This window comes from Miscanthus floridulus, chromosome 9 (genome assembly GCF_019320115.1).
Source record: "Miscanthus floridulus cultivar M001 chromosome 9, ASM1932011v1, whole genome shotgun sequence".
Taxonomy (NCBI): Eukaryota; Viridiplantae; Streptophyta; class Magnoliopsida; order Poales; family Poaceae; genus Miscanthus; species Miscanthus floridulus.
In genome coordinates, this window is record NC_089588.1 from 114,397,085 (window position 1) to 114,469,173 (window position 72,089).

At 42.2% G+C, this 72,089-nt stretch overlaps 1 protein-coding gene and 1 non-coding gene across 3 annotated transcripts; one reads left to right on the forward strand and one right to left on the reverse strand.

The window, feature by feature from the left end:
- The first annotated feature begins 15,913 nt into the window (after positions 1 to 15,913).
- Positions 15,914 to 43,916, forward strand: LOC136484147 (putative disease resistance protein RGA3). Of its 2 annotated transcripts, XM_066481342.1 has the most exons (6): positions 15,914 to 16,471; positions 19,766 to 20,119; positions 34,383 to 35,546; positions 40,242 to 42,575; positions 43,087 to 43,567; positions 43,637 to 43,916. In XM_066481342.1, exons 1-6 carry the CDS (start codon positions 16,181 to 16,183, stop codon positions 43,708 to 43,710), a joined length of 4,698 nt encoding a protein of 1,565 aa, XP_066337439.1. In that variant the 5' UTR covers positions 15,914 to 16,180; the 3' UTR covers positions 43,711 to 43,916. The 2 variants fall into 2 exon arrangements, with proteins under 2 accessions (XP_066337439.1, XP_066337441.1); XM_066481344.1 differs by lacking the exon at positions 19,766 to 20,119 and having other exon boundaries at positions 15,915 to 16,471.
- Positions 43,917 to 54,470: 10,554 nt separating this feature from the next.
- LOC136484562 (small nucleolar RNA R64/Z200 family) lies at positions 54,471 to 54,565 on the reverse strand. Its single transcript, XR_010766075.1, has one exon. It is a non-coding gene; the product is annotated as a small nucleolar RNA R64/Z200 family (small nucleolar RNA).
- Between the last annotated feature and the right edge of the window lie 17,524 nt (positions 54,566 to 72,089).

Sequence of the window (72,089 nt, forward strand, 5' to 3'; positions counted from 1 at the left end):
ATTCAAATTTACAATTCAAAATCGCGTTGCCAAACGTCCCGCGACCAACGTTCCGAACAGCGTTCGTGTTGCCGAACGCCCCGCGACCAATGTTCCGAACCGCGTTCGCGTTACCGAACGCACCGCGACCAACGTTCCGAACCGCATTCGCATTGCCGAACGCCCGCGACCGCGACTACAAGCACAAGAGTATTATATAAACTACAATTACAAGTCCAATTCACAAGAATATATACAATCCATCATTAAATATACAAATTTCATACATATTGTTATCAACGTCCTAGAGCTAGCCTTTCAGTCTCACGAAGGTGTTGGTACTGAGGATTTCTACCTAAGTCAGACTCTCGATCATGGTAGGCGCCTTTGACGTGTACAATCTGGTCCAATATGAAGTTGCAAAGGTCGCCGACGAGCTCTAAGAGTTGGTCATCCTTGTATGGGTCTCTTTTCATTTCTTTCTCTTCTTTTCACTACAAGAGAACAAGTTTCGATTTAGTATTTCATACCATGTACGAAGTTTTTATACTACGAGTGAAGAGGTTCAAACTTATCCTTAAGGGGTGTCTCCTGTAGGCACCGATGTTACTCATCATAGAACATATATAGTATCCACAATGTACACTCCCAGGCTTCTGCTTGGGCACTATGTGTTTTGCATATGAAAATATTAAGTAATGTTTTTGACAGACATGTAATGGAGTACTGAAGAAGTAAGTTACACTTACCATACATAGTGTTTTTATAGCTAGCTTTTTCTTTCTTGCTGGATCATGCCTTTCATGATAATTAGTGACATAGAACCTACATGCCCTGTTCAAATTATTTTAGCAAATACAACTTGTTAGTATCTAAAAGTGAACGTTACAAGTATGTATATAAACATATAAGCTAATGAGGATTGTCGATATGTATACGTCTTAAGAATCGATATAAAGTCTTTGTATGTCACCGGGTCCCTATCTATTGAATCAAAGACCCATGCCATGCTCCTCCTGACATCGACGGCTATACAAATCCAATGGTTGCTGTATGAATTTAATTATAGAACTAGATAAGCTCTTTTGCATCGAATCAAATATATCGAACAAAGCTTTAAGTATAGAGTTGAATTTACTCGAAGTTGTATGGTAGCCATATAGTAGAGTGTTGTTGGAGAGTTTTAAAAGTCAGGGCAATGTATGACGCAACCTTAAGGGACTCTTCCCTTAGTTTCGCCGTACGAATGCGCTCTTTCTCCCGAAGAGTCTTTGCAGTAGCTAGCTCTTTGGCATCCAGTGTCCACCGTTTAGGGTAATTAAATTTGTTTGATCCGACGGCCACCTTCTTCGGGTTACCAACTCCCCTCTTCGGCGCCATCTCTCAGATCTAGTTTGGGATTAGCGGCGAAAGCACGTGTGAATATAAATCGGGAAGCGCGAGAACTGAGGAGGAAGATGAAGTGGCGAAGTGGCAAAGGTGGGAGCGTGGAGTGTGGTGGGGCAGTTATAAAGCACCCTCTCCACTTTTTGCATTCAAGGGTTTTTGGTAAACCGCTCCACGATTTGCGCCTCTTTGACTTGTCTGAAGCAGCGTGATGGGCTGTTATCTGGGCTCCCACGCAACGGCAGCCCATATCACCTATTTTTCGCCGCAACTTGTTACTGCACATCGAATATTCATCGACTTCTCCGCACTACCATTAAGGCTCAGTAACTCCTACTGTATAGACATTACTCCGGTTTTTTTCTCCACGATTTGATTTCTCTGAGATTTCCACTTGTGGCTCGGGGACTACGTCATCACTATGACTTGGTTACTCACCACACTAGGGACTTTCTTCTGTTTACTATTGTTTCTGACCCTAGCACCACGTGACCACGTCATCTACTGTTAGGCTCAGGAACTAAGTGGGCACACTTCACCTTGTGGTGAATGTGCGTTTTTTCATTTCAGGGTTCTGCCCGGAGACTGGTTGCCTGCTCGGCTGGTCTTATGCTTTTCTTCTACTTTAGACCCTGGCGCCACGTGACTATGTCACCTACTGTCAGGCTCGGGGACTAAATGGGCACACTTTACCTTACGGTGAGTGTGTTTGCCTTAATCTGGAAGACTCCGTACCTCTTGAAGTTGAAGAAGACTATCCCCTTTTCTCATAGTTGGACTCTAAGTGGGCACACTTGGTCTACTGCGGGGAAATTTTCAATTTTGAACTTGAGCTCCCTACATCCTTCTAGCAAGCCTTACTTGGAAAAGCTCGTGCTCGGTCGGACAGTTAAGCTGGTCGGCTATGATCCACAACTGCTCGGTGAATCATTATGGTGGTCGGATCATGAGTCTGACTGCTCGGCTTTGTTCACACCTACTCGAACAAGCTCAAAACGGCATTGCACAGCAGATACAAGGCGCTCGGGGACTAGCTGTGGGGAGTATGACCCCGGATACCCATGACAAACTATATGGACTGTGCTCCCAGGGGCGGTCCAGCCCACAAGATGAAGACCTACGGTGCATGGCACTGCTCGGCATGCACCACAAGACATCAAAGGTGATATTCTGAAGATACTACAAAATCTGTTAGGATACGTTCGATCCCATGATTCCTGTAATCTGTTATTACTTTTCGGTTATCTTCTAGATCTAACCGACTTGTAACCCTACCCCCTAGACTATATAAGGCAGGCAAGGACCCTCTCAAAACACACACAATATCATACGAAGCCAATACAATCCAACAGACCACAGGAGTAGGGTATTACGTCACGCTGACGACCTAAACCTGTCTAACTCTTGTGTCTCTGTTGCCTTCTTGTTTTCGATTACATGCATCTCTACCGATCAATCTATCTTCATGGGATACCCCTCGAAGGACTGATGACATTATTCTATCGACACTGATCATGTGTTTACATGGGCTTGTGGATAAACTTGTTGCCACCATATTGCTAAAATCATGACTCAATAAAAGCTAATCGCAGTTAACTAGTGTCAACCTTGAAAGCTCTAGTTTAGTTTTGGTGAATTAATGAAACCCTAAGTGCTAACCTAGTTTATTAAAGTGATTATGAGATAGGTAGCACTACTCCAAGTGGTAAAGCAAATGAAGATCATAACATGATAATGGTGATGATTAAATGCTTAGACTTGAAAAAGAAGAAAGAAAAACAAAAAGCTCAAGGCAAAGGTGAACTTGATAGGAGCTTTTTCGTTTTGGTGATCAAGACACTTACTGAGTGTGATCACATTTAGGATCGATAGCCATACTATTAAGAGGGGTGAAACTCATCGAAATGTGGTTATCAAAGTACCACTAGATGCTCTAACTCATTGCATATGTATTTAGGATCTAGTGGAGTGCTAACACCCTTGAAAACATTTGTGAAAATATACTAACACATGTGCACAAGGTGATACACTTGGTGGTTGGCATATTTGAGCAAGGGTAAAGAAGATAGAGTTGAAAAGGAGTTAGTCACGCTGATCACAGAGTGACCGGATGCATCCGGTGTGGCTATCGGACGCGTTCGGTATTTTATGTAGACTTTGGGTAGTTAGACGGAAGTGATTGGACACGTCCGGTGTGGCTACCAGACGCGTCCGATATTTGGACCCGAGGTGAGCGACTAAGTGAAAGTGACCAGACTCTGGCTTAGTGGAGTGACCGGACGCTGGCGAGTTACTGTTCAGTGTCTGGTCAAAGTGATATAGCCTGATTCAGGATTGTAGAGAGCGACCAGACACGTCCGGTCGCCACATCAGACACGTCCGGAGTGAACCAGCAAGTCTTGGGTTTTAGTGCTATAATTGACCGGACGCTGGGAGCATCTGGTCCACTGTGACCGGACACATCCACTGCGTCTCCCACGTCTGGTCGTTTTCTAACAGTGCATCCGATCACGTGGTATTACTGTGCACAGAGAAAGCCGTTGGGTGCCAATGGCTAAACATTTGAAAAGGGATACATCTCGGTCTGGCTGCGACCGAACGTTGTGATCGGACGTAGTGACCGAACACGTCCGATCACCCATCGGACGCGTCCAATGCACACGACCTGCGCGTCCAATCGTCCCACAGTCAGCCCAATAATTTAGCCAATGGCTCTATTGTTTGGGGGTGTCTATAAATATCGTTTGGCCGGCTCTAGCTCACTCTCTTGGCCATTTGCATTGACATATCAACCTTATGAGCTTAGCTAAAGCCCTCCCACTCATCTCCATCATTGATTCATCTTTGTGAGATTGGGAGAGAATCTAAGTGCATTGCTTGAGTGTTTATATCTAGAGGCACTTGGTGTTTGTGTTTCGCTGTGGGATTCACTTGTTACTCTTGGTGGTTGCTGCCACCTAGATGGCTTGGAGCAGCAAGGATCGTCGAGCAGAGGTTGGTGATTATCTCTGGTTCCGATCACAGTGATTGTGAGGGGTTCTTGACCTTTTCCCAGTAGAGAGCCAAAAGGTACTCTAGTAAATTACTCGTGGCTTGTGTGATCCTCATCTTGTGTTGGTTGTGCGGCACCCTATTGAGGGTTTGGCGTGTGATGCCAATTAGCACGTGAACCTCCAAGTTAGTGAATCGCCACAGCGGGGACTAGCTTGCCGGCAAGCAAGTGAACCTCAGAAGAAAAATCATTGTGTCTTGATTGTATCCTTGGTATTCATTGGTATTCACTCTTTGGTCACCTGCCATGGTGGTATACCTCTCTACCACTCTCTTGTATTTCATTATACATTCAGTTGGATAGAGCTAGTGGTAGTTAAGACTAGATAGTGTATCATTTAATTGTAATACTCTCACTAGGTTGATCACCTAGGTGTATATTAGTGACATAGCTATGTGTGATATATTAGAGATCATAGAAAATAGAATTGGGTAGGTGACTTGCAACCCCAAGTATAGTGCTAGCGTAAAATTCACTTCGCCGTCTTATTGACTAATCATTTGTCTTAGTGTTGTTGTAGAAAATTTTAATAGGCTATTCACCCCTCTCTAGCTATTAGGATCTTTTTAAGTGGTATTAGAGCCGAGGTCACCGTGATTTGAGGCTTAACAACCTTCGATATAAAAATGGCTCAAATCAATAACACCAAGAAGCCACCCCAATTTGATGGCACAAATTTTCCATATTGGAAGTCAAAGATGATCATACATATCAAGTCAATCAATAGAAGGGTGTGGAAGGTGGTAGAAGCCAAAATTGAGATTGTCGATCCGGAGAATCCCACCACAGCTGAAGAAGTGCTTCTTCAAAACAATGATATTGCTCTAAGTGCCATTCAAGATGCAATTAATGAGAGAATATTTGAGCAAATCAAGAACATTGAGATAGCTCATGAGGCTTGAAAGAACTTGGAAGAATCATTCGAGGACACTAAGGCAATGAAGGGTGCAAAGGTATACATTCTCAAGGAGAAATTTGCTAGCTTCAAGATGAAGGAAGATGAGAGTGTGCCAGACATGTTCCATTGGATGGAAGTGCTTGTCAATGATCTCAAAGCACTTGGTGAGAAGGTGGAGGACAAGAACTTCTCTCATAAGTTCTTGAAATGCTTACTCGCAAGATTTGGCATGTTGGTCACATTGCTAGTGAGGACCAGTTTGGACACAATGACACCAAACCAAATCTTGGAAGATATCATGATCGATGATGCTTATAGAGATGATGATGAGAAGGAAGAAAAGAGAGAGAAGGATGACAAGAAGAAGAGTGTGGCATTCAAGGCCACATCATCCAAGGGCAAAGCAAAGCAAGAATCATCAAGTGAAGATGAAGACTTGAGCTTTGATGAGATGGATGATGAGAAGATGGCTCTCTTTATCAAGAGATTTGGCAAGTTCATGATAAAAAAGGGCTACCGTGCTAGAAAAAAGAAGTCATCATCCAAGAACAAGGAAGAGTCAAGAAGGTGCTTTAATTGCGGAAGCAAAGATCATCTTGTTGCTCAATGCCCATACAATAGTAACAATGACGATGACAAGAAGAACAAGAAGAAGGAAAAGAAGGAAAAGAAAGTGAAGAAGGACAAGATGACCTTAAAAAAAAGAAGGGTGGTTCATATGTTGTCACTTGGGATAGTGATGCTTCCTCAAGTGATGATGATGATAGTGATGATGACAAGACCACCAAGAAGAAGGTACTTGCAAGCATTGCTATCAATGAGAAGCCTTTTCTCTTTGACACTCCATCATGCTTCATGGCTAACGCCACTAAGGTACAAACTTATGATGATGGAAGTGATGAGGAACATGATAATGAAAATGAAAATAAAAGTGATACTGATGATGATGAACCAACTAAGGATGAACTACATGACATGCTAGATGATGCTAAAGAACACTTTGACATTAAGAGAAGGGAATGTAAAAGCTTGTATAAGGAAATAAAAGCCTTTAAGCAAGCCATTGATGAGCTAAATGCATCTCATGAGAGGCTAGAGGAAGCTCATGAGAAGCTTGGCAAGGCTCACAAGAAGCTTGAAAAAGTTCATTCCTCTTTGCTTAATGAATAAAATGAGAAGAAGCATGTTGAGACATGTGATGTAGGCTTAACTTATGATATAATTGATGAATCATTCTATAAGTCTATCATTGTTGCTCCCACTAACCCTTCTTATAGCACTTCTACTTTCATCTTATCTAGTAGTGATGGTTTCACTTGTGATGCCTCACTAATGGTTGAGAATAAGACCCTCAAGAAGGAGGTCAATAAGCTCACTCACACCTTGGCTAAGGCCTATGGTGGTGAGGACTGCTTGCTTATGTGTTTGGGTATCCAAAGAGTTTCTCTCTATAAAGAGGGATTGGGCTATACCTCCAAGAAAGGCAAGGCGGCCTTTGCTCCTCACAAGACTAGTTTTGTAAAGAACAATGATCGGTTTTGTACTAGTTGCAAGCAAGTTGATCATAAAGAGCATGAATGCAAGAACAAGAGCAAAAATGCTAATGTATCCTCAATTAAGATTAATTCTTTCTATATGCTTACTAAGGGTATAAATGGTGTGAAGGCTAAGTTCATTGGTGCACCATGGATGGGCTCAAATAAGAAAGCCATTTGGGTACCAAAGAGCTTAGTGACTAACCTTCAAGGACCCAAGCAAGTTTGGGTATCTAAAAGAATTGATCTTCTTTTGTAGGTCAATTACAAAGCCGGAGGAAGGCATTGGGTTCTTGATAGTGGGTGCACTCAACATATGATCGATGATGAAAGAATATTCAATTCAATCAACACCAATGGCAATGATGGTTATGATAGTATCATATTTGATGACAACGGTAAAGGCAAGGTCAAAGGGCTTGGTAAGATTGTAATATCCAATGATATGAGCATTTCAAATGTGTTGCTTGTAGAGAGCTTGAACTTCAATTTGCTATCCGTGGCTCAATTGTGTGATCTTGGATTTAAATGCATATTTAGAGTAGATGATGTAGAGATCATATGTATAGATGGTTCTAAATTGATCTCCGAAGGGTTTAGATATGAGAATCTATACTTGGTTGATTTTAATGCTAGTGAAGCTTAACTATCTACATGTTTGTTCACTAAGTCTAGTATGGGTTGGTTATGGCATAGAAGGCTTGGTCATGTTGGAATGAAACAATTGAATAGATTGGTTAAGCATGACTTGGTTAGAGGCTTGGAAGATGTAGTGTTTGAGAAAGACAAACTTTGTAGCTCTTGTCAAGCCAGAAAACAAGATGGAAACACACATCCTAAGAAAATCATGATGAGCACTAGTAAAGTATTTAAGTTATTGCATATGGACTTGTTTGGGCCAACTCAATACACTAGCATTGGTGGTAATAAATATAGCTTTGTGATAGTGGATGATTATACTAGATACACTTGTGTATTCTTTCTAGTAGAAAAAAATGATATGTTTGCAACATTCAAATCATTTGTCAAAGGCATTCACAATGAGTTTGAAACAACTATCAAGAGAGTTAAAAGTGACAATGGTAGTGAATTCAAGAACACTAGAATTGATGAGTTGTGTGATAAATTTGGAATTAGACATCAATTCTCGGCCAAGTACACTCCACAATCAAATGGCCTTATTGAGAGGAAGAATAGAACACTCATTGATATGGCAAGGTTTATGCTTAATGAATACAATGTGAGTCAATCTTTTTAGGCCAAAGCTATCAACACTGCTTGCTATTGTAGCAACCGCCTCTATTATCACCCATTGAAAGAGAAAACACCATATGAGCTCTTGAACGGTAGAAAGCCCAACATTGTATATTTTTGGGTCTTTGGTTGCAAATGCTATATCTTAAAGAAAGGCACTAGATTGGGCAAGTTTAACAAGAAATGTGATAAAGGATTCCTACTTAGATACTCAACTACTAACAAAGCATATAGAGTTTGGAATTTGAATAGTGTTACTCTTGAGGAAGTTCATGATGTTGAATTTGATGAAACCAATGGTTCACAAGAAGAAAATGAGAATTTGAAAGATGTTAGAGGCATTCAACTTTTAAATGCCATGAAGAACATGGATGTTGGTGAATTGAGGCCTAATTATAAGCAAGTGAATGATGATGAAGATAAAGATGATCATGTGCAAGTGCTCTCTAACTCAAATGTGCAAGATGATACAAATCAAACTAGTACAAGTGGCTCTCATGATAATGAACAAGATCAAATGGCTAGTGCATTATCTCAACCAAATAATCAAGCAAGTGCAAGCAATCAAGTTTCAATACTCCAACCAACCAATATTGTAAGAGATCATCCTTTGGACACTATAATTGAAGATATTTCTAGAGGTGTACAAACAAGATTAAGATTGGCTTTATTTTGTGAGCACTTCTCATTTGTGTCATCTATTGAAGCAAAGAAGATAGATGAAGCATTGAAGGATGTTGCTCAAATCCACACTGCCGGTTCTAGTCTTAACCCGGCAGTGTTTTTTAGAATATCACTACCGGTTGGAGACTAACTGACAGTGATGTTTGATATCACTGCCGGGTTGGAGCAACAGACAGGGATAGGAAGACCCCATCACTACCACTTTCCCTCTTTGTTTCAATTTCGGGTAGTGATAGGGGGTTTAGCCCCGACAGTGAAGGGTTACTCTAAGGTAGCATGGGTGAGACCTTTTCATTTCATCGTCCCGCTTGGAGGTAACTAGCTTAGAATTCAAGTACATCTCCTGGCTCTTGAAAACCAATCTTTGTGTAGATGCGACATGGGAGGGGAAGATTGTTGCGAACTAATCAATCACACAAAATCTGATCAAGATAGCTAAGGTGACAACCACCAAGATACGGCGGCAATCAACTAACACACCATGTGTCACGGTTGCCAAGCTTGGACACAACAGTAACAATGAGCTCCAACTTCACAATGTGGACCAGAGCCAAAACCATCAACAATGCCAGCCATGCGTCAAAAACATGAAGTGGATGCAGGGAATGAGACTTATGCCTAGTCACCACCTTAGAAGCTTGGCATATAGGTCATGGTCGCCAAGCTCGGCATGAAAGTTGTCTTTTTTGAAAGGATGGCAAAAACTTTGCTACAATTTATTAGAAAAATAATGGTGAAAAAACAACAAAGACGAATTGGCCAAGAAGCCACCCACTTACAACTCACAACTTACATCCGTTCTAGCATCTAAGAGTATGAGCACAAACCTTAAAAAAACTGTGCAAAAGAAAACAAAACGTACAACACGAAAAACCATTATGAGAAGCGGTTTGAAGACCTAGCTAAAACCCAAGCATCATCAACACATAGAGTCTAGAGAGCACCTCAGCTTTGTTGCTTTAGGCAAGACTAGCCGGAGGATTCCAAAATTCGCCAACTTAGGCCATGTTCGCTTCAACTTATCAGCCTGATTTATTAGTTATGATATAATATTTTTTTCACTAATCGATGAATAGTATTTTTAGCCTGGTTTATCAGCATGTTCACCGGCTGGTTTTTACAGCCGCCGCCGCTGCTGAGCAGCTGTGACTCACGAATCAATGTGCTAACAGCCAGCAACAGTTTTTTTTTTTTTTTTTTTTAAATACAAGCAGCCGAACAGTGACAAAGAATCCCATTTCGAGTTGAGTTTTCGTGCCCACCTCACAAGACTCAGCATGTTTATTTGGCCGTGACTTGTCATAAATAATCGTAAATTTCTAATTAAAACAATATTTTTCTTTCATATAAATCAACCAGTAATATTTTTTCGTGAACCCGCAATGGCAGAGAAAGTTGACAAGAGGTGATGGACACCAAATTAAATGAGAGAGGAGAGGAGAGGAGAGAAGAGGAGAGCGACTGGCAACAGCAAAAGTCTTTGCAGGAACACAACTTCGCAACATGCACGGGGACAAGACCTGCAGGCCACGTCGTCGTCGTAGCGTCCCATCAAAAGCTGCTAGCTGGCACCTCTGTTCGCACTTAGTGGCAGGCTAGGTGTGAACTAGAAACGCGCCTTTCGTTGATTAGTCCAGCGGCGAATATATAGTGATAGTGACGAGAAACTTAGTATTTTTTTTATTTTATAATTTTTATGTATTTTTGAGATTTTATTATCATAAAGATATAATTTTATTTACTCCTAAAATACATAAGTAAAAGTTTATATGAAAAAATCCTTACTAAAAACATGCCATAATCTGTAGCAGTTCTCCTTTATTAATGCGATTCTTGGAGAGGACGGAAGAAATTAAATGGGGTAGTTAGTTTAATGCGTCTATCAGCTGATTGGGCTGGGTAGGCTTATTCAGCTCATGTCATGGCCACGTTATGTTATCTAAGGGGTGTTTGGATCCAGCTACTAAAATTTAAGAGGGATATCGAAAGGATGTTGCATGAGGTGTTAGGATACTAATAAAAAAATAAATTACATAATCCATTAGTACTCCACGAGACGAATTTTTAAGCCTAATTAATCCATCATTAGCGCATGTTTACTGTAGCAAACCATTGTCAAATCATAAACTAATTTGATCAAAAGATTCGTCTCGCAAATTAGTCGCAAACTATATTATTAGTTTTATAATTAATCTATATTTAATACTTCATACATATGTCTAAATATCCGATAAGACAACGACTAAAATTTAGTAAGCGCAACCAAATACCCCTTAAAACTGAAACTGAAAGCATGCATTCATGTGTGTCCAAGTCCAATCCGCTCAATTCCTAGCCGGTAGCTGGAGGAGGCACGTGCGGGGCACAGCAATAATGACCGCAGTGTCTACCTATTCTTTTGCTACTACGACAAGAGGATGAACAGTACAAGCTAATAAGCAGCTTGTTAGGTTGGTCGGTTCATATCATTGCTGGTTCGTGAAGAAGTACTACTGGTTGGTTTGTGTGAGAGAAAAATACTGTTTCGACTGAAAATTTACGATCGTTTACGACAAGCCATAGCCAAATGAACAGGCTGAAGAACTTGCACAATGGTACTAATCCATGCAGAGGAGCCGGCGCACGTCTGGATGCCGCAGCGCCTGGAGCCCGCTGCCGCGCTGGGAGCCCACGCGTCGCCTGGAGCCCGTTGCTTTGCTAGCTTGCTGGTTGCAGGGATCTGCGCCGGTGGCCTGCCGCGGAAGGGACCTGATCCGGTGGCTTGCGCGTCGCCACTCGCGTCGACGACCCGTGGCCGGCCGCACCCACGCCTTGGCCGGGAGGCGCCGCGCCGAGGGCACGCCACCACCGCTGGGCCCCACTCGCGCCGGTGCATCGCCCCAGGGGCGCCGTTGCCTGGCACCCGCCGCCGCATCAGAAGGGAAGGGGAGAGAGAGAGGAAGGGGAGGGCGAGATGGAGGTGAGAGACAAGCAACTAATTTATTTTTTTTAAAAAGAGATATAATCTAAGTTGGCTTGTATGTTGATTTGAGAAAAATCTGAGGAGGTTTTCGTAAAAATTGTTGAGAGGGTCTCTGGAGCGTGGGTTGATTTTCGATAAAGAGAAGGTCTTATTTGCAAAATAACCTGGAGCATATCCGATATAGATTGCAGGTTGATTTCGAAATAATCGGAGGTGTTTTTTGCAAAATATACTGAGAGGGCCTCTGGAGCGCGGGTTGATTTTCGAAAAATAGAAGGAGTTTTTTAAAAAATGATCGCGGCTCGCCTGATCTGGGCCGTCCGCGCGCTCGATCGAACGGCTTCGAAAAACACACGACGTGGCACGCTGGTTGGCCAGCTTTTGGAGGCAGGATTCATATGTAAAAGATTGCTTTAGGCAAGACTACCCGGAGGATTCCAAAATTCACCGCCAACTTGGGCCCTGTTCGCTTCAATTTATCAGTCTGACTTATTAGTTATGGTATAGTGTTTTTCTCTTATTAATTAAAAAACAGTATTTTTTAGTCTGATTTATCAGTTTTTGCGGTGGATCGATTGCTAAGACGAAGAGCATAAAGCGACAAACAGCATGTTCACCCGCTTGTTTTTGCGGCCGCTGCCGCTGCTGCTGCTTGAGCAGCTGCCACTCACGAATCAATGTGCTAACAGCCAGCAACAGTTTTTTTTTTTTTTTGAAATACAAGCAGCCGAACAGTGACAAAGGATCCCAGATCGAGTAGGGTTTTCGTGCCCACCTCAGGCAGACTCAGCCTGTTCGTTTGGATGTGGCTTATCGTAAATGATTATAACTTTCTAATCGAAATAATATTTTTCTCTTATATAAACTAGCTAGTACTCCGTCTGTTCCTTTATCAGTGTTGTTGTAGCTTTTGAGGAGGTGCAGCACAAAACTTATGAATATGGACAAAGGGATGATCCAGATGCACAACAGAAGATGTGAACGTGGACAGAGCTGAAGTGTGTCAGAGCGACAATCAATACGGGACAGAGGGAATAGTATTTTTTTTACAAACCCGCAACGATACGAACCCAGGCTGATAGTGAAGGGTTACTCTAAGGTAGCATGGGTGAGACCTTTTCATTTCATCGTCCCGCTTGGAGGTAACTAGCTTAGAATTCAAATACATCTCCTGGCTCTTGAAAACCAATCTTTGTGTAGATGCGACATGGGAGGGGAAGATTGTTGCGAACTAATCAATCACACAAAATCTGATCAAGATAGCTAAGGTGACAACCACCAAGATACGGCGGCAATCAACTAACACACCATGTGTCACGGTTGCCAAGCTTGGACACAACAGTAACAATGAGCTCCAACTTCACAACGTGGACCAGAGCCAAAACCATCAACAATGCCAGCCATGCGTCGAAAACATGAAGTGGATGCAGGGAATGAGACTTATGCCTAGTCACCACCTTAGAAGCTTGGCATATAGGTCATGGTCGCCAAGCTCGGCATGAAAGTTGTCTTTTTTGAAAGGATGGCAAAAACTTTGCTACAATTTATTAGAAAAATAATGGTGAAAAAACAACAAAGATGAATTGGCCAAGAAGCCACCCACTTACAACTCACAACTTACATCTGTTCGAGCATCCAAGAGTATGAGCACAAACCTTAAAAAAACTGTGCAAAAGAAAACAAAACGTACAACACGAAAAACCATTATGAGAAGCGGTTTGAAGACCTAGCTAAAACCCAAGCATCATCAACACATAGAGTCTAGAGAGCACCTCAGCTTTGTTGCTTTAGGCAAGACTAGCCGGAGGATTCCAAAATTCGCCGTCAACTTAAGCCATGTTCGCTTTAACTTATCAGCCTGATTTATTAGTTATGATATAGTGTTTTTTTCAGCAATCGGTGAATAGTATTTTTTTAGCCTGGTTTATCAGCATGTTCACCGGCTGTTTTTTTCAGCCGCCGCCGCCGCTGAGCAGCTGCGACTCACGAATCAATGTGCTAACAGCCAGCAACAGTTTTTTTTTTAAATACAAGCAGCCAAACAGTGACAAAGAATCCTATATCAAGTTGGGTTTTCGTGCCCACCTCACCCAGACTCAGCATGTTGTTTGGCTGTGACTATTGTAAATTTCTATTTAAAACAGTATTTTTCTCTCATATAAATCAACTATACTAAGAGGGTATTTGGTTTCTACAGGGAAATTTTAATCCCTGTCCCATCGGATGTTTGGACACATACATGAAGTATTAAATATAGACGAAAAAAATAACTAATTACACAGATTGTGGCTAATTTGCGAGACGAATTTTTTAAGCCTAATTAGTCTATAATTTGACAATGTTGTGCTACAGTAAATATGTGCTAATGGTGGATTAATTAGGCTTAATAAATTCGTCTCGTAAATTATTCTCCATCTATGTAATTAGTTTTATAATTAACTTATATTTAGTTCTCCTAAATAGCATCTAAACATCCGATGTGATATGGACTAAAATTTAGTCTATGGAACCAAATATCCTCTAACCCGATGCAGAGAAAGTTGGCAACAGGTGATGGACACCAAATTAAATGAGAGAGAGGAGAGGAGAGGAGAGGAGAGGAGAGAAAGGGAGTCGACTGACAACAGCAAAAGTCTTTGTAGGAACACAACGTCGCGACATGCACGGGGACAAGACCTGCAGGCCACGTCGTCGTCGTAGCGTCCCATCAAAAGCTGCTAGCTGGCACCTTTGTTCGCACTTAGTGCTCGTTTAGTTTTAAAAAGTTTCTCCAAAAATGCTATAGACGGAAAAAAAACTAATTAGATAGTTTGGTTGGAAATTATGAGACGAATGTTTTAAACCTAATTAGTCTATGATTAAACACTAATTACATAAAAAAAACAAAAGTACTACAGTAGCTAAATTTCCAAAATTTACGAACTAAACGCAGCCTTAATAGCACGATAAGTGTGAATGTGAACGACGACTGAACATCGTGACAATGTCCCAGGGCCAGTTTAGTTCTCAAAATTTTGCCAAAATTTTTAAGACTTCTTATCACATCGAATCTTTAAACGCATGCATGAAGCATTAAATATAAATAAAAAATAAAACTAATTATACAGTTTAAACGAAATCCACGAGACGAATCTTTTAAGCTTAATTAGACTATGATTGAACACTAATTGCCAAATAGCAATAAAAACCGCTACAATAATATTTTGCCAAATTTTTTGACATCTAAATAAGGCCCTAGACAACAACGCCAGCTAGCTAACTTTTTTGGTTTAGGGCGCCCAGTGGATAGCTATTTGGCTAACTATTATAAGGTGAATAAAAAAATATATAAAATAATATTTACTTTTGTCTCCTACCTCTATATAAATAGTCTCGGTTCTTTATTTTCTTGAGTGCTATTTTCGTTCTAACTTATAAGATATTTTGGTTTTTTTAGATATATTATTTTTTCTATTTCTGTATATCTAGATATATTGTATATCTAAGTGTATAGTAAAAATTATATATCTAAAAAAATTAAAATATTTTATAATTTAAAATTGAGGGAGTAGGTAGCAAAGTGTGAATCAACCAACACTCAGTCACATGATGTGCACCGGTGGAGAAGAACTATGAAGCCAGAAAGTGATGGGAGCGCGGAATGGGTAGTTGGCTTCTTCATTTCTGGTGGCCCTTAAAAGATATGGCTTAGAATTATTGTTTACTGATTTGTTGTGAAAGAAAAAAAATATTGTTTTTTTTTTGTTGAAACAGTATGGCTCCAACTCCCTATAATTGGTGCATCAATGGAAATATGGGGAGGATGAGGAAGAAGAAGAGACGAAGGAAAGAAGAAAAATAGAGAGGGGGAAGAAGAAGAGACAGGTCCTTTTTTAGGGCCTCTTTAGTATGGCTTATGCCGGCTTCGGTTTCATCTATTTTGCGCAAATTGAGGCACTGTAGCGTTAAGCCGTTTTATAAGTCAGGGTTAAAATGAACTAGAAACTGAGAAAAATTAGTTTTTCTAGCATCACCGGCTTTAACTTCACCGGTGAAACCGTTTTGGATGAGCCGTGTTAAAAAGGACTTTAATCCTATTCTACATCCGCCAGTGGCTGCAAGCACGTAGTTAACTAAAAAGAATCTGAGAAAAACTAGTCGGCAGCAACTACACGCACCATGTGTCATCGTTGCCGAGCTTTGCCACAACAGTAACAAGGAGCTCCAACTTCACATGTTGGACCACACAGCCGAAACCACAATTGTACCGGCCACCCCTACATATAGCTAGCACCAGAGCCCATAGATAGAGAAGGATCGCAGTGCATCACCATTGCCAAGCATCTTGAGTTCCTGACCCCAGCAACCAGAAGCTACGCACTTCGCAGGCCGCCTGCGCACATCATTCCACACAAGCCGTGAGCCTGAGAGCGATTCAGAGCTCTGTAGCCATGGCGGAAGCAGTAGCTGGTTTGCTCACGTCCGGTTTCGTTAAGATCGCGAAAGATAAGCTGGGCTCTGCCATCGGGGACCAGGCCAGTTTGCTGTGGAACTTCACCGACGACCTGGAGGACATGAAGAATGTTCTTGAAACCATCTCGGCAAAGCTGGAGGACGCCGAGAGGAGGTCAATCAAGGAGAATCTAGTGCAGCGATTGCTGAAGCGGCTCAAGTACGTCGCCTTAGACATCTCCGACGTGCTCGAAGACTACCAAGACACACGTGACCAAGCAACTGCAGAGGTGCGTGGTTTTACATTATTATATCCAAAAAAATATCCATCTCGCTTTCTCACGATTCAATACATCTCAAATTTAACAAAATATATAAAAGAATATAGTAATTTGCCATGACAGCTTATTTTTCTGCACTAATCTTGTGAGGTGCCTTCATTTCTATCTCTAAGATTTGTACAATACCTCTACTCCTCCTAGCGGCGATGGAAAGAATATATTGAATGAATCGTCCATTATGTACATCGAAGCTCTCAACATTCACTCCCTCAACCCCCCAAAATATATATATATATATATATATATATATATATATATATATATATATATATATATATATATATATATATATATATATATATATATATATATCAGAAAATCAATCCCTACATGTGTATATAAAACATATTAATTTACTGAAAAAAATATATTGTAACTTACTATGCTAAGACGATTGAATGGTACATTCGACAATATTAGATGGAATCCGCGATTATATATATAGCCCCAACCAAGTATATCCGGCGGAGACAGACGTCCGACCATTTCTTCTCACTAAAGTCAATATATCAAAATTCATATATATATATATATATATATATATATATATATATATATATATATATATATATATATATATATATATATATATATAGGGAGAGTATATTCGGTAGCCAGCTACAAAATAAGTTATTCCGTAGCCACCTTCATTTACGATAATTTTATATACTAATTTATGATAATATCAATACATATTTACGATAGCTGTGTTACTATAACACATGGAGATATTTACCATAACATTAGTATGGAGTTACTATAATCTCGTAAATTAACATAGTAACTATCGTAACTCAAAGTGGCTACAGAATAAGTTATTTTGTAGCCAGCTACAAGGTAGTAGTTCTATATATATATATATATATATATATATATATATATATATATATATATATATATATATATATATATATATATACACACACACACACACACACAATATATCAGAATTCTTATCATTGAAGTCAATATTTTTCATATTCCAAAATTCATACCACTCAAGTCAATATATCAAAATTAATATCACTAAAGTCAATATATCAAAATTCATGTGTATAAAATAACCAAATGCATATCATTGAAGTCAATTGTAATATAACAAAATTCATATATATACAATATATCACTAAAATCAATATGTCAAAATTTATGTTACCAAAGTCAGTATCTTTCCACATATATATCAAAATTGATATATCAAAATATCAAAATATACCACTATAGCAAATATATCACTAAGGGGTTGTTTGGATCCCTTCATTTTGGATGATTTGGAATGTACTTAATGGATTATGCTATTTTGCTTGGAATTTGAGATTCCATGACTTTCTAAAGTTCACATATAAGCCTATCTAAAATTTATAGGGTGGGAGATGGAAATCGATTCTATAGATCACCATGCTATGTTTCTGCTCTATAACTTATAGTACACTCTTTAATTCGCTTCCATATAGCAGAAATGCAACATATAAGCATCTATTTTGCATAACTAACAAAAGTATATAAATATATTCCATATACAACCATATTAGCTTAATTAATATGTCCCTAAATTATAATTTATTAGAATGAATTCAATTCCAAGGATCCAAATGGGGCCTAAAGTAAATATATCAAGATTGATATCACTAAGTCAATATCACCGCGCTCACACTACTAGGTCATATCACTAATCAATATCAAGATTCATACAACTAAGCCAATCTTATTAAAGTTCACATATCAAGATTCATATCATATAATTTATATAACCAGAGATTCATATCTTATAATTTATCACATAGCACGAAGGCAAGAGAAGGGTGGTTGTACCTGTTGGATGCACGGGGATGGCCTTGCGACGGCGGCGTAGCATTCCAGCGGTGGCTCAGTAGCGTGGCCTTGTGGCGGTGGCTCGGCAGCACAGGCATGGCGGGGTCGGCGACGTGCGGCGACGTGGATAGGCTCCCCAGCCCAATTTCCCGTGGCAAGGACGACGACGCGGGCGAGGACGATAGCATGGTGCGCACCTTGCACGGAGGAGATAGGGTTAGGGTTTGTTGCGGTCAGGGCGGGGGCCGGGGATAGGGACCGCAGAGAGATTGACAGTGGCGGCGCACTGCGGGGTGGAGGCCGGACAAGACGGGAATGGATTGGAGCACTGGAGCGCCGGCGTGTCCGGGGCGGCCTTATCAACGGCGGTGAGGTCGAGGAAGAAAATATATAAAATAGTATTTACTTTTGTCTCCTACCTCTATATAAATAGTCTCGTTTCTTCATTTTCTTGAGTGCTACTTCCGTTCTAAGTTATAAGATATTTTGGTTTTCCTAGATATATTATTTTTTTCTATTTCTACATATCTAGTTATATTGTATATCTAAGTGTATAGTAAAAATTACATATCTAAAAAATTAAAATATTTTATAATTTAAAATTGAGGGAGTAGGTAGCAAAGTGTGAATCAACCAAGACTCAGTCACATGATGTGCACCAGTGGAGAAGAACTATGAAGCCAGAAAGTGATGGGAGCGCGGAATGGGTAGTTGGCTTCTTCATTTCCCATGGCCATGAAGAGATATGGCTTAGAAGTATTGTTTACTGATTTGTTATCAGAGAAAAATATTGTTTTTTTGTTGAAATAGTATGGCTCCAACACCCCTATAGCTGGTGCATCAATGGAAATATGTGGAGGATGAGGAAGAAGAAGAGGGGAGGAAAGAAGAAAAATAGGGAGGAGAAGAAGAAGAGACCGGTCCTCTTTTAATCCTATTCCACGTCCGCCACTGGCAACAAGCACATAGTTAACTAAAAAGAATCCGAGAAAAACTAGACGGCAGCAACTACACGCACCATGTGTCATCATTGCCAAGCTTTGCCACAACAGTAACAAGGAGCTCCAACTTCACATGGTGGACCACACAGCCGCAACCACAATGGTACCGGCCACCCCTACATATAGCTAGCACCAGAGCCCGTGGCTGTGTTTAGTTCGCGAAATTTAGGAATTTGACTATTATACCACTTTCGTTTTTATTTGGCAATTAGTGTTTAATCATGAACTAATTAGACTCAGAACGTTCGTCTCGCGATTTCCAACCAAACTGTGCAATTAGTTTTTTTTTCTATATTTAATGCTTTATGCACGTATCACAAGATTTAATGTAATAACCACTGTAGCACTTCTTGAGAAACTTTTTAAGAAGTAAACACAGCAAGCATCCTGAGTTCCTGACCCCAGCAACCAGAAGCTACGCACTTCGCAGGCCGCCTGCGCACATCATTCCACACAAGCCGTGAGCCTGAGAGCGATTCAGAGCTCTGTAGCCATGGCGGAAGCAGTAGCTGGTCTGCTCACGTCCGGTTTCGTTAAGATCGCGACAGCTAAGCTGGGCTCTGCCATCGGGGATCAGGCCAGTTTGCTGTGGAACTTCACCGACGACCTGGAGGGCATGAAGAATGTTCTTGAAATCATCTCGGAAAAGCTGGAGGACGCCGAGAGGAGGTCAATCAAGGAGAATCGAGTGCAGCTATTGCTGAAACGGCTCAAGGACGTCGCCTTAGACATCTCCGACGTGCTCGAAGACTACCAAGACACACGTGACCAAGCAACTGCAAAGGTGCGTGGTTTTACATTATTATATCCAAAAAAATATCCATCTCGCTTTCTCACGATTCAATAAATCTCAAATTTAACAAAATATATAAAAGAATATAGTAATGTCTACGATGCGTAATAAATATTATTAGATAAATTATGGAACATACTTTTGTAATAAACCTATTTGGATATATCAATATTGATAATATTTTTATAAACATAGTAAAACTCGAAAAAAAATGACTTAACCCATACCTAAAATGATTTTTTTGAAACGAAGGTGGTGACACGAAGAATCACATGCCGGCATCATGGGACTTTAATTGTTTGTTCTTTTCACCTTGTGCATGCATGAATATTTGGTATTTTCACCAACACGCATGTCCATATCACTACCCCAGATCTTCACACTAGTGTCGGTTCAAAACACCCATTCACTGTCGGATTTTAAACCGGCACAACTAAACCGGTAGAGATGGGGATTCAGATCACGGTCGGTTCTATTAAACCGGCAGTGTTTTGATGATTCACTTTCGGTTTGTGAAATGGCCCGACAGTGTTTAGGTTTTTTACACGAACTGGTAGTGTTCTCTCGACCATCACTATTGGTTTTTGGCATAACCCAGCAGTGTACTCTCGACCAACACTGCCAGTTTGTGACACAAGCCGGCAGTGTTCTCACAAAGAACACTACCAGTTTGTGGCTTGGGCCGGCAGAGAACATTGCCGGTTTAGTGTTGTCTTGACAAACACCGTCGATTGGTGGCTTTAACCGACAGTGTTGTATTAGAAAACACTACGGGTTCTCACTCAAGCCGGCAGTGTAGTATGAGAGAACACTACCGGTTTTTTACTAACTTGGCAGTGATCTCTTTTTCGTAATTTATTATTTATAATTTATTTTATTGTTTTTTATGGAATCGGGTTTTGCAATATATTTGCTATGGTTAAATATTACAAATCCATCAATATTAAATATTAAAAATCATTCAATATTAAACATTACACATGTTATGGTTATAGATCAAATTGTACTTATGAAGATCTCAAAATTACAATAGTCTAGCGATCAACTTTGGCCCATAATCTGCCTTGTACTTCTTGGACCGTGCAATGTAGAATGTTCCTTTTTTGCAAGCACTCGGACAAGATGAACTTTGCTAGCTCCCCTAACAATCCTATGATCTCCATCTCGGTCAATCTTTCGTGCTTAAATTTCTTGCGCTGTCGTTCAACAAAGATGATATCGAAAGGCATAAATGTAAGACAAAATAGTGTATCGTTTTGTTGAATTAACTGATATAAATGAAAAGGAAAGTATACACAACAATTCATCTGCCTTATTTGATCTCCCGCCGAGGTAGTAGAGCATTGTCCACATTACGTAGAACCCGCATTCATCGTTTCCCACCGGCTGCTTTAGGGTCTTCATTCTCATTTCTGCAACCTAGAATGGGACCTTCGCCCCCCATCATTCTTGCCCGGACACTGCACCACAATATAAAAGTGTGAAAGGGGCAACATTAGAATGTGCTATGTGTGATTAGCAAATAATATGTTATTAGGTTCACTTACTTATTCAGCACTTTGATTAGGGGATCAATATTAGAAAGTGCCTTTTTCTTGGAGTCCCACACCTCGATATGATTTTTAGGAATATCGATATCGATGAAGATGAAATGGTTGATGCAATCACAAAGTTCTAGTTAACGGATAATCTTAACTAAAAAATAAGCATGAAAATAAGAGCCGAGAACGCATACTTGCAGTTGTAGATTAGAAGTATGTTCGTTTTGTTGTGCAACAAGAACTGCTCGAAAACCTCAATTAAACATGTTGTCAGATCTTCCACGTCATTTCCACGAAGGTCTCTGCATGTATTCTCATTGACTTGCTCGGGGTCCAAGAAGGCTATATACGTATTTTGGGTATAAGCAATATTTTGATACATACCTGCATAAACCATGGGAAATGTTTAAATGTTGAAGACGTAGTTAATTATAATATTGTTGTGTGAGTAGGGTACTTACATAGTTCCCAACGTCATTATTTGTGTATCGAGAACGCATCTCTGGCATAGCTGAAGCAAGCAGTCCCAACCGATCAAGCGGCGTTGCAACCAGTCAATGAATTCCAGCTTATGTTTTTATGAAGCCAAGCCTACGACCTGCTCAGATATGAAGTTTGCAGCGACTGCCTGTGCTCGTCAATGTATGGCATCAAATCCTTGTCTTATTGGAGAATAGCGAATTGTGCCTGTCTGAAAGCAATGGGGTCATCTACTGTGATAGATTTCTCACCGATCGTTTCTTTGCCCCCTAGTCTTTCCTCATGATGAGATTCTAGAACTCCGACCCTATTGATGTCTAGATAATACGTGCAGAACTCAATGGCCTCCTCCGTTGACCATCATTCTACCATGCTCCCTTCTGGTCTAAATCTGTTCCTAACATACCTTCTAAAAACTTTCACCAACTTTTTAAAAGGGAACATCTAATGCAGGTACATTGGGCCAAGCCATCTAATTTGGTCAACAAGATGAATGAGTAGATGCATTGAGATATCAAAGTAAGTCGGCGGGAAATGCATCTTCTCAAGCCTGCATAGAGTTTCGGCTATTTCCCTCTGTAGCTGGTCTAGCTTGGACATATTAATGACCTTTTGTGAGATTGTGTTGAAGAACGAGCATAGCTTTATGATTGGGGCGCCGACCTTTGGGGGAGGATACCACACAGGGCAATAGGGAGCAACTGAGTTATAATGATATGACAATCATGGGCCTTCATACACCCATAGTTAAACTTGACTTCTCTCATGTTCACTAGCATCTTTGGGCTCGCACAGTAGCCCGTTGGGACTTTGAGTTCATGGAAGAAAGAAATAAGCACATGCTTTTCTTCCACCTTCAACGTCCATGATGCAACCGAAAGTTTCAGCTGGCCATCCTCTTGATCGATGGGATGCCATTCCTTCCTGAGACCCAAAGTGTTGCATGTCTAGGCCTGTGTTTAGTGAATCCTTCGCTGTCCCCTGGTGTTCATCAAGGTGTTAAGCGTGTTACCGCACACGTTTTTAGTAATGTGCATGGGATCAAGACAGTGACGTACACTCAATAGTGCCTAGTAAGGTAGTTTCCAAAAAAATCGATTCTTTCTTCCAGATGCTCCCTTCAGGTGCTTCTACTGCCCCGTCCCCTTTCCCAAGGACAACATTGAGTTTGCTTACTTCTTGAAGTATCGCAGTACCATCTCGATATTTTGGAGGTCCATGTTTCTCAATAGTCACATCAAAATCTTTTCTGTTCCTGTGGTAAGGGTGATCCTTAGGTAGGAACCTACGGTGTCCCATATACACCATCTTCTTGTTTTTCGGTAGATGTACCGCATCGGTCTCGTCGACACATCTAATATATCCTTTTGTCTTCTCTCTGGACAAGCAACCTCGCCCTGGTAGGTCGATGATTGTAGTGATAAGTAATGCATTGATCGTGACATATTTCTTTTTGTACTCATCCGAAACATCCTTCACCCTTTTCCCACATCTCTGCTAGTTCATCGATCACTGGTTCCAGAGACACATCGATGTCATTCCTAGGTTGTTTTGGCCCTAGGAACAGTAGTGGCATCTGGATGTACGACCGCTTCATACAAAGCCAAGGTGGAAGGTGTATATACAGAGGGTCACTGGCCATGTGCTATGATTACTTCTAACCTAGTCGAAATGATTTATCCCATGTGTGCTCAAACCAAACCAAAGGTGCCTTACCTCTCCACTGATGTTCTTATAGCACATAGTATTGATAGTCCTCCAGTCCTTTCCTTCGGCGGGGTGCCTCATCATTGTATCTTTCTTATACTCTTCACCATGCCAGCGCAATAGCTTGGATGACTTTGCATTTGCAAACAACCTATGCACCCGAGGAGCTATAGGGAAATACCAAACAACCTTTATGGGCCCTCCTCTGGTCTTGTTACCCTCATTTTATGGCCCTTCCTTATGCCATGGACCTTTACACCTGGGGCACACATCCAAGTCTTTGTATTTGTCTCCACGGTACAATATGCAATCACTGGAACACACGTGGATTTTTTCAACTTCGACGCCGATTGGGTAGATCATTTGCTTGGGCAGGTGTGTCTTTTCTGGCAACTCCTTTTTTTCTAGGAGTAGTTTCCTTAGTATACCTAGCAACTGATCGAAGCCTTTATTGCTCAATCCGTTCGTAGATTTGAACTCTAATAGCATGATGTCGGCTTCCAGTTTCCTCACTAGACAATCCTTATACAATGGTGTTTTGCCATCTTGTCTCATTATCTCTAGCTTTCTCAACTGTCTATCACTAAGAAATCCGCTCTCTACATCATGTAGCAGCTGAGAAATGCCATCCTCCTACTCGGTGTTGTGAGCCAATGTATTCCTAATCACATCATTATTAACGGTAGCCACAGGTTGCGTCTTGACACCGGTTTCCGTAATAGCCTCATGGAGGGCTATGTCAAGGATGGCCACATCATCATTGTTTTCTTACGGAACATTCTCACCAACCTCCCCATACATACTCTATATCGTATAGTTTGACATGAACCCCCTAGTAATCAAGTGCATTCGTATAGACTCAATTCTACCCCATTTTCTTTGATTCTTGCAATCTTTGCATGGGTAGAATACACGGTTTCCACCCCCAGCATCGGCTTTGGCAGCGGCGACGGCGAGGAAGTTGTAGACGCCAACCATGTACCACGTGTGTGTTCATGACACACCGTACATCCACTCTCGATCTATCTCTGCACAAAAAATATTTAGACTTCATGCCACTTAAAAATGGGGACAATACAGCGAAATCAATAACAAGTGGAGCTTCATGAACAACAATTGTAGCTCGAAAGTACAATTTATTCTACACTAATTTAATTTAGTCACCCCATTTTGGAAAAAAATATTCTACACTAATTGTTGAAAAATTGAAATTAGTAGCCCCATATAAATTAAAAATCGTAGCCCCATAAATAAACAGTTATTGTACACTAATCAAGAACAATTATTCTACTCCATGCCACATAAAAATGGAGACACTAATTTAAAAAAACTAAAACTGGAGACTTAATCATGAACAACAATGTAGCTACAAACAATGTGTTGGTAGGTGACACATGTATTAATTTGCTCATCAAAATTGTTAAAAAATCTACTCTACTCCTTACAAGAACTAATCATAACATCACATACTAACAATCATCAAACCCAACATGTAATTATCTAGGAATTTAAATGGGTTCATAGACACCAACCTTTTGGATGATGGATTCACCATAATTTTCTTGGATGCCTTCCACAAAATCTAATTGGAAAGTGCTCTCTAAAATAGAGAAACAGCTAGAATGAGAATAAAGCAATGTAGCCACCAAAACAATGGTAAAGTAACAAAATCAAAGAAGTGGATGCTTGTTATTAACCTTAAAGCAAGAAGATCATGCCCATGCTTCAAAATCCTAGAGCTTCATGGTGAAGAATGGCAGCAACAATGGAGGGAGTGGGGAAACGCGTGCCTCCTTGATGGGTGTGCTCAGGATGGGAGGGAGGAGGGAGGAGAGGACAACACTTTTTATACTCAGTTTATCATTGTCGGTTATAGCTACAAACGGACGGTGATAGCACCCCATCACTGTCGGTTCTTGGCTCGAACCGGTAGTGACGTGGACTTTCACTGCATGTTGTCGTGGACCCCAATCATTTTTTGAATTTGATGCCCAGAACTGGCAGGGAAGGGTTATCACTGCCGGTTCACTAGAACCGGCACTGATAGTGCCGACAGTGAATGTCGAATCTGTAGTAGTATATAAAGCATACCCAAATATAAGGCGTATTAACACTAGTGCAGGACTGAGCATCAGTCCTGGTTCGAAAACCCCTTCGGTCTCGGTTTTCCAACGAGGATTGCGTCCTTTAGTCTTGGGTCAGGTAACTGGGATTGAAAGTGGACCTTACCAACCGGGACTAAAGGGGCCTCCAGCAAGGGCCGGGGGGCGCCCATCTTTATTTCGGGTTGGTATCACCGGCACTAAATGTTTTTTCTTTTTCTTTTTGTTTCTTTTTTCTTTGGTTTCTTTTCCATTCAATTTGTTTTCATTTCAAATAGCTTTTCGTATATGTATTATGTGCTACTATTGTACGTCCATAAATAAGAATGAAACTAATTAACAAGAGCTTGTATATTACAATGAGATCATTACCATTCATCAAGTTAATACAAACCACAATAATTTAAACCAAGTCCATACAAACTAGTTGTTCTAGTACACACCAAAGTTCATGCAAACACAAAAGTAGATCATCAAATTTGACTACGTCGTACTACGATCTCGGAGAAGTGTAGGTCACCGATGTAGTACATGAAAATTTCATTGACATAGAGCAAAGCATTAGGTAGTGCACTCTCCCTTGCTTCACAAGTACGAGTACATGGTCTACTAAGGACGACTAGCGGTGGTTGAGATGTGGCTGGGCCAGATTCTCTTTAAGTCACAAGCAACTTGTCCTAAAATCCTTCTGCAGTGAGTTTTGGCCTTTCAGAGGCATATTCCAATCATAACCCAATTGATCAATTGTCTAGTTTAGAATGGCTTCAAAGCTGCAACCTGCGTAGGTTAAGTCATAATCCTAAACCTATAACCGTTGATGTGAAAATGGATATGAGAGCCAAATAGACATAATCATAAATAATGTAAGCTATGAGATCCACTTCGAGTTACCACATCATTTCGGTTGTTTCGAGCAAGACGTGCGCAAAAGCTCGAAACATCATGAAAGGAGCCCGCATTTATAGCTTGTATCATCAAGGAGGATAACGTAGACAGTGTGTACCCATTACTCGCAAGCGTACTTAAACATGCCATGATAGCATATTTTTTTGCACTAATCTTGTGAGGAGCCTTCATTTCCATCTCTAAGATTTGTACAACACCTCTACCCCTCCTAGCGGCGATGGAAAAGCCAATTTGACATTGGATGAATCATCCATTATCTACATCCAAGCTCTCAACATTCACTCCCTCAAACCCGAAATTGAAGAGTGTCTTCAAACCAAACGATCGGTTCAATTACCTATGGTACATTTAAGAATTATATATATATATATATATATATATATATATATATATATATTAGAAAATCAATCTGTACAAGTGTATATAAAACATATTAATTTACTGAAAAATATATTGTTGCTTACTATGCTAGGACGATTGAACGGTACATTCGATAATATTGGATCGAATCCCCGATTATATGTATAGCCCCAACCAAGTATATCCGGCGGAGACAGACATCCGGCCATCTCTTCTCACTAAAGTCAATATATCAAAATTCATATATATATATATATATATATATATATATATATATATATATATATATATATATATACAAAATATCAAAATTCTTATCATTGAAGTTAATATTTTTCATATACCAAAATTCATACCACTCAAGTCAATATATCAAAATTCATATCACTAAAGTCAATATATCAAAATTCATGTGTATAAAATAACCAAATGCATATCATTGAAGTCAATATTTGTCATATAACAAAATTCATATATATACAATATATCACTAAAATCAATAGTCAAAATTTATGTTACCAAAGTCAGTATCTTTCCACATATATATCAAAATTGATATATCAAAATATCAAAATATACCACTAAAGCAAATATATCACTAAGGGGTCGTTTGGATCCCTTCAATTTGGAGGAATTTAAGATTCCACGACTTTCTAAAGTTTACATATAAGCCTATCTCAAATTTATAGGGTGGGAGATGGAAATCGATTCTATAGATCACCATGCTATGTTTCTACTCTATAACTTATAGCACGCTCTTTAACTCGCTTCCATATAGCAGAAATGCAACATATAAGCATCTCCTTTGCATAACTAACAAAAAGTATACAAATATATTCCATATACAACCATATTAGCTTAATTAATATGTCCCTAAATTATAATTTATTAGAATGAATTCAATTCCAAGGATCCAAACGGGGCCTAAAGTAAATATATCAAGATTCATATCACTAAGTCAATATCACCGCACTCACACTACTAGGTCATATCACTAATCAATATCAAGATTCATACAAGTAAGCCAATCTCACTAAAGTTCACATATCAAGATTCATATCATATAATTTATATAACCAGAGATTCATATCTTATAATTTATCACATAGCTCGAAGGCAAGAGAAGGGTGGCCGTACCTGTTGGGTGCACGGGGATGGCCTTGCGACGGCGGCGCGGCCTTCCGATGGTGGCTCAGCAGCGTGGCCTTGCGGCGGTGGCTCGGCAACACAGGCATGGCGGGGTCGGCGATGTGCGACGGCGTGGATAGGCTCCCCGGCCCAATTTCCCATGGCAAGGACGACGACGCGGGCGAGGACGACATCGTGGTGCACACCTTGCACGGAGGAGATAGGGTTAGGGTTCGTTGCGGTGGGGGTAGGGGCTAGGGACAGGGACCGCAGAGAGATTGATAGTGGTGGCACACTGCGGGGAGCACGGGAGCTCCGGCGTGTCTGGGGCGGCCTTGTCAACAACGGCAAGGTCAAGGAAGGGACAGACACAACGGCGGGCGCACGACGCGGAGACGATGGTGGACGGCGAAGAGGTCAGCGGACGGCGGACGACAAAGAGGATGGATGAGCACTCAGCGGCGGGTAAGGAAACAGATCGAGAAAGAGGAAGAGAGAAAGCACAACCGTATATATAAAATTGGGACCTTTAGTCCCGGTTGTTGCCACCAACGGGGACTAAAGGACCTTTGGTTTGGGTTTGTGGCTTAAACCAGGACCTTTAGTCCCGGTTGGCGCGCCACGAAACTACGGCTTGCCCGGTAGTTTCGTTTCCCGCCCAGACAACGGTTTTTGTTTCGTATATCTCTTTTATATATAGACTGACAATTGGTAATTGCGTAGTAAAATAAATATACCTCCAAAAATTGCAAAATGTATTGCTAGCAGAGTAAAAATGTAGTGCTTAGTTAAAATCTTATAAATGATTGCTTTTCGACATAAATTGAGTTTTTCCATCACATTAACGTTAATAATGAATGCCCAAAGCTTGGCCCCACGACCAATATTAGATTTATCTGATCAATTTTGGCTATTATTGAATTTATTTTGTGCTAAAGTTAAGGAGGTTGAGTTACGCCTTGAAAATAAGATATTTTTCTATCAACCTCCACCAAACTTGGTTCATTGTGCAATATGAGACCCAGTATAGAAATTTAGTAACTTTTCTGATCGTTTTAGAGGGTGGCCACAGTTCAACCTCCAATTAGTTCGCACCGTCATGCAAATATTCATTTAAACTTATCGTTTGCTCATCCCGTGGCACGCACAAGCTTGAGAAAAGTTTGAGGCGCATGCGACATCGAAAACAATAAATATCTTAGAAAATCTTAGAATAAATATTTAGGTTCCTATCAATAAAATTACATACACGATAACAAAGACCTTAGAATAAAAGTACATAAACGATAACCAAGACCTTTTTTCGAATAGGTCAATGTTACAATCAGTGTTCGCCTAAACAGATTAAACGGCCAGTAAATGGTAAACGGTGGTAAACTATTTTGTTTAGGGGGTAAACGGAAATTAAACGCTTGACCATTTAAACGGTCAAAAAAACGGCCTAAATGGCCTAAACGGAACGGATATAAACCACATTAAATGGGCTAAATAACTGTTTAAATGGCCGTTTAGGCGAACACGAGGTAAATCTAGTTCAGTTTTATACGGATAAATTTGTATACTTAAGTTTATTATATTTATAAATGTGTACACTTGATATGTTACATGCACAAATATCTATATTTGGTTCTTTTAACGTGCATAAATATATATACATACCAAAATAATTGATTTTTACTCGGATAAATATGTATAAACGCTAGAATACTTGATTTTTTACATGCACATATATAATTATATGTATATTTTTTTAAAGTATAAAACCGTTTAGACCGTTTAACTTTGTTTAAACACCGTGTAAACAGCCTAAACACTAAACGAAGGGCGACCGTGTAATGACCGTTTACCGTTTAGGAAAACATTGGTTACAATCGAAGTGTATAAACATATTATAAAATAACCACTTTAGAAACATTCTTCTAGCACCAAACAGAGGTCAAATAGGTGCTAGAAGATGCCAGAGATGGCTGACGAACTACGCCTTCTAGAGACAGTGATGAACCCATGCCTCTCTGGGTAAACAGTCCATTCATGCCTTGAATGGACATGAAGGCACAGACAGTCCAGAGCACAGACAATTACGTTGTGCAGGCATCACACCTAGCGTCCCCAAGCTTCGGCGCGGCTCTATCTTCAGAAACATTCTTCTAGTACCCCTTATGTGCATCATTGCTGACTACGCATAATAAAATTTATATGTGGATGGCTTTCTCCCACACAGATGCCATTTACGTGGACCCTGGATTGGGCAAACAATAATAGAGATGCTGTGGACACATAAGGTACCGGAGGTCATGGATTAAGCAAACTAAATAATAGAGTGGCTGTGGAGAGTCTCGCGCGCTCGTGGACAGTTTTATAAGCATGAGCAGCGGTGGTAGGTGGAAGCAGTGGTGATCATGTGCGTTGGTCGGTGGGAGGAGTGGTGGCGGTAGGTGGGGGGCCTTTAGTCCCGGTTTTTGTTTTCAACTGAGACTAAAGGTCCCATTAATTCTGGTTTGAACCAACAAACAGGACTAAAGGTCCATTTAATCCCGGTTTGAAGAAAAAACCGAGACTAAAGGTCTCTCGGTTTCAAAATTCATACCCGTGGCCTTTGGACTTTAGTTATTATATATGAAATTTGATATATTGTGTATATATATTTTAGTGATATTAATTTTGATATGAATTTAGTGATATATTAAATTTTGTGATGATAATTTTGGAAACTTAAGTAGTGTTTCCTTAACTTGTGGCACATAAAGGCGTGAGAAAAACTTTGAATCGCATACGGCGCCGCAATGTATGTGAGAAATAAGCATAAGTCATACAAATAAACCTAATTAACACATAAACATAAGTCATACAAATGAACCTAATTATAACTATACAAAATAAACCTAATTAAAAATAACAGTACGAATAAACCTAATTAAACATAATAATCATACAAACAAACCTAATTAACACATAAACCTTACAAACCGGCCGCAACTCTCCCCCGTCTCCACTAAGTGTAGTGGATGTCTCAGATACAATAACTGCGGTCATTTTCTATGTAAGTCAACGCCCACATTAATGCACTCTCTCTTTCCTCACAATGCCAAGGACATGGTCGCCCATAGATGTAACCTACTGCCAGACTATTGATGGCTCGGTTCTGAGTAATTTTCACGCATAACTAGTGTCCTTGTGTGGTATACTGGCCTAGGGGCCCATCATATTCCCAGTCGTACCCCAGTCGCTAAATAGCTTGCTCTAGAATGGCCTGCAAGCCACATGTAGTATAGGTAAAATCATGGAGCAAAACCTGCAAGGGGAGAAACAAATAATATGAGAGAGCAGTCATATAATAATAACAATAAATAAACATGACTTTGATATACGACTTACCACATCCACTCTGTTGAATCTCGCCATCCTTTTCGCTTACTTGCACCATGTCTAGATTATGCTCACGTAAAGCTTGTATCTTCTTGTATCTTGAACCAAGAGTAACCAGGCACACGATAGCCAATTCGGTCAAGTGACTGTAAACAATGCATCATGAACTGGGCGCTTCTCTAGCTCATCCTCGATCGTCCCCTCTGCATGACGTCTCCGCGATGATCTAGACTATACCTAATAGGGATGTCAAAGGCGATATTACACGTCCATAGCTCACCACCCTTATCATTCACAACCTCACTTGTCGTTTGCTCGAAGATGTCTCACACCCCAAGCAAGTATAGTGCTAATTCCAGCCACTCTATCGGGTTTATAGTCTGTGACATATACAACAATCATATTATGAATTAATGTATATATGCAAGTATCATATTAGCATGCAAAACTTAGATGGTAAAAATATTTCATACTATAGATGGGTCTGGGAACCGCGGAACGACCCTATTTGGCGGTGGCACGAATGGAAGATCGCTAGGGTGAAAACCTGGTTCCCGTGGCAGGGGAAGTCCGCCGCCATTCATCATACCTAAAAAAACTAAAAAACTTCCAATAAATATAGAACCCCATATAAATACCATGCAATATATATATATATATATATATATATATATATATATATATATATATATATATTAGAGAAAACATATATAAAATGTGTCAAGATACATATATACGTGCCAAGTAAACATAACATTTTTGCAAACATTTTGCACCCTACTTGTTGGCACATAATTTATTTTAACGATTATTAAATCTCATCAAGAACTAATGTTTCTAACAAAGATTTAGAAATAATTACAAATGTTTAAGGTTACTTAGAAATGACGTATAAATAAAAATAAAATCCACCATTATTATTCCTAATCTAAAAAACCATAAATTTCTCTGTTTATTTCTGAACCATGAAATGAGCTACATTATTAACAATGAAAGATTAGTAGATGAAGTCACTGACCTTTAGAAAGTAGAATGAAATAGAGGATCGAAGATCTTCTCAAGAGAGCTAGTTGGCCGAGAGCAATAACTTGCTCACCCCAAGCAAGAGCACACACGAACAGCCGAGAGCAATAATTGAACTAGATGGCTTCAGGCTGGACCATCCTAGAATCAGAATATATATAGTGGGGACATTTAGTCCTAGTTGGTGGGGCTTCCGGGACTAGAAGCTCATCCTCTAGTCCCAGTTGGAACCACCAACCGGAATAAAAAGGGCTGTGGGATATTTAATCCCGGTTGGTGGCTCCAACCAGAACTAAAGGACGACCTTTAGTCCCAGTTGGATCCATCAACTGGGACCAAAGTCCCCTCCTGCAAAAGCCTGCAAGGCTAGCCGTTGGGTTGGGGATTTTAGTCCCGGTTGGTGGCTACAACCAGAACTAATTCTCTTATTAATCCCGGGCCCAATTCCAGGTGAGACTAAAGCCAAAAATGGAAAATCTGTTCTCTACTAGTGCAGCTTACATGATTGAACTTGGTCACAATCTGACCACATTCTACGTGTCTACATCAGGGATAAATAGAGCTCTTCATATGTTGGTTAATGGTGTTAACTAACAAATAGGTAATGAAATTTGAATCTAGTGTCAAAAAGAGAACTCTAAAATTTTGAGGATCATAGAAGAAATAAGCGTCTTTACTATTGTCATATATATAGGGAGTTTTCTCAAATATGGAACCTGAGGTATCAACTTTTGATACTTGGGTACCAAAATTTTAATTAGAGTATTGCTCTGGTGGACCTCCCAAAGAAATTCGTATGCATATTAAAGCAACTTAATGTTAATTAAATCTTCATAATTAATTTGTCTACGGGTTTATCCATAGCCACGTTGAGTTCGGCCTATGTATACCAAAATATTATGGACCTGATGATCTGCTGTCGTTTCGCCTGTTCGTTCACACGTGCTGAACGATGGCGGTAGCGCCATTTCGTCCAACCAGATGGAAACACAACCAGGACGGCGCAAGTGGCAGGTGCGGCGCCAAGCAGCACGTCACGGAGTGGCAGTACTGAACCCAACCGGCCGCTTCGTGCGGCGCACTCGCAACCTACCGCGCTCTGGTGCTGACTAGCCGTATGTCACGACGACACACCGTGCCTGCTCCGTCTGCACCACAACAGCGCTTGCGGATTGGATCCAAAATAATCGTGTGGACATGGGTTGGGCGTAGCATTGGTATGGATAGGGCCGGGACCATATCAGACCAGTGGATAAAATAATTGTGAAAAACAATTAATATTAAGTTGCTTTAGGGACTGTTTGGATCTTAGGGCTAAAAATTAGGCCACTATGTGAAAATGAACTAAACATGAGCTAATTATAGGTTAATAAGGGCTAATGGACTCTAGCCACCAATTAGCCCTCATTAACTCTTATTAGCCCAGAATTAGCACATATTTAGGCTTTCTAATTGGTACCGAAAACATGGGCTAATCATTAGCTCCCTGATCCAAACACCCCCAAGATGTGTGTAATTTTTTTTTTTTGGCAACTCTTGATAATTTAAGTTATAAAAAACTGCTCATAATTACTAATTTATAATGCAATGCATCTTTCCTAATTGTATCACCCAACTGAAAATTAAATGAAATTCTTGTAGAACCCTGGGGTGCTCTCGTGTATCCCAACTGCATACAAGAAGATTGCCATCGCTAATAGGATGAAGAGTTTGAGAAAAGAGCTGATGAAAATCAAGATGGAATTTGGTAATTTTGAGAGCATCAGCACACAAGGCACTAGCACTAATGTTCAGCTTCCTGACAAACGTGTGACAACATCATATTTTTTGCCTGAAAAAGTAGAAGGGAGGGAAGGAGAAAAACAGGAAATCATAAACATGTTGTTACATGCAAGATCAAACCATGATGAGAGTGAGACAGTGATTGTTCATATCTATGCCCTCGGAGGTATGGGCAAGACTACTTTGGCACAACTGGTTTACAACGATGAGAAGTTCAAGAAGCGGTATGATTGTCGTATATGGGTTTATGTCTCCCAAGATTTCAATTTATTGAAAATAGGAAACTCTATAATTTCTCAACTACAACGAGAAGGAGCCCACCAAAATAGGGATCTCCAGAATACAGATCTGCAGGTGATAATCGACTGCCTTGATAACCTAATCTGTAACAAGAAAGTTCTTATCGTTCTAGATGACTTATGGGAGAAAGATGACGATGAGTTGAGAAAACTGAAAAATATGCTTCGTGTGGGCAAGAAGGGCAGTACGATAGATGTCATAGTAACCACACGAGAGGAAGGAATTGCAAAGAAAGTTTCCACCAGTAAACTACAGCCTTTGAAGGATGTTGTATGCTTACTATATAAGCTACAGCCTTTGAAGGATGTTGTATGCTGGGAAATAATTAAGCGATCCAGTAAGTGTAACCAAAAGGAATTTGAGATGATAGGATTGGATATTGCAAAGAAATGTGGAGGTGTGCCATTGGCAGCTCAAGCACTTGGGGGCATGTTACAATCCAAAGATCTATCTGAGTGGAAAAATATAAATGACAGTGATATCTGGAATGAAACATCAAACCATAGAGTGCTTCCATCCTTGAAGTTGAGTTATCACAGGATGCCACAGCAGCTGAGGATGTGCTTTTCCTATTGTGCCATATTCTCAAAAGGACACAGTATTGTTGAACATGACTTGATTCACCAATGGAGCGTGCTGGGTTTCATTGAGAGAAAGAAGGGGAAGGAATACATCGAACAACTTTTGAGAATGTCCTTCCTTGAAGTTTCAAAGATACCCTCGGTATGTTACAATATAACTCCTAGAACAATACCTTTTCTTACTTGTTTTTTACTATAAGTACATCACACAGCCCATATAGCCATTCATACTGTCAACTGTATGGTTGTTAAACATTGCATGGTTTTTACCATATGTACCAGCTGTGGCAAACCATTGTGTAAAAGTATCATCTCCCCATTGGTGACGTTTCTTTTTAATCCTAGATTTCTTACAGCCATCGGAGAGGTACCAAAATTATAACTAGATATGTACCAATATTTCATATCAAATTCATATGTTCCTTTCCAAGGACAGACAAATTCATAGGCCCCGTTCGGCTTGCTGAAACTTGGTTGAAACTGGCTGAAAAACAGTGTTCTGGCTGAATTGTTGTGAGAGAAAAACACTGTTCCGGCTAAAAAAAACAAGCCGAACAAGTCGGTTTCTGGGTAAGCCGAACGTGCTAGTTGACTGTAGTGCTTATCTTTTATCCAAAACTTTTCATTTTATATTTTGTTAAATATGGATTCTAAGGTCATAGACTACACCCTTTGTTAATGCAAAGGCATAAACAATTTTTTAGCCTGCACATCTGCACCGTAGCAACTCCACTGGTTGAATTTCCAACTATTAAAAAATTATATCTGTAGTACGTAGAATTGTTTTATAAAAAATGGATTGTTTACCGTCAAGCTATTGGTATTGCTATGCCATAATGCCTCGGACCAAATGTATAAACTTATCTGATGTACTACCTCCGTTCACAAAAGAATGCAATTCTCGTATTTTGAGGAGTCAAACAGTTTATACTTTGACTAAAATTATATAAAAAGATACTAATACTCATAAAACAAAATAAGTACCATTAGATTAGTTATAGAATATATTTTCATAATTAGTTTAGTTGGAGACATAAATGCTAATATTATTTGCTATAGACTTGTTCAAAGTTGAACTAGTTTGACTAGTACGTTTCCCATAATAACATTCTTTTGTGGACGAAGGGAGTAACAACTAGTAGTTTCAATGTATATTTATGTGGTTATGTATGTTTTCAATAATGGCACAAGTAGATACCTTTTTAAGACAACAGAATCAATTCAACGGCTATTATTCTCCATGATAAATAGGGAATACCTGATTAATAGTAAATGTTTCTGGTTATTGTGAGAATTTCGTTTCTAATGCATGTTGTGAGGATTAATGTGCAGGCTTTGTTCACTGTGGGGAACGGGAGGCAAAGACTTCGCCGAGTGTAACACTCGGCAAAGGGCACACGGCAAAAATTCTGCCGGCAAACTAACTTTGCCGAGTGTTTTTTGTCGGACACTCGGCAAACAATTTTCGGAAAAAATAAAAAAAAACAAGCCGCCGTCTTCTCCTCGCCGCGCCGCCACCATGCTGCACCACCACCACGCCGTGCCGCCACCACGCCGGGGCCGGATCTGGTGGAGGCAGTGGAGAGGCAGGGGGAGCGCCGCCATGCCGAGAGAGGAAGGGGGGGGCGCCACCGCCGGGAAAGGGAGGGGGAGGGCGCGCTGGGAGAGGGAGAGGGCAGGGCGTCGCCGCGCCGGGAGAGGGAGGGGGCAGGGCGCCGTCGCGCTGGAAGAGGGAGGGGGAGGGCGCCGCCGCGCCGGAAGAGGAGGGCCGTGCGCAGCGTGCTCAGGAGAGGAGGACCGCGACGCGCTCGGGAGAGGACCGCCGCCACCACACACAGAGAGGGAGGAGGGGAGGGCGGGGCCGAGGGGGCGGCCGCGGGGGAAGAACAAGGGGGAGGGGAGGGGCGCCCGCCGGGGAATTAAAAATGATTTCGTTCTTTGCCGAGTGTCCTAGATCTGGGCACTCGGCAAAGTTTTTTTTTCTTTTCGTTCTTTTTCAGAAAAAAAGATTTTAAACACTCGGCAAACCCCCTCTTTGCCGAGTGTTTTTTTTACACTCGGCAAACCTCTTCTTTGCCAAGTGTTTTTTTTTTTGCTGAGTATTTTTAGTGCAGCACTCGGCAAAGAACTTGTTCGCCGAGTGCCCGAGGGAATACACTCGGCAAACATAAAAACACTCGGCAAATTTGACGTTTCCGGTAGTGGTTAGACCTCCCATTAGTAATATTAAGATACAGTATCTTCGATATGTATTTAGTTTAAACCTGAGCATAAGTTATAACGACTGTAGTTACATCCCGTTCCACCATGAATCTATAGTTTGGCAATCAACTTTGATCTTTCTAGTTTTTGTAATTTTTTGTCTACAGGTCAAGTTAAAGCTCCTCCGGTACTTATTATATCTGTTAGTATTAATTTTGATAACCACGCTCAACCCAGCCCTTTTTTTAAATCTGACGGGCCAGGGCTTTGCTACGGTACTCACAAATCATAGGGCATTGCTACGGTTATAATACCTTTCAGGAAGTAATATGTGAAATATATATTTATTTAATTTTTTATTTGTAAAATAGGATAAATGAGGAAAAAATATTGCATCCATGATTTGTTGGATATGCCAAATCTGTTTATTTTGGAACTTTGGAATGTGACAGATTCTGATTACTAGTTGTGAAACATGCGTTAGTTTTAATCTATGAATGGAACATGTCTTGGTACGTGCTTGTGTTAGCCAACACGACGTGTTTTGGTACGTGTTTTTTTTTTTAATATATCCATTGAGTGTTAGCTTTTGATAGTCTGTTTCTTCTGCCAAGAACATGTTCGAACGTGTTTTCACATACTTCCATAGTGATACGTTGATCTAAGTTCATGTATGCATAGATTAATGAGCTAGAACTCTATAAACGAACAACGGGATCCGTTCTGGAGCAGATCGGTGCATGGATTACGGAACCAAAAGTTCATGCACGCACGCAGAGATCGAGAGTCCGGCTAGGATAGTGAAATTTAATTTCCTCTTTTTTTTCTCTGATTCTTTTTATTATTTAATTGTCTCATTTAGTTAAAAAGTCATGGGCCGTGATTTATTCTAGCTCTTACCTTCCTACTATGGGTAATGGGAGTACCATAGCAATCCCCCCCAGCAGGAAGGTATAAACTGAAGTTTATCTGGCCTTTTCAGCATGCTTGTCGGGTATGAATGTGAGAAAATTATGTTTTTCTGTAGTAACGTATGAGCATATACCTAGTGAATCAACAACCATAACAATTTGGGATGTAGCTGCAGCACTTCATGGAGAACCGTTTACATTCTTTGTATTTGTATATAAGAAACTTTCTTAATAATGCAATGAAGAATATTTTATACTTGCATAACTACATATCATTGTATTCTATCTACTTAAGTACGGAGTAACAAACAATTGACACTTCAGGCAATTAATTGTGAAGCCTAATTAATTGGTCGGACTTATGTCTAGGATGTATAATTGTGAAGCCTAATTAATTGATATAATTGATATTCGATATTAAATATCTTAGACTGTAGAAAATTAATTAATTTTGCACAGAACCTTGTTCAGAAAGACGTTACGTTTTTTTTTACTAAAGGATCTATTATTTCTACGTCCTAAAGGCAATGCAATTAAAACAAAAATGGAAAAAGTCTACTTAACCCCTCATCTATTATACTTGGTCTACTTCACCCCCTCAATTATGAAACCGTCTGTTTTACCCCCTGGGGCGGTTTTCAACGGCGGGTTGCTACAGTAAAAGCATGTTGCTACAGTGCCGGTGTGTTGCTACAGTACCTATGCTTTGAATTTTCTTTTTTTTATTTATTTTCGGTGAATTTTTGAAAAATCATAGTAAATCATAGAAAAATTATAAAATGAAAAATCTAATTTTATTGGACTCCACATGAGTAGATCTACATAGTGAATATATAATACGGTATACTTTAGTACAAAATTTTTACTATAGCCTTAGATTAATTGGAAAATCTAATTTTGTCTGTAATTAATTGGAATAATTCATAGCTGCAGCTTCTATGGTCCAATTGTGGTGAAATTTTTATGGTACGCTAATTATTGTATGCTTGAACTATAGTAAAAATTTCGTACTCATTGGACTATGTATAACTTAGTTATAGATAAATTCTAATTAATTACAGACAAAATTGGATTTTTCAATTAATCTAAGGCTACAGTAAAAATTTTGTACCAAAGTATACCGTATTATATATTCACTATATAGATCTACTCATACGGAGTCCAATAAAATTAGATTTTTCTATGATTTACTATGATTTTTCAAAAATTCACCAAAAATAAATAAAAAAAAGGAAATTCAAAACCATCGGTACTGTAGCAAACCCGCCGCCACTGCAGCAAACCCGCTGTTACTGTAGCAAACCTCCGTTGAAAACCGCCCTATGGGGTAAACCAGACGGTTTTAGATAGTTCAGGGGGTAAAACAGACGGTTTCATAGTTGAGGGGGTGAAGTAGACCAAGTATGATAGGTGGGGGGTTAAGTAGACTTTTTCCAAACAAAAATTCTGCACACGAATTACACTAGAATTCTGTGCAACTTAGTTGGATGTCTATTTTTTTGTCAATACATTATTACTTAATTCCTTCTCTCCATTCTCATTTAATTTGTGTAGCAATATGCCTATGTCATGAAAATTTAAAATATTGTTAATCTTTTTCATAAGTAAACAAGGTTTCCATGCAGTTTATTTGCATGTGTGCGAGAAGGACTTAACTTCTCTTTATAAGATGTGAGCATCAGTTGACATCTCTCATCAATGTTGTTATATACTTATCCTTTCAGACTTCTCAAGAGCAAGTGGTGCGGTACACCATGCATGACCTGGTGCACGACCTGGCAAGATTGACAATGGTTGACGAGCTAATAGATTTCACTGCACAGGAGAGAAATACACTTGGCCAGAAATATTGTCGCTATTTATTGCTCAATTATGACCAGACAATGAAGTTGGCAAGTACTTTTCCTTCGAAGATTAGGTTACTTCGATTCTCAGATAGTGGCGAACTGGATATACAGAGTGGTGCATTTTCATTTGCGAACTGCCTGCGTGCTTTGGGTTTCTGTGAATGCTCTGGTACATTGTTTCCAGCTTCAATTGGCCAACTGAAGCACCTGAGGTGTTTTATTGCTCCAAGAATGCAAAACGAGAGTCTCCCGGAGTGTATCACTGAGCTATCAAAACTGCAGCACCTAAACATAAATGGATCTTCTCAGATTCGTGCACTGCCAGAATCAATCGGCAAGCTTGGATGTCTGCAATATATATGTTTGTCTGGTTGTTCTGGTATATCAAAACTGCCAGAATCATTTTGCGACTTAAAATGTATGGTGCATCTTGACATGTCAGGCTGCTCTGGGATGAAGGAACTGCCAGACTCGCTTGGTAAGCTCAGGAATTTGCAGCATCTTGACTTATCTGGATGCTCAAGTGTAAAAGCAATACCTGAACCCTTGTGTGGCCTCACACAACTCCAATATTTAAACATGTCAGACTGTGAAAAAATCAGAGAACTTCCAGAGTCACTGATGAACCTCCAAAATTTGTTGCATCTAGATTTGTCATGCTGCACCAAAATGCGGCACCTGGGAGGTGTGCGTGGCCTCACCACATTACAGCACCTGAATATGTCACGGGTATGGGTATTTGATATTGGTCTTCAAGATTTATCAGATGTTTTGGCCAACCTCACGAATCTCAAGTACTTGGGCCTAAGCAATTCAATCATACACGGCAGGGCTAGTTATGTCTTCCCTTATGGGATCGGTGGCCTTACCAATCTGGAGCACCTGGACCTATCTTATAATTATAATATTGCATGTCTTCCAGAAAGTATTGGTAACCTCAAAAGATTGCATACACTGGATCTTACGGAATGTTCTTTCCTTAAGTCCCTACCAGAGAGTCTAGGTACACTTGGGGGGCTGAAGTCTTTATTGCTGGACGGGTGCTCGGATAAACTCATCGATCAGGCCAGTTCAGTGGTAAATTACTCACCAATGTTACCAATCTTCTGGGTTTGTGCTGATGAGGTCAATGGTTGCAGCAATCTTCATCTGCTCGAGGGTGTCCATGTCAGTGTGTTACGAATACATTCTCTTGAAAATGTAAGGTCTCTAGAAGAAGCAAACAAAGTAAAGTTGTCTGACAAACATAATCTCTCGGAGTTAACATTGGCTTGGTCGACCAAGCGTGCGGTTCAAACTTTGGAGGACAAAGATTTGTTGGAACAACTAGCGCCACCAACAGGTTTGAAGAGCATGTACCTCAAAGGTTACAGCTGTACAAGCTTTCCAGGCTGGCTCATGGATATTTCTCGACACCTCACAAACCTTGTTTATATTCGGCTGCAAGATCTGCCTAAGTGTAGCAACCTGCCACCACTTGGGCAGTTTCGGCACCTGGAAAAGCTGTCGCTCCGGAATTTGCCTGGCATTAAAAGAATCGACAGGGAATTCTGTGGTGGCAAAGGAGCATTCCGTCGATTGTCATCCTTCCATGTCTCCAAAATGGATGGGTTGGAGGAGTGGAATACAACATACTCTGTTGAGGAGGGTGTGGAGGAGTTCATGTTCCCTGTGCTGGACAGTCTGACTATAGATGAATGTCCGAGGTTGAGGTTGAAACCATGCCCACCAACATTTCATGAGTGCTATATAGAATACAGCGACCAAGTTATATCCTCATTGGAGGAGGTAGACGAAACCAATCATCACTGTTCTTCCTCTAGTCCAGCCATCAAATTGGATTTGACACTATCGGGCCACTCCTGCATAAGGCTATTAATATTTCACCACTTCCCTCTACTCCGAGAGTTGACAATCACTGGATATCGCCTGACGAACGTTCCGGAAAGCATGCACAGCCTCACTTCCCTTGAGTCGTTGACGTTGCAATGCTGCTATGATGGCATATCAGCACTGCCTGAATGGCTAGGCGACCTCTCCTCTCTAAAAAGCCTTGTCATTGGCTGCAATAGCATCATGTCGTTGCCTGCATCTATACAGCAACTCACCAAGCTTCAGAACCTAGAGATTAGGTACTGCACCCAGGAACTGAAGGAGTGGTGTGAATCAGAAGAGAACAAGGCGAAGCTGGCTCACATAAATAATTTTCAAGTAAGTTCACCGCCGAACTGCACTATAGTATCTATTTTCATCCTTCAAGATTTTCGTAATACAACTATATACTCGCTGTTTCTTTTCGGCATCACGTTAATTATCTTCGGTTATTTTAATATATATTCTGTACTCCATTTTACTTGCTATTATATAGAATAATAGGACAAACTGACACCACCAGTGGAACAAATTATGAAATTTCCGTCCGCCTCTCTTACTTGCATTAATCAGCTAGCACGCCTAAACTGCATCGCGCAATCAGAGTTTCTTTCTGTTAAGAAAGATAGAGTAGCATAAGACAATTACTCCTATTCGACAAAAAAACGTCTGTTTTAATTGTCCAAAAAAAAAGAATATTTAACTATGTTGAAGCAATGATAGTCAGAATAATAGGTGCACGAACATGCATGCGAGCTATTAATGTATGCATTGTACAGATATTTTTGTACAATAATTACCGTCCTTCCAACAGAGTAGGAAGGATAGCTAATCAGTACACGCTCTGCAGGTTTTCGAGGAACAGGACTCTGACTCTGAATCTCCGTCCTGTGACTCCGTCTCTCCCCCGAATCTCCGTCCTGTCAACACCCAGCAAAATTCTACCACTCCCCCGCTGCAGCCGGCCACTGCTCCAAGCGCTCTGGCTCTACCTTGGTATGTAATTTTTTTGAGGAAACTTTGGTATGGAATTGGGGGTGTGCCTGAGCTGCCGGTGACTGGCCTGGTGACCGACACCACCACGCCGGTCCCTGAACGGGCAAGTGCGTTTGCCACCCTGCTGGCTATGGACGGGCCCCTAGTTTTCCATCCGGGCGCCACTGAACAACATGAGAGCCAGGCACGTAAACGCCCTGTCCGGCGCAAGCGTGCGACAGACAGTGCTCGTAAGCCCCGCCGCAGCACTCGTCTCATGGAGAAGGAGGAGCTCAGCTTCGAGCTCCCTGCGAACAAGGCCTCCCGTCTTCAGAAAGCTAAATTTGACTTCTCCGGTGCGTCTGGACGCCTTCGTACTGCCCTTGCTTGTTCTCATCTGCTCTCTAACCCTATGTCCCCCTCAGGTGACGATGATAACCTCGTCAAGGTCGCTGCTAGTCTCTCGGGTGTGGCAGCCTCGCCGTCCCTGGCGGGATGATCGACCAGCTGCGCCTGCTCCCTTTGCCAAACTAGTAGGCCTCGGGCCTGCAATTTTAGTCATAGGCGATCGAAGTCTTGTAACTGGCTACCCCTTGCCCTTTTGGCCTAGATGTGTCCTCTATCCTATGTTCCTTAGTTCAGTTTGTAGTCTTGGATCAGTCTGTATCCCTAGAGATTTTTTTTTTAATTTTAACACTTTTTTGAACTTAATTTTAAATCTAACACTCTCGTTTTTTTTTACTAACACTTTTGGCCGCGCCTATTGCCCTGGCGCGGCCAAATGCCTGTGTCGCGCCATGCATGGTGGCGCGGCAGAGGGCTGACGTGGCGGCGGCCAGAAACGCTGGCCGCTGACGTGGCAGGGCTCTACCACGTCACCGATCTTGGCGCGGCAGTGCCGCGCCCTGATCCATGGCGCGGCAGAGCCGGGTATAACCTCCGCCGCGGCCAGTCCCGCTGGCCAACCAGCAAAGCGGCCTACCGCCCACGCCTGCCTTCGCCCGCGCCTGTCCGCTTGCCTTCGCCCGCGCCTGCACGCCGCCGTGCACGCCGTCTGCCGCGGCCACATGAGCCTTCACCCACCAGCCCACCCGCGCCAACCAGGCAGCCAGGCCGCCGGCCGCCGGGTGCGGCTGCTGCGCCCGCACACCGGTGCGCCTCCCCCTCCGGTCACGCACGGCGGCTGCCCTGCGCCCGTGCCTCCCGGCCCGGTCTTGCGCGCTGCAACGAGGTACTCCACTAATATAGTTAGCACAGTTAATAAAGTTAGTAAAATTATTAAAGTATAATTATTATAGTTAGTAAAGTTAGTTAGTTAAGTTAGTATACGTAATATAATAAGTTAGTATATGTAGTAAAGTTAGGTAGTTTAGTTAGTACAGTTATAGTATGCCTTGTATAGATGTTAATATTTGATTAGTTAGTATAGTTATAGTTAGAAAATATATTAATGTTAGTATGGACATTATGTACGATGATTTCGACAAGTTAATGAAGTTTCTTGAAATGCTTCTGCAGATGGATTGTTGTGTTAGAGTTTTGTACGGAGGAAGTGTTAGGAGAGAGGATGGTATGTTTGAAGATATGGAAGAAGAATTGGAATGGTTTGATGAACCTCCTAACTTCAACGACCTTTGTGTCCGTTTGAATATAAAGTTTGGCGGTGATTTCACACTAAAGGAGAGGTTTGATACTGAGAAGATTAGGGCACACTATGTTCTCATACCCTTGCGCGACCATGCTCACTGGTCCCACTACACTAGGGTCCTCCAAGGTTCCAATATGCACATGGCTGAGGTGGTGGTAGAGAATGGGTACATGATGCATGGTGTTCAGGACGGCCTGTCCAGTGATGGTTTCGGAGGCAATGAAAAAGAATTAGGGGTCGAAGGGGAAGCATGTCAGGATAACATGGATTTGGACGGTCAGTTGACGCAGGAGCAGTTTCATTCAACCGCAGTAGGTTGTATAAGCAATGACTTCGATGTGAATGAGTTCGAACGGGAAGAGGAGGAGCAGGAGGAGGAGGACAGGATCGGTGATGTAGTTAGTAGTGATTCAGACCATTCTGATGATGACCAAGGAGGTACAGATGCTATGGCAACAACGACTGATGTCATGCCAGTACCGGTACATACTATGCCATTACCAGTACCAACTGAGGTTTTGCAAGGTGTCCATGCTCAGGGTAGACTAGTCATAGATTTGGCTGCAGATGATATCCCCTATGATTCATGGGCCAGAATTAGCGAAGCGCAGCAGTATGTTCCACCACCACCTTACACAGCGACCGAGCTTGAGCAACTAAGGTCAAAGAACGTACCTTTTAGGGGCATTTCGAACTATAGGGATGTCAGCATGACGGATATGGCAATTTGTGATACCGGTCTCCAGATGTGTAGGAATTCATTGTATAACCATGAGACAGAAATCCTTAGGAAGGGGATGATATTCAACACAATGTCAGAGATGAAACTCTTCCTTCAGAACTATGCTGTGTACCACCATAGACCGTACACCGTCACTCATTCGGACCAGGAGTTGAGGTACCACTTGATATGCAAAAACGGTTGTCTGTGGAGGTTAAATGCACGTAGGAGACAGAGTGATGGCAAGTGGAGGATAACTAAAGTTGTTGAACCCCACACTTACATAGACAATAGGGGGAAGAAAAATCATCAGCAGCTCACTGCACGTTACCTTGCCCGTCGTATATTGGGGCTCGTTGATGACAACAACGACATCTCGGTGTCTTCTTTACAACAGTCCATATCTGGATTTGTTAGGTACGATGTGACGTACGGAAAGGCTTGGCGTGCTAAGCAAATTGCTCTGGCGATTCGATGGGGTACTTGGGAGGAAGCGTACAACAGGGTGCCCCGCATCTTATGTGCAATGCATTATTACAACCCTGGCTTGAAATGGTTTGTGGACACCGGAGGGATGTTTTTTGGGACCCATTGAGGCATGTCCTCTATCGTGTGTTCTGGTCGTTTGCGCAAATGGAACATGCATTCCAGTTTTGTCAGCCAGTCGTACTTGTCGATGGCACTTTCCTGATAGGAAAGTACAGGGGCACCTTGATGATGGCTACTACTGTTGATCCTGAGGACCAAATAGTACCCGTGGCATTTGCTTTGGCAGAGGGAGAGAACAATGAATCGTGGTCATGGTTCATGCGGCTTCTACGTGTGCAAGTGCTTGGCCCAACTCGCACTATATATTTGATCTCCGATCGTCACGCAGGGCTTATTAATGCTGCAGCTGAGCATATAGATGGGTTCCCGCCTCTAGTACATAGATGGTGCATGAGACACTTTGCCGCTAATTTCTGGCGGCGTCAGCGGAAGCAGGAGGTATGTGACAAGGTAAAGGCTCTATGTTGTGTACGTACAGAGCACCAGTTCAAAGAGACAAAGAGAGAACTAGACAAGATGTTAAATGCAGCGGGAAAGGCCTGGTTAGAGGCGTAGATGGAACAGAAAGCTAAGTGGGCGTTAGCATATGACGAGGGGGGTTTCAGGTATGGCATCATGACCACTAACTCCTCGGAGTCCTTCAACCATATATTCACCGGAGTTCGATCGTTGCCTGTGTCTGGAATTGTTGAGTTCTCCTTTCATAAGTGCAACAAATATTTTGTGAAGAGGTAGGAGCTTGCGCAGAGGAATATAGCTGAGCAGGGGCATTTTGGAAAGGCCGGAGCTGAACATTTGAAGGAGCCCGATGAATTGGCCAAGCAGCACACCGCCGAGCCATATGGACCCCGCCGCCATATCTTTAGTGTACGGGGCAAGGGTGGCACAAGCCTAGGCAGCGAACGTTATGGTGGACGAAACTACCAAGTTGATCTAGAAAAGGTAGAGTGCAGTTGCAACATCCCTCAGATCATGCATGCCCCTTGCTCTCATATGATCACGGCCTGCAGGGTTCACGGGTACAACTATGAGGATCTGCCATATATGTCACCCTTGTATCTCCGTTCAAACACCGTTAGTATTTGGGAGATGAGCTTCGAGCCATACCTTGACCCAACACAGTGCCCACCTTATAATGGTTATGACTACGTGCTGCATCCGTATCTAATGAAGGTAGGGAAGGGTAGGAGGAAGAAGAAGCGACTGAAGGGGGACATGGACGCTATGAGAGGGTACGACGAAGACATGTACGGCGGGGGAGACTTCAACTAGACCTGTGGCAGGAATCTTTGCTCCGTTTGCAAACAATCTGGCCACAAGGCTAGCCGGCATAGAAGACAGTAGGTGATTTCATATTGTGTTCGAATTGCATAACAAATAGTTCAAATTTTGCAATGCTACATAATGTTAATCTAAAAATTGTTAATTTGAATACTCCAACCCTTTGTTTATCATTTTATAACAGGATGGCCCCTCCCATGCTGCACCAGCTGATCCCCCTTTTTGATGTGGAGTACGACGACCCCCTTCTTGTACCGGACGACGAGGTTCATTACGTTGTGGGACTTAGTTCATTACGTCGAACTTATGTCGAACGAATATTGTCGTCGAAAACTTGTAGACTCATAAATCAATGAAAATGTTGTATGGCAACTTATCGTCCATTTATTTGCTTCATGTTCGTTTTGTACAACACTTGTAGTTTTGTACAGCACCTCCGCCTGTAAGCCCACCTCCGCTTGTAGTTCTGTAGTTTTGTTAGGCACAGACGCGCCGTGGGCTATGGCGCGACAAATGATTACGTTCGTTTTAGAAATTTTTAACGCATGATACAAACAGATGTGATCACTTAAGATCGATCATGGGTAATTCGAGTACATGATACATGGGTACAATACATCAGTAGTTCAAATGGAATATAAGACAACACAATAGAATTTTTACTACATGTCTACATTGATCATTAATAAAGCATGGAACTAACAGACGGCGCAATCAAAAACCCTCAGTCAGAAACATACTGAGTAAGCAACTCATCGTCCGAGTACCAATCCTCAACCACAACCCTGTTGCTGTGGCTAGGCTCACCTATGTTGCTCTGACCTGCCTGTCGCCTGTAGTAAGCGGCCTCCGCTTCATCTGCGGCCGCTGCGGCCTGAGTGAAGAATGTGTTGTCATCCTCCTCCGCCTGTAAGCCCACCTCTGCTAGAGCGATGAGCTCGCTCAGTCTGCCAGTGTCGTCCTCATCCTCCTTCGCCTGCAAGCCCACCTCTGCTAGATCGATGAGCTCGCTCAGTCTACCAGTGTCATCCTCATCATCCACCGCCTGCAAGCCCGCCTCTGCTAGGGCAATTAGCTCACTAAGTCTGCCAGTGTCGTCCTCATCCTCGTCCCCCTCATCAGACAACACATTCGGGGATTGAACGGTGCGACCAGCTCGCGATCTATGCTCATCTAACTTCTTCTCCTCATACCTTGCATGAGCCACCTCTGCGGCATGATCCTCGCTGCAACCAGTCCCTTCATGTATAAAATGCAATCAGTTAGAACCATGATTATATTACATTTAAAATCAGGCAACGAAAATAGGCGTTCAAGCACTCACTGGCACATAATGCATCAACATGCTCGTTCAAGACTTGCATCTTTACTCTTGTCTCCTCCCTTACCTCCTTCCATGCCCTCTCCTCCTCTAACGCCATCTGTCTCTCCAATCCTCATTTGTTAAGCCCAACATCGATCGGGTTACAAATACCGCGCTATCTAGCAAATTCACACATCTTTTCTTTGTGATGTTTAACGAATAGGTTGACGTAGTCAGGTCCATATCCCCTCTTTCTTGCAATTAGTTGCCTCTTCTTCAGTTCATCCAAGAACTTAGCTTGACCATCGTAACGTTCCCACCTGCATTTCCTAGTGCTCTGTTCAAAAGAAATATTATATCATATATGTCTTAGCAAAAGAAACAAAATACGATTTCATGTTTACCACAAAAATAACGAACCTCTTCGTACTCAACCATATGGCCGCAATAATGGCCTATTCCAAGCTCCGAAGGGACTAGGCCATAGTTAGAATTAACACCACATTCGCACTTGACTGGTGGTGCTTTGTAAATTAACCTTTCTTTCTTCTTTTGTTTTGCTTTTGGAGGTTCTTCGGGCCATTTGTTCTTAGGATCATACAACCACTCCTTGAAACGACACTTCGTCATTGAATACACCTAAATAACGTGACATTAGTACATGACACATATAACTCAACATTTCAACACATACACTTTGCACTTACTTCATGCTTTGGACACACAAACTCCAACTTATTGTCAGGGTTTATCACGGCTCGGTCTCCGCAATGGCATAGAGGAGGTTTCTCGAGTCGTCTAACTACGGCTAAGTGCTTCTCCTTAGCCGTCATTGGAGGGGGGTTAGGGGGAGGTGGGGAGGTGGAACCCACCGCTCGAAGTGCTCTCGTGGATGTCGCCCTCTCCACCAATCATCGAAAAGGAGGTACCTGGGGTCAAATTTGTCTGCACCGTCGATCCACTGAAAGAAAAAACACCTCTCATGGACCTACACAACAAAATATTAGTAACCTAGTAATACAAATGAAGAAGAAAAATATACGGAAACAATAACTTACATTAAAACGACTGCACGTGTAGAAGCAACGAGCCGCTGTGTCCGGATGTCTCGGTTGAAACACGTCGGCCGGACGACCACAGTCACAGTTAGGGACAGGGAGTTCAGGAGGGACGGGGGCATCTTTGCTAGACTCGTCGGGGTACATTTCTCTAGGACGACCCCGTTTTCGCCATAACTGCTCCCGAAACATGTCTTCCATCTAATAAAACGGTTCAAATTAAACATCAATCAAAACAACACAAATTAATGTAAAATGTAATCATTTGCAATGCAACTAAAATATTATAAACAACAATTATAGCAACAAAAAAATACATGGCAAACATACTTCTAACTAAATAATTAACCTTAACATTGACAAACTCATACTAATATCTTCACCATAGTTCCCAAACATAATTTTCCTACTTACCTTAACTCCCATTCATAATATCCTATCCACCATTTAAACGAAAATAAAATATGCGTCATTATCTTGAACTAGGACGAGGAGGGAGGGAGACGGCCGGGGAATGAAAGGGAAGGGAGGGAGGCGGCAATGGAGGCCCGGGCTGCCGCCGTTCATGGCGCGGCGGCCGGCATGCTTGGCGACGGTCGAGAGCGGGAGCGACGCCTAGGCCGTTTTGCTGCTTGGCCAGCGGGACTGGACGCGGCGGAGGTTATACCTGGCTCTGCCGCGCCATGAATCAGGACGCGGCACTGCCGCGCCAAGATCGGTGGCGCGGCAGGCCCTGCCACGTCAGCGGCCAGCGTTTCTGGCCGCCGCCACGTTAGCCCTCTACCGCGCCACCATGCATGGCGCGGCACAGGCATTTGGCCGCGCGCAGGGCAATAGGTGCAGCCAAAAGTGTTAGTTTAAAAAAACCCGAGAGTGTTAGATTTAAAATTAAGTTCGAAAAAGTGTTAAAATTTTAAAAAAAAAATCTCCCTAGATACCTTGTATCTCTGATGTTCAGACCTTGTACTAGTGATCATGTGGAGGCTCGCGTTGTAAGCTTGACCTGCTCTTCCTGTTGTATGAGCAGTCTGCTGTCTGGTGATGGCCACCAGCCCAATGAATAGAACTTCCTTAGTTTGCTGTTGGAATGTTCGTGACTGTGTCAAGTGTGGTGATGTTTTGGCTGAACCGCTCTCGTCAAATTCGAGCATTGTCCTTCTACAAGAAGCCAAGCCTTGGACATCCCTTGAAGTATATATATATCATGCACCGGTGGGTGCATATAATATCATGATTATTTAGTTGCCAATATAGATCAACGACAAAAAACAAAAACAAAAAAAGGAAAATCCTTGTCCATGTGTATTAATTAAATTGAGCATTCCTGCTCAGGTAGGCCTAGTGGATGCATTGCATTTCTATGGGGTACTCATCAATTTTAGTTTGACCTGATCATGGCTCACCCAAAAACCCAATAAGGCCCTGTTTAGTTTTCAAAAAAAAATTCCTCCTACAGTAAAAAAATCATGTTTGGACACATGCATAGAGTACTAAATGTAGACGAAAAAAAACTAATTGCACAGTTCTCGGCAAAATCACGAGACGAATCTTTTAAGCCTAATTAGCCCATGAAAAGCCTTAAGTGTTACAGTAACCCACATGTGCTAATGACCGATTAATTGGTATCATTAGATTCGTCTCGCAGTTTCCTGATGGGTTCTGTAATTTATTTTTTTATTAGTATCAAAAAACCCCTCCCGACATCCTTCCGACACATTCGATGTGACATAAAAAAAATTTCACCTCCCCGACTAAACACATCCTAAACTAATCTGACCCGCCCGAAAAAAAACCCTACCCAACCTGACCCCGTCGCCATTGCAGGTGGTTGTTGGCCATCATATTTTACCGGAAGCAAAATTTGGGTCGGGCGCAGGCCTAGTTTTTAGCTGGCAGGCCGACCCTACATCCGTACTAGTATAGAAAACAAAAATAAAAAAAAGAACACCAGCTGACCATCACCCATGTGGCCTAGCACCCAACCCAACACCACCACGCAGCCCCCTCAAGCCACCACTAGCAATAGCCCAACCCAACATACAGACCCCAGCAAAACCAGGCCGGGTTCACTTTGCAAATTTTTTGAACCTGATAAATAGTACAACTTTCGTCTTATTTGGTAAATATTGTTCGATCGTGGACCAACTAGGCTCAAAAGATTCATCTCGTGATTTCCAACTAAACTGTGTAATTAGTTATTTTTTTACCTATATTTAATACTCCATGCAAGCGACTAAAAATTGATGTGATGGAGAGAGAGTGAAAAAACTTGGAATTTAGATGGCATCTAAACAAGACCCCAGTACAAAAATCAAGCCTTAGACCTGATCAAGTGCCAGGTATGGACGGGTTCGGATCGGGCAAAAAAACAAGGTATTTTTAGCAAGTACCTGGCTCGACGCCAACACCTGACTACACATCTCATGGCAGATTTTGCTGTTTGTTATCTTCCACATTTTTCAACAAATCAGTAGTTGACACGTCACATGATACAAAACAACTAAACAAATTGAAAAAGCAGCACATGTACTGTCACATGACACAAAATCCGGAAGATTTTTATAGTCGTTATCTTCTGGAAGATTTTTACGGCTGTTGTCTTCCAGAAAATAATAAACTGCCCAATGACAGCCGAATGACAACACATATCCAGCATACATACAGCACAGGTACACCACCTGACGGACAAGAAAGAAAGAAAACCAGCGTCCAAGACAGACCACATTCACAGCAACGTAGATGACGGTGGCGACGGCTTGGGCGTAGAAGGCAAGAGTAAGCCCATGAAGACCAAAGGAAAAGGACATCAACATCAGAAGAAAAACAACAAGACGCAGAGGTAATCCATGAAACTAGTCCACCCCCAAGCACCTGCATTTAAATCCTTTTTTAATAGATTTGCATTTACTTTTGCTAGGAAATACTAATAACACAAAAACATAACAACTCTCCAAAAACAGGCATCAAGATGTGCAGGTTCACTGGATCCAAATGTGTCACCAAAGCTCGATAAGGTTGCGCTGTAGTTGTAACATCAGTCTTTTTGAAATATACCAATCTCTTCTAATAAAATTGTGACAGCTTTTGTCATCCTTTCAAAAAAAATGTAGGCATCAAAACCATTTAGAGTAGTCATTCTAAACTACTACATGAGTACATGACACTGCTGACATACCCCCGTTATGGCCTCATCACTGCAAGAACTCGTTACTGAACTTCCTTCTTACTTTGTATGGGACTCACCATATTGTGTTCCTAAAAATATAAGAAAGTGTGTCACTGTGACGTTTATCCTATATTGAGAAGATTTGGACTGGAATATAAAAGGTGTAGTCTCCGATATATAACAGGCTTGGGAATGTTCAGTGGCTCTAACCGTACTTGCCTAGCAACTTCTCCAGTGCTAACATTCTCCACCACCAGCCGACATCTCGCGGCAGCTCTAATCAGAATTTAGAACAAAAAAATCTAGAGATATCAGATATGCAGGACTATTTCAAGGTGAACAGAATTTAGAACACATAATAAGAGTTTCCTATGCACACATAATCAGATATTATTGTCACTTACAATTTAGCATAGACTTATCAGTGGAAATCAGAGGCTAATCTTCCTTAGAAATGACATGACAAACTGAATTGAAACACCTTAACTGACATCAAATACTCACTCAGGTTCTGTAGTGAATCTGTTTCAGTGTCACATACCTGAAAAAAAGCATGAAGTTCAAGTTTAAAATAAAATAAAGCTACTGATGCTTTAACAAATGATAAGTGTCATTTTAAAACTAGAAATGACCCACTATGTATGCATCAGGGTGTTAATGTATCTCTATGATTATTTGTACATATTTGAAATAGAGGTAACTCTGTATATAAGCAATCTTCTTCCAGTTTCACAGAGCAGAACACATATTAACTAAGTACAATTACTTTTCCAACAATATTAAATCTAGGAATTAGGAAATTTGCAAAAAATTAATAATAATAGTAAGCTTAAATGAGTAGAGATATCGTCGTGGTCAGGGCTTCAAATGTGTTGTAGCACTTTCTTCTTTGGAAAACTGCATATAAGATACAACAATTTATATGGACCAACAGAATTAGATTTTCAAAACATAACACAGGGATCAAGGTTAACAAATGTACTGAATTTCAAATACCATACAGGTACAAGTGATAAATTATTTTTGAAACAATTATGAAAAAGAACTTCTAATACAACTTATATATACTCATGGAACATTTTTGTAGGAAGAAAATCGACAAACAAACACCAATGAACTGCTAATGTATTTAGAGGAGCTAGTGCAACGGTCATAGTCTGCTTTAGCGTATTCACGATTAGCCTTTTTCATGATTAGCCTTAGGACCATATATCACTGCAAGCTGCAGAGTGAGATTTCGCGTCATTCTTCTGTCTGTGTAACTAACTACTCCCTTTTGTTATCCTACACATCCAGCTTTTCGGTCTAGGAATTACAATAGGACACTGCTGTGCAATTCAAGCTTACAGTGTAATCTGGAATGGAAGTAAGTGCGCGCGGCCATGCAAGACATAACAAAACAGTTTAGAAGTTAAACCCAATTTTTGTTTGTTTAATACTATAGCTACAAATATTCAAATTCAGTGCGAATACTATATTATTACACTAAAGACACCCAGAAAATAGTTCAGATTATTTTTGCGAGCAAGATCGCCTTTGCTCAGTAGTATGAAAGATCTTCTCATGGATGCCAGAAGCATCTCTGAACTCTGACATGCTATTTAATTCATAATTCATCACCGCAATTCGAAGTGAGGTAAACATTCGAAGAAAAACACTTATCAACTCAGGGCAAGTACTTCTGCTTAGGATCAGAAGGAAAATAGAGATGGTTGTCAGTAACTGAAAAATAAAAAACATGGACCAATCTTCTCTTCATCACATCCAACGTTCCTCTAGGACACCATTACCAAAACAACATTTGCTCCTAGCAGCCATGAGTCCTAAATGAGTAAATGTACAACAAAAACTGAGAAACTGGATCACAGAAAACAAACAGAAAATCACAGAGAACACTGAAATACTGATATCTGAAACCTCAAAGGGAAAACTGAAAAACTCAAGCTCAAACTGTAAACTAACAAAACTGAAATCTGAATCACTGAACCTTGAAGGAAAAACTGAATAACTGAACCTCAAACTCTAAACTAACATAAACTGAATAACTGGGGCCCATCAAAGGGGAACAACAACAAAAACCTATAAAGACTGATGAGCAAGGAGGGTCATATATTTTATTGTGCAGGCATACGGTACGAACAACGAAGCAAGGACAACACTAATTAGCACGAATAATAATTCTAATTAACCGTGACCTCACAGAAGGAGCAGGCATAAACAAAGACATACATGCAGTAGAAGGAAAGGAACCATGGACCTGATGCGTGATAAACAAATGAGCATGAAGCACACCGAGCAGACCATCAAAAAGGACCGTGAGCGACTGAGCACGTAATAGCAGAACATGAACCTGTAGCCCCCTAGGAAACCAGGGCAACATGTTTAAAACATCAGGAGCTGCCATGTCTATAAATATATATTTATAGAACGTACTAGCTAATATATGAGACTATCCTATATTGTAAAATATGGTGTCTGTACAGCGCTAGTAGCAGCAGAGGTGGTACAGTACAGATCAAACAAAACGTGAACTGGCCGGGTTGAAGGATCAGCTGAGAGAATAATTAGACGCTAAGAACAAGAACAGGAAGTAAACATGGTGCGACACCATGAGCTGAGAGAAGCTGCTCCTGGAACTAGAAGGAATGATCGACAGGGTCGCAACAACTACCAAATAATGTAGCAGATTACAAAAAAGTAACGGATTTGTAAATAGGACAATAGGAAAAGACAGTAGACAGGCAAGGCAATGCAGTTGAAAAAAATGTCGCAGACCTGGATAGGAGGCCGAATCAGAGCACATAAATCCCATCCCACATAAATAATAATAACGAGCCAAAAATAAAGGGAAGCATGGCCTCAGAAGCTGCAACACCGCAGGCAACTAATACGCAGAAGAGACACAGCCCAATCCCATTAAAAGGTAGACATTGACTAAAGCACACGCGGAAGCAGATGAAATTGTCGCCATAATAGATACTCCCTCCATACTGAAAAACCTGACGTTTAGGACATGATTGTGGTATCCAAGGAGTGATTAATTAGGGGTTATCTTTCCACCCTTGCCCCTATTAAATAGCAAGATGGGTGTGTTCTATACAAGAATCTTGCTTATCTCGAGTGGCTAGCCCTCGGCGGGCTGAAGCTGTGGTCCACGTTTCGAATCCCACCGCAGGCTCCTTTTTTTGTTCGTGGCCATTTTGCATGGCTTGCATGGCACTGTGCGGAGGACGGGTCGTTTGCATGCGCTCGCTCGCGTGCCCGCGTTTCGGCCGTTTGCATGCGCTCGCTCGCGTCCGGGACCTCCACGACGGAGTCCGGGACCTCTTCGACGGAGTCCGTGACGACCTCGACGGAGTTCGGCGCGATCTCGACAGACTGCATCGTCATCTCCGAGTCCAGCGCCATCTCGGCATCCATCGTCATCTCCGCGTCCAGCGCCTCCTCCATGGCGCGAGCGACCTTCATGGTGGCGGACTCCTCCATGGCGCGAGCACCCTCCATGGCGGCGAGGAACGTTCGCGCAGCGAGGAAAACGACGGCGCGAAGTGAGGAACGGCGGCGCGGCTACACTGCTCGACGGCGAGGAGCCCTAGACCCTAGACTGCTCGGCGGCGAGGAACTGCGGCGAGGCTTCTACTGCGTTGATGAAGGGAGGCGAGAGGAAGGCAGTGCGTGGCAGTAGTAGTACTCGGTTGATCGATTCAACGGGCAACGAAACAAACGATGCAGCGATGATTAGTGCTCTGGGCGGCGCGCGCAATAAACGAAAGCAATTAAGGACGGCCAGCCGAACAGACCGCAGGGGCAAACAAGTCCACGGACGGGGTCACGGAGCCACAACGTCAAGTTTCGCAAAAACTACGTATACGCCCAGGACGTCCAGTTTTTCGGTTTGGAGGGAGTATACTGTAACACAGAGCAAGGAACAAAGGCACGTAACAGACCAAACATCACCTAAAACAAAAAAAAAGGTGTTGAAACCCACATGCATGAGGTCAATGATATATCACAACAAGACGCTAACAGCCAAGCCGAGCCACCGAGCAGTAGCACCCACCACACCCTCCTCGATTGAACCGGTAGTGGGCACTACCAAAGAAGCTCCCAGATCGAGTGCTGCTGCTCAAGGAACTCCCGGGCCATCGAGGTCACCGTTGTCCTTCTCGACAGCCCGATCCCACACCATCCTCGATAGATCCAGCAATGGGCGCTGCCAATAAAGCTCCTAGGTCGAGCACCGTCGGAGGAGGAGCTCCTAGATCGCCGAGGTCCCCGTCGTCCTTCTCGACTGCTGGATCCCGCACAATCCTTGATAAATCTGGTCGCGCTGACATCAAAGGAGCTCCTGGGCCATGCGCCTCCTCACCTCAGATGAGCCATCGCTGCTCCTTTGCCTCCTCGCCTCGGCGACAAGAGCAGTGGGCCATGAGAGTCTAGAGAAAGAGAAGAGAGAGTGACGACCGAAACCCTTAGTCCGTGCTTATATGTGTGAGTTTGGTGTTGAGCCTCCTGGGCTTTAGACTCATTTACACAGGCGAACTTTCTAATAGGCTCGCCTTTGTAAATCGATTTTGAGGGACAAGCAATTTTTGGTTGTCTTCGTAAATAAAACAACCACCTCCGAAAATCGGCTAGGAGACAGGTACATTTTGTGACCACCTCTGTTAATAAAACTAGTTGTCTCCTAAAATCAATTTTATAGAATCAGTATTTTATAGCGCCTGATCTCTATTATATCAGAAAATGATTATTAGAATGTGTGTATCTAGATCTAGTCTATGATGCCGTATGTTTTTCAGTGTCTAAATTCATTAATATCTAGCCACTCCTAGAAATCAATAATTTGTAGAAGTGGCTGGGAAGCCAATGTAGAGGTTGCTAGCCCAACCGACTCTACTATGACGTCTCTAAAAATCAGTGATATTTAGATGTGGTTGGCTAGACCCGCCTCTAGAAATCGATTTTGAGCCGCCTCTATGGTCCCACGACCTGTGGCCTCACATGTAGGTGCGCTAAACACTCTACCTCAAAGTCGCTTGTGACTAAAGGGCAAAAATATTCCCTTCGTATTCACTTTTCTGGATTTTAAAATAAATATTTGGGACCCTGAACAAATTCAAATGAAAAATATTTCGATAGGAAAGTTATAGATATCATCGAGTACTACAACTTTGGTTTTGATCGTTTCGCCATCCGTGGTAATTTTGAAAATTTGAATTTCAAATGTGAGAAATTCAAACATAATTTTCCTTGAAAAAGCGACTCAAATAAAAAAAATCATTAAACTAAAAAATTGATAAGCTTACAGCTTTGGCTTTTTGTCGTTTCACCGTCTGAGGTTGTTTAAAAATTTTAAATTTGAGGACTTCAATATAAATATTTTAGGGCAATAGATTATTTTAAATGAAAAAGTTCTCAACTGCATCGTTTTATATCTTTTTGAGATCTATGATACGGTGAGATTTCCTGTGTCTAAATTTATTAATATCTAGCCATAAGCAGTTTTAATATGATTGTTTGCAGTTTTAATATGATTGATCGAAACAAAGTGATAGGCGCGAGCGTTATATTTTTTCTCAAATACGCAAAAGACTTGAGAAATTTGAGAAGAATAAGAGGAATTTTGCCTTCTGGCTGCCCCTCGCAGCTACAGTCCCACAGACCTGCACACCCGACGTTGTGAGCCCGTGTAGTCCTGCTGCTGCCCGCACTCCCTCGGCTCGCCGGCCCTGCACTCCCGCTGCTCGTCGGGTGCAGGCGTGCAGCAGCTGCCGCCGCCGCCGCCAACATTTCTCGCGAGCTCGGAGAGGAACGACTGAAGGAGAGAATGGCTAGGGTTATTGAGTCTTGCTCTTGCCCTATCATTTTGGGCCTGCGCGTGATTTAGGGCATGTTTAGATCTCACCCAAAAACTAAAATTTTTCAAGATTCCCCGTCACATCGAATCTTGCGGCACATGCATGGAGTACTAAATGTAGACGAAAAAAAAACTAATTGCACGGTTGGGTGAGAAATCGCGAGACGAAACTTTCGAACATAATTAGTCCATAATTAGACAATAATTGCCAAATACAAAGAAAAGTGCTACAGTAGCCAAAAGCCAAAAAATTTCGCATCTAAACGGGCCCTTAGCCATTTGGGCCGGAGCGAAATCGAAGCCCACACAATCTCCTGATAGCGGCGCTAAATAGACAGGCATTTAGCGGAAGTAGCGCGCTATTAGCCGCTAATAGCGGAAAAATTCCTGCGGAGGCTAAATCCCGCTTGTCACGATTCCGAAGTACTATATAGAAAGAAACGAAATAACAAAAAAGATGTCAGGATCCGGCAGTTGGCAGCTGCATGCACACCTAATCAATAGTAGCAGCTAGCATTTGATAAGAGCTGCGACCTGCGATACGGTGAGATGCATACATCTTAGCAGTTAGCAGTTGAAATTAATGACAGGATCAGGCAAACTGTCACGAACACGGCAGGACTGCAGAAGAGAAGCTCGGAGCTTCGGATTCTGAACGGAGCCGGGGTCCACGCGATGATGTGGATATTGGGCCTCGCGAGCCACGTGCACGCGTCCATCGGCCCAGGAGCAACTATGATGATGGTCTGTAATGGCTTGTAATTAACCGGTTAAGGCCCAATTTGTAGGCTTATTTCTCTTCTCCTTTATTGCCTCACCATGTGGAACGCGTGAGACTTGGGGACCGGCCGTTTCGATGGACGCTGCAAATATTTGGGCTACCATAATTCTTTGTATACTATAATACAGAGATTCATCACATCTTGTATCAGACTGCCTACCACCACCCTACCACCTTATCCTACACGTGTCCACAATCGCACTAGCTCACCATTCCTTCCACCTTGTCCCGTGTCTCAGCGACAGCAGACGACCTAGAATGCTTAGGTTTGAAAAAAGCCAAATAAGGGTACATGGGAGATAGAGATATCCATTGCTCAGATGTCAAATCATATACAACATCATCCTATTTGTAGGGGAGGCAACTTGTCATAGCTGAAATCACACGGTGACCTCAGGCCTATATATTCTAGGCAAATTTGAGGGCATTTAAGTCATTGAAAGGACACAAGGGCACTCAAGTCATTATAACTCTTGACCCAAACCCTATTTGGTGATGCCCCATAACGAAGCTTAGTTACAACACTCCACCACTTCGTTCCTATACTCTCTGCTTGAGATCTATGGCGAAGTCAATCTTGACGCATCGCTTTGGTCCTTGGAACCTAGTTGGCATCAATATCCGCTATAGGCTTCGCTTGCTTTTCCACGAGTTGTGGTTCCCATGTTTGGTTTGCTCTCCAAGCTAAGCTTGAATCATCCGCACACGCGGTTTCAATACTTCGTCCCAAAGCCTCCCCTTTTGAAGGAAACATCATACATATAGGGCTTTTCTCTAAGTTAGAAAGCTAGCCCCCAACAGTAGCTCGAGGTTTTGGGCCAACTAGATGGGATGAAGTCACAAACACCATCCTTTTCACAAATTGGAGCTAGGTTACATTACACGTTTGTAAAGAACATGTGTGATGCTGAACTCGTCCATGAAGTTATGAAATTACATATGGGTTTGCAATTCTCAAGGAGTTGAGCCTACTCTCATAGGTTTTGAAGAATATGTGTGACGCTGAGCCTGCTCCTAGCCTCGCCGGTGTTGCTGAGCCTGCTCCTAGCCTCCTTTTCATTGTTGAACCCCTTTCAAGCACGTCACCGTCATCGAACCTGCTCCTTGCTAGGCCAGCTACCATTGCCGAGCCCCATCGTCGCCCAGCACAAAGAGAGGATGAGATTTGTGCGCTTGGATTTGGCTGGATCTAAGTGGATGAGAGAGGACAGAGGAGGGATACAAAGGGAGCCACAACTATTCTCACCGAATCAACCAAGCCATGCGCCATCGTGGATCTGCACCAAGGTCGTATTGTCTACACTGCACAATGTCAAAGTCGACAATGTCGAAGGACAGGGTGAAGCCGGCATACCTCAACATATCCTACCTCAACGGATGACGTTGTTACTGCCGGATTTCACATCTTTGCAACTCTGCATGTCCATGGTTGCCAAATCTAGTGTCCTCCTCGATGGTGCAGCTTCTCGTCTCTAGAGCAGGCAGAGGGGCGTCGGGCCTCCAACTGCGGCAGAGGAGATGAGCCGTGGCGGCGAGCCGGGGAGGCAAAAGTGCATTGACTCTCTAGGCCCGGTGAAGAGAAGGCGGAGGAGTGGAGTCCCGTGTGGAGGCGGATGGGGGAGCGGGGAGGCGAGGCAGCGTGATGAAGGGGTGGCAGCTTTGTGACCATGTGAAGGGGAGGCGACGGAGGGGACAAGAGTGACTGCGTGACCAAGAGTGAAGGACCCAACTTTTTAGGGTTTACCGTAATGGGCTAAGGTTTAGGGTTTAGAGTTCCTTGTGTTACAGAGATGGTCCACTTAAAAGGCACGCCTTCGTAAATCAATTTACAGAGCTGGTTGCTTTTAGCATGTCTCTGTAAATGGGCTAACTGTCTCTGAAGTTCAAGTATTTTGGGAGACACAAACATTCTTTGTTCACCTTCATAAATAAAATGAGTTGTCTCCTAAAATTATTACTGTAGTAGTGGAATTAGCTTAAACATATGTAAATGTGAACTGTTTTACAGACAGTAAGATTTTTTTAACTTGCTTATGCATATCTAAAATACTTTTCAGTTATCCCGTGACAGTACATGATTGCCTAGCTGCGCACATATGTTTTTCCCACCCCTTTTATTTAACTTTGCATAGAGAACTTTTGCTGCTTTACAATACTAAGTGTATCTTATGTTCAAAAGAGCATAGTCAATCACACGCAAGTCAGGATAGCTGTAGGCCAAGTATGATTTTGTCTTCCACATAGTTTCACAAGCATTAATTTTGTTCATGTAAGCCCAAGATTTTCATATCGTTGAAAATTATATATATACCCATGTACTAAAAAGTTTATTAAGTAATCAGCTCACTTAAGTGCCTATATTTTCTACTGCATAAAAAATCAATCTACATATCTAACATGAAGGGCTCTCTTTGTTTCCCTACAAATTGCAGGATTAACGAACAGAACATATGATTAAGGTAACGCCTTACTTGGTGCACATTTTCATTATGCATGTGCTACGAACATCTTGAGCCTTTGCATTTGACAATCGTACATACTTGCATTACCATGCATCTTCTCACCCCTCGCTAGTGTCCCAAGGGTACATACTATATTCTTTTCGCAGGTAAAAAACTGCATGCGAGTACTTGCCAGCTAATGGATACTAATAATTTTATTCAAGGAATTTAGCACTCGAATTAAAACAAGTTACCAATGCGATGAAAACACATGTAGCAACTCACACATTGCTCTATTAAGCATTGCCCAAGTGGCTATACATGGTCATCCTAAGTGACTATTCTAAAATGATCATCTACTATTTAAAATTTTCTGTCACTAACATGCGCATGTATACTTCCTTCTCCAAACTAGTGCATCAATAGAGTATCTTGGGCATTTTCAACCCTGGCCAATTTTCAACCTTAAGCTAGTTTATTGATCTTCACAATATTGGAGTTCACTTAAATGATAGATTTCTTAATGGAAAAAACAATGATAGATTTCTTTGATCATTGGCCTCCGCTATTGATTGATCTCTAGCACTTTGGTCTTTGGGGAATATTAGTTTACATCAATTGTTGAATTTCATCAACTACCACTAGTAAGAATGTGCACACCTACGACGAACAGATTTCATCATTGTAGATGCCAAACTTGTCATAAAGAAACTTTGTGATGAATTTCAATTCGTCTGTCAAAAAAACAAGCGTCAAGTTTGTTGCGCGGTGACGAAACTGACTTTTTCATGATAAAAGTGATATTATCCATGACGAAAAGGTTTTTGCAGTAGAATCACTTCCGTTCTATATGAAAATCATCACTAATCATCAGGTCCATTTTCGTCACAAACTGATGTGGCATTGTCCATGCTAGTAGGTGACATGGCCAGTTCCACGTGGCGACATCCACCTTGGCATGTGACGTTGCAAAGCCACATGGCTGCGCCCATGTTGGTAGGTGGCATGGTGTCGGCTAGGATCCACCAAGGTGTTACATGTGGCTTACTCTGAATTGTCCACATGGCACACTACAGTTTGTCCATGTGTCTATTTCTAGTTTCTCCATGTCTTTGTTTATTATTTGTCCACGTGTTTGTTTCGGTTTGTCCACATGTTCACTTTTAGTTGTTCCACATGGCATCTTCCGATTTTGTTGTTGTTCACGTGTCACATGTCTATTGGTCCATGTGTCGGCAGGAAAATTGTGCCAACCCAATCGAAGCCGGTGCCCATTTCTTCACAAAAAGTGTGTTTTGTCATGAAACATAGTACCCATTTCACAACTAAATACATCAATTATAGCCAAAATATGAATCCATAATTCATTCATTACAACCCATATACAAGTAAAATACATCGATCATAACCCATATATAATGCAAATTATCAACCATGACCCCCCAAGAAGAGTTTGGATTCCCCAACTGCTGTTAGCTACACAAATGGAAACCAAACTAGTCAGTCATGCTTTGTCATCCACAACACATGACACCGTGCCCTACTAACCAGTACTTGTTGCAGATGCTTCTCTACAAAATAATTGTGCAATCTGTACATCATGAGAAATCTGTAGTACATAAATAGGGGGACTAGTCAAGTGTCATGGTGAAGAGATTTAAATATTTATACCAAAGCTTCTAGGTCACGGTCCTCTAAACATCACTTCCCTTGCTAACCTTGTTATCAAGTATAGCACAAATTCTAATGACCAAAACAATTTTACATCTAAGGAAATTGGATCTATTCGGGTGTGGTTTAATAGTATCTCCATTTTGTCTTATGAATGTAGGAAAAAAGCAACTTTTCCTTTGCCACCATTTTTGGATAGAGAGGCTCATAGTCAATCGTCGGCATCGTCAACTTCTCCAATATTTCACCTCAAGGAGCTCATCATCAACTTCAACTTCATTAACTTCGCCTTTGCCAACATTTTGGCTCAAGGGTTTCACCATCAACTTTGGTGTCAACAACTTCGCCTTAGCCAACATTTCAACCCAAGGGGCTCGATGTCAACTTTGGTGCCATCGACTACACCTTCGTCAACATTTAAGCTTGAGAGGCTCACCATCAACATCAGCATCATCAACTATGACTTCACCAACATTTTGGATCGAGTCGCTCGCCGTCAACCTACAACTTCGTGGAATTTGCTCCGCCACCAATTCGGATCGAGGGGGTCGCCTGCATCATATGCGACAACGTTCGCATCTACTTCATCTACATGAACTTCATGAAAAATCTCTCACAAGCACCAACCAAGAGAGGTTGGGGTGTGACGCATTGGAGAAGCAATCTACCCTTAGATGCAAGCATTGTTTGGCACCCATGAGCAAAGGTTTGAAGGCATTGCAGTGGTCGTATATGACTACTTTGCCTACTATGACTACTTCCACTACATCAACAACTTCGATGGAGGCAAATCCATGAAGCGAAGTTGTCGAGGGCTCAAGGCCATGCTAAAAATAAAATTCATGAATGCTCCAATGATGGTTGCTACCGAAGGCCAACCAAACATGGAAATATCCTTAGTCGATCTTGGTGTAGACAAAAGTTATGTGCGTCCTCTTTTGTAGATACCCTTTTTCCCATGGGATTTTGGGATGGAGTTTTTAGTCAGGAGCACATATGAAGATTATGAAGGGTGATCCTCAAATCCTAGTTTGAGTTGAAATTGGGCCTCATCTAGTCAGAATAGCTATTGGGACTTGTTCTTTAAACAAAACTAAAAGCTGAGGAGCTACTATTTGGAGTGTGCCATATGTTAGGGACCCTCTTAGTGTGTAAAATGGCCTATTTACTACATTGTGAATGTCTAGGGGCATGTTTGTTAGTTATAGGAACTCATTTGTAATTATAAACCCCACAAAGGGAAGGAATAAAAAACCACCACCTCTCCCACTTCCCTATTAAAGGGGGAGAAAGGACTAGATGGGGTAACTCTTGGCCACTTACTCATTTGCTCACTCCTTCATTCTCCTCTCACTTCTCATTGTTCGGTCTAAGGACCACCAATCTCAAATTTCAGTGTTAAAATCAACCAACCCATATCGTAAAGTACAACAAATTAATTAGTCATCTAGTTGGTAAACATTATATTCAAACAAACATTCGGTGTTATAATCTAGGGGCATATTTGGAAGTCACATAGCTTAACAGCTAAGCAAGTCAATACACAGTCTTATCTTGTGACAGATCTTTTGGTGTAAAACTTTTTCACATGAATGCTCAAGAACTACCACTTTAGCATTTACGTGATAAAATGTACTATATATACTACTAAGTGCTGAGCTTAGCTTAAAATAAATAGATTAAAAAGAACTTAGCAAACAATATTATAACTGTTAAGGGCTCTTTCTTTATAATTATGATGACACAGTCTCCAAACAACAATAGTAGCACAACATGTTTTGCATTGTCATATCAGTGTTTCACCTTTTATTATTCCGGATCCCTAATGGCTTGGTGTATATTACCTATCTTTGATTTAGAGTAGGGAGGAACCTCATACTTGGATAATAGTACAAACAGTGTTGCCATTGCAGTACATCAGAATTATCACAAAACAACCAGAAACCTAGCATCATCACAACCTCAGAAAAGCAAAGTCAAATGAATCATCTACCCTAATCCTAGATCCACAACCTAACCTGGATTTCGCGGAAATAGGGGTAAGCCCTAACGAAGAGAGGAGCATCACCTCATCTAGGTGTGGGGCGGCGCTAAGGGGGGCCTTGGTAGAGACTGGGTATGAGTCATGGGAAATCATCGCCGAATGCTTATAGAAGTCAGTCCTGCCGCACGGGCGGCGGTAGCCACAGTTGGGGCGAGGGCGGCGTCCCCAAACGAAATGCAGTCAGATCTCCGGGGCCTTCACCACCATCACGATCTCCCAGCTATGAACACCGATCAAATTCCTCTCGCAGCGGTGATTGGTGGTGAACAAGGAGGCGGGGCTCGGAGAAGGACACGTTGGAGACAAACACTGTGAGGATGGGGCGGATCGGATTGGATCTCGGTCTTCTGGTGGGTTGTGTATCTAGTCAGATAGGGCCCATTTGTCGGTGGCTGCAGCTGAAGCTCCAGCACACCCCATTAGCAGACGGGAACCCGCATGTCAGTGGCCACGGGTCCCCAGCGGTGGAGCTGGGCAGAGGTCCTCATGTCAGTTGGCAAAAGCTGCTGGGTACGCCGTGGCCCGGTGCAGATGTGTGGTCTGTGAGACCGAAGAGCTAAAGCTGGTGTCAAATTAGTACTTACTATAAAACATAAGCAAAAAAGTCGAAGGAAATTATAGATTCAACATGGAAACCATAGATCCATACAAAGAAGCTTCAGATCTGCATACCTAGGCTAGGTGTGGACGACTTGTTTTGACCGATGAAATAGTCCCTCTGCTTCCATGAGTGAGGAGACGGGTGCTCTCAAGCTTGAGAGAAAGTAAGCCAGGCTAGCAAGGGGGCTGGTTGAAAGCAAGACTAAGCTAGCAGTGCTTGAGAACAAGACAGCTGAGACATGGCTACCTAGCTGACTTGGGAGCTCAGAGGAGCTTAGATTTTGGAGAAGGCCGGGGGAAGTGGGATATGGTTGTGAGGTAGCTGGTAGGTGAGAGGTCACAACTCAAAGCCTGTAGACTGTATGGCTCTAGGCATCGGAAGGGAAGGCTCCAAATAAATATAGCAGCACGAGGCTGAAAGGTCCTAAATGGCTAGAGAGGATGAATAGCCTAATTAAAAATTCTACAAAGCATTAGAGCAAATTTGGTTAGACAACAAAATGGCGATAATGCAATTTTGCCCTAGCTCTACAAGGTGATTAGCAAGCCACCTACTGAATGCTAGTTGCTATGATCTCTATATCAAATACACACAATCAAGCAAGCATGTCACTACTACTACAACTAGAGAGCTAGTGAAAAACTAGTTACAACTAATTACAACTAGGCTACTCAACTAGCAAGATAAGTGTATTAATGAATGTAATGCAAGAGGGGTAGTGAGGTATACCGAACTGGGCAAGCGATAAATCCATCACAAGAATACCAATTATGACACAACGATTTATCCCGTGGTTCGGTTGCTTGCCGGCAACTTAGTCCACGTTGTGGCGACACACTCACTTGGTGGTTCACACGCTAATAGGCATTACCCACCCAGCCCTACACAAGGGTGCCATAAGAACCACCAACAAAAGAGGGCACACAAGCCACGAGCAATTTACTAGAGTTGCCTTTTATGATCTTCCGCGGGAATTAGGCACAAGAACCCCTCACAAATCACCGATTGGAGCTAGAGACAAGCACCACCCTCCGCTCAATGATCACCACTGCTCCAAGCCATCTAGGTGGCGACAACCACCAAGAGTAACAAGAAAATCCATAGCGAATGCAATCCCAAGTGCCACTAGATGCAAGAACTCAAGCAAATGCACTTGGATCACTCTCCCAACTCACTTGGGATGATGAACAATAAAAGGAGAGGAGTGGGAGTAGAGTATCTCAGCTCTAGGGGATGTGCAATACTTCAAAGTGCCAAGACAGAGTCCCCCAAGCCGGCCAATCCACTTAAGTAGGCGCCCCTCACTTGGACTAGCCATTAGAGCTGATGATCGACCGTCGGACCGCCGACGTGGGACCATCGGACTGTCTGAGGCATGGCCCGACGCCCGTCCGTGGCCACTATTGTGCTGCCATGCATCCTACTCAAACGAACTAGCCCTTTCCATGCTCCAATGGCTCTATGCCAGGCCATCGTCCCAACCGTCGGACATGAACAGTGCGACCGTCGGACCGGTGCACAGTCACGGTCCAACGCACTCCAGAAAGTATGCAGAGAGGTATTTTCATCGGACCAACGACGGTCTGACCCTCACAGCGAAACCAACTGCCCGCGTGCTCGCCCTGGTGAACAGAGTCCGTGTACCGTCCGATGCCAACTTCGCGTGGTCCAACGCTCGGTCCGACGCCTTCGCTAGACCTGCGCTGCTCTCTGCTAGTTAGTGTTAGCCGTCGAACCCTGAGCCGTCCAGTCCGACACTCGGTCCAACGCCCCTGCAACTTCTATTTCAAGCGCAATCTCTTCACCCTTGCTCTCATGTGCCATCACCAAAGTGTACCAAACACTTGTGCACGTGTGTTAGCATTTTCAAGAGCATAATTAGCACACACTAGTTCCTAATGCATATGCAATAAATTATTTCACCTAGTGGCACTTGATAATTGCATCAACCATGAATTCTCCCATTTTCATAGTACGGCTATCTATCCTAAACCCGGCCACGCACTCTATTGCGTCTTGACCGGCAAAACAAAATGGCCCTAGCTTTATACCTTTGCCTCGAGTCCATTTTTGTTTTTCTCTTTCTTCTTTTCCAAGTTGGAGCACTTGATCATCATCTTGTGACCATCTCCATCACTTGAGTGTCATCTAGCTCCACCATAGACTTGGACCAACCTATCTCATTCTACACACTTAGAGCATAGGGTTAGTCCAATAGGTTTCATCAATTATCCAAAACCAAACTAGGGCTTTCAGAGACGTGGCAGGAGGACGTGTCGGGAACACTGTTCGTCCTCCGATACGCCTGCTGTTGAGATGGAATAAATCCAACGGACGGAACAGAAGGAGACGAATAACGTGGCGTCACATTGAACATTTTGAATGAAATCTTGGCATCTCTCGCGCGGTATACTAGTTAATTAATTATATATAATAGCAGCCTTATTAAGAAAGCATCTCTCGTGCTGCACTCCTAATACAGAAACTACCATAGTTTCTATCCCTATTAATTATGTTGTCACAAAGGTATTATGCTAATGTGAGCAATTTAATGAAAAGAGAGGAGAAAATGAAGGAACCATTTTTAATTTAAAAACCGAGTCTTCACGAGCATCGAAGCAATCGAAACCACCCGCATCCAGCTTATGGAGGAGGGCAATGGTTTCCATGAGCACCTGGGATCTCATGCACGAAGCCTTCTTCTCGCTCGCCGCTAGTGGTACCTTGTGCGGCGGATCTCGCTCGCCGCCGGCGGGATCTTGGGCAGCTGGATCTCGCGCCATGGCATAACTCGCTCGCCGTTGATGGGAGCTCGTGTGCAGGAGGCAGGGCGAAGCTGGGGCGCGGCGGGCAGGTCCGAGGTAGGGGCAGGCATGGGCCACTCCGCCGCCGCCGTCGTCGTGGCTTGCGCCACGGGAGCGCTGCTACCGGGGCAGGCGCGGGCCGCTCCTCCGACGCTAGCGGGAGCTCGCGTGCGGGAGGCAGGGCCGGAGCAGGAGCGCAGCGGGCAGGTCCGAGGCCAGGGCAGGCGCAGGCCACTCCTCCTCCGTCGTCGAAGCTTGCGCCAAGGGAGCACGGCTGCAGGGGCAGGTGCAGGCCACTCCTCCGCTACCGTCGAGGCTATGGACGTCGCGGCCCTGGTGGGCGGCGAGGACGCAGCCGCCAGTGCTGGCTTGCGGCTCTGGCGCCAGCGCGGCTTCGCTCTGGACTCACCCCAGCGCGGTTTCTGCACAGAGGATCCTTCGATGAGATAGAGAACACGGTGATTGATTGGCTAATTTTTTTATCTAGACGGAGAAAATCTTGCAATGGGAAAGATAGTTTTCTCTTACGATGTGCCTTATGGCATGCGGCTGGCTATGGGGCCCGCCGCTTTGGATCCACCCGCTACGTCCACGGCGGCCGTTTCCAATTCCCATGCGGCACACGGCAACGGCGCCACCACCACACATAGGTACGCACAAGCTGCCAGGTGTAGGCAGCGAGAGACCGGCATTTATTACGCGTGTCCACAGGCTTATAGCCAATCTAGTCAATATTTTTGCTGACGCGAAAGAAAAGGAAGGAGAGAGAAGAGAGTTGGACTCTTATACAAACAATAAGCTAGGCACAGAAGTATAGATACTAGTGAGTTCCAATAGAGATGTACGTAAGGAGGAATAGAAAAGAGAATAAAAATATATAATAATAAAAAAAATTATAGACAAATAGAAGGCAGACTATTATATAGCTTGGCTCTTATAACTTATACCCAAACACTTGACTCTGTTATTCACCTTAGTATATATTTCTTCGTGAGTACATCCATGCACATCCCTTCCTAAAAACGCGCACCTACATCCACAGTGGCAGTGTGGCACGCCATCGGAAAATATACAGACCGATGAACATTTCATTTCACTAAACAAACTTTTGAACAACAATCTCTTCATAAACGCGTAAGTTTATAATTTAAAAAGTTGTGTTATTAGATTTGTACTTGAAAATACATGTTTGTGTGACTTTGTATATTAAGATAACAAAAATACATGCCATACGTCTACAGGTCCCTTTATCTAGAAATGGTAAGCGTATATGACAAGAGAAAAAGTCATATGAAATAGATTTTGACTCTTTAACTTCTCTTGCAGAATGTATTCAGTTATTAAAAATCAATATTTTCTCAGAGATGCTTTGAACACAAATCAATTTATGCAAGTTTTATGACCTAATCTTACATATAACTTGACTAACTGTTATTCAAAATTTGTAAAATTTAACTTATTTCCTGATCAAATATGCTTACCATTCCTTAGGAAGCTCCACCCCTCGGCACGCAAAAGCCAACTATTAGAAACATTAAAGTACGTAAAAAAGATAAATAGCAACAAATGTGTATATCAAGATTTAAACTTCACAAGCTTTGACCAATAATTTAGCTAAAATTTTAACTACTATTGTAATACAAGCTTGATACATCAGAATTCTAATTTAAAATACTATCCAATTGTTATATAATAAATAAATAGTTAAAATATAATTTAAGAGATCCTGCCATATCTGATTCCGTCTTATAAACCGGGGATAGCCTTAGCTAGCTTCTTAAAGTTCTAAGAGTTGAAGAGCTGCCAAAACATACCGTCAGGTCTTATTTGGTAGAGCTCCCAAAGCTAATTCTCCGTGGAGTCCAGCAGGAGCTCTGCAAAATAGTTTTGCAGAGAGAAGTGATTCTCTGCTGATTCCATAAAGTGATTCTCTGAAATGAAATAAGAGGCTGAGAGCTAAAAAAAGTAGCTTCTCCTGATTAAGTGAAGTGATTCACCATTGTGATTTTGAGCGTTTATGCTAAAGAATCAAAGTGAATAACTTACAGCCGTAGAATCACTTCTCTCAGAGAATCAGCTTCTATAGAGAATTAGAATCAGATGGAGCTTTACCAAATAGGCCCTTAACAAGACAAGGTCAAGGCAACATCAAAGGTAGAGTAAAAAGGTTACAGGCCAATGTTTCTCTATTTGCCTCATTTAACATCCATACTTAGTACTCGCTCCATTCCAATTAGTAAGTCATTTTGACGTTTCTAGGTTCTTTTTTTTTCTCGATCACAGAAAAGGTTTGTGCGTCTTTCTATTAAGGTAGAGAAAAAGTTTAATACAATACGTCTTAGTGGTGCCCTAGGTGGTCAGAAGAGTTATATATGGACACTCGGACCCTCCCTAGTGTACTGAAAGCTATGCGGTTATATTGGACACTGATCAACCCGAATTGCGGCACTGGCTAGGAGGCCTATGTTCGGGCTGCCGAGCGGCGGCGGCGCTGCTTGCGCGTATCCACGTCGCCATCGGATGGGAACAACTCACGGAGCGCCTGCATATTATCGGGGTCACTGCTGAAGATTTCTTCACACACCTTCTGGGTCGGCGTCGATGAAGATGACATCCTGCTGGTTAGTCCTAGGCACTTCAAGACAAGGAGCTCACCTCGCTTGGACGCCGGGCTATGTGATATGTTCTGCGCCGCTATCCGCTTGCTCCTCTTAGGAAGCGCGGGCGCTGTACGTCCGGTGTGGGTCGTATCATCTCTGAGCAGCTCTAGGAGTGGTGGCTGCCTCGCCTCTATGATTCCCACGGTGAAGCACTTGAGGTGTTTGTCGCCAGAGGTCGTCTGAGGGGATGGAGTGCGGTTGACGGCATCCGTGGCAGCCACAACCGTCACGTCTCTTGGGGTGGCTGCCCCGACCAACGCTGGGTCAGGGCGCGTCTCGACTAACGGCGT

What these genes read in the sequence shown, in the direction of transcription:
- LOC136484147 (XM_066481342.1), top strand. Translation starts at nt 16,181, where the DNA reads ATGGCGGAAGCAGTAGCTGGTTTGCTCACGTCCGGTTTCGTTAAGATC. An exon ending in GTGACCAAGCAACTGCAGAG is followed by an intron (nt 16,472 to 19,765) that starts GTGCGTGGTTTT and finishes CGCACTTCGCAG; the next exon opens with GCCGCCTGCGCACATCATTC. An exon ending in CTCACATAAATAATTTTCAA is followed by an intron (nt 42,576 to 43,086) that starts GTAAGTTCACCG and finishes CACGCTCTGCAG; the next exon opens with GTTTTCGAGGAACAGGACTC.